The sequence below is a fragment of the Pleurodeles waltl genome, chromosome 3_1 (assembly GCF_031143425.1).
Source record: "Pleurodeles waltl isolate 20211129_DDA chromosome 3_1, aPleWal1.hap1.20221129, whole genome shotgun sequence".
Taxonomy (NCBI): Eukaryota; Metazoa; Chordata; class Amphibia; order Caudata; family Salamandridae; genus Pleurodeles; species Pleurodeles waltl.
Genome location: NC_090440.1, coordinates 966,958,621 through 967,030,709, shown reverse-complemented (window position 1 = coordinate 967,030,709; position 72,089 = coordinate 966,958,621). Strand labels below are relative to the sequence as shown.

General features: G+C 44.9%; 1 protein-coding gene across 1 annotated transcript; it reads right to left on the bottom strand.

The window, feature by feature from the left end:
- Nucleotides 1–14,700: 14,700 nt before the first annotated feature.
- On the bottom strand, nt 14,701–37,943 carry LOC138284831 (uromodulin-like). Its single transcript, XM_069224018.1, has 10 exons — nt 37,925–37,943; nt 34,841–34,917; nt 34,205–34,297; nt 30,615–30,826; nt 29,580–29,743; nt 28,779–29,027; nt 26,988–27,141; nt 18,379–18,457; nt 17,117–17,146; nt 14,701–15,051 (listed from the first exon to the last, which is right to left on the bottom strand). Exons 2-10 carry the CDS (start codon nt 34,887–34,889, stop codon nt 14,984–14,986), a joined length of 1,098 nt encoding a protein of 365 aa, XP_069080119.1. The 5' UTR covers nt 34,890–34,917; nt 37,925–37,943; the 3' UTR covers nt 14,701–14,983.
- Between the last annotated feature and the right edge of the window lie 34,146 nt (nt 37,944–72,089).

Here is a 72,089-nt window from a genome sequence, read left to right as displayed (position 1 = left end):
GTAGTCTAACAAAACCGCATTTCCTTCTTTCCATCTTTGGAATGAGGTTTTGGTACAAGTACCACAGAAGAAGCCCATGGACTTTCAGAGTGCTCAACCACTCCTAGTTCTAACATTTTCTGCACCTCTTGCTTTATGCAGTCTCTGACATGGTCAGGCTGCCTATAGATCTTACTTTTGACAGGCAAGCTGTCTCCAGTATCTATAGTGTGCTCACACCAAGAAGTGGTACCTGGCACAGTAGAGAAGAGTTCAGAAAACTGACCCAGGAGATTTATGCAGTGGTCTTTCTGCTCAGCAGTAAGACAATCTGCCAGTACAAAACCTTCCACTAGAGCATCTTGTTCTGTGGAAGAGAAGAGATCAGGGAGAAGATCACTGTCTTCTTCCTGTCCCTCATGAGTTGCCATGAGCAGGCTGAGATCAGCCCTGTCATAGTAGGGTTTCAGGCAATTGACATGGAGCACCCTAAGGGGACTCCTGGCAGTGCCTAAGTCAACTAAGTAGGTGACTTCACCCTTTTTCTCAACAATTGTGTGGGGTCCACTCCATTTGTCTTGGAGTGCTCTTGGGGCCACAGGCTCCAAGACCCACACTTTCTACCCTGGTTGGTACTGAACTAAAACAGCCTTCTGGTCATGCCATTGCTTTTGGAGCTCTTGGCTGGCCTGAAGGTTTTTACTGGCCTTTTTCATGTGCTCAGCCATCCTTGATCTGAGGCCAAGTACATAGTCCACTATGTCTTGCTTTGGAGCTTTTAAAGGTTGTTCCCAACCCTCCTTAACAAGTGTTAGGGGACCTCTCACAGGGTGACCAAAAAGAAGTTCAAAGGGGCTGAAGCCCACTCCTTTCTGGGGTACCTCCCTGTAAGCAAAAAGGAGGCATGGTAAAAGGATATCCCATCTCCTGCGGAGTTTTTCAGGGAGTCCCATAATCATGCCTTTGAGAGTTTTGTTAAATCTCTCCACCAGTCCATTTGTTTGTGGATGATAGGGTGTGGTGAACTTGTATGTCACACCACACTCCTTCCACATGGCCTTTAAGTAAGCAGACATGAAATTGCTTCCCCTGTCAGATGCCACCTCTTTTGGGAAGCCCACTGTGGAAAAGATTCCCAGGAGGGCCTTTGACACTGCAGGAGCTGTAGTGGTCCTTAGAGGATTGCTTCAGGATATCTGGTGGCATGGTCCACTACCACCAAGATAAACCTATTGCCTGAAGCAGTAGGAGGGTGAAAGGGGCCAACTATGTCAACCCCTACCCTTTCAAAGGGAACCCCAACCACAGGCAGTGGAATAAGGGGTGCCTTTGGAGTGCCACCTGTCTTGCCACTGACTTGACAGGTTTCACAGGACTTACAAAAATCTTTTGTGTCCTCTGACATTCTAGGCTAATGAAACAAGGGAACAAGCCTGTCCCAAGTTTTCATTTGCCCCAAATGTCCAGCTAGGGGAATGTCGTGAGCAAGAGTTAGGAGAAACTTTCTGTACTCCTGAGGAATCACCAATCTCCTGGCAGCTCCAGGTTTTGGATCCCTTGCTTCAGTGTACAAGAGGTTGTCCTCCCAGTAAACTCTGTTAGAGTCACTGACATCCCCATTTGCTTGTTTGACAGCTTGCTGCCTTAGACCCTCTAGTGTGGGACAGGTCTGCTGTGCCACACTCAGCTCCTCCCTGGCAGCCCCCCCCCCTTCACCCAAAAGCTCAGCAGTGTCTGCTTCCAGCTCCTCTGGTATAGGTTCTGCACAGGGTGGGAATTCTTCTTCCTCAGAAGTTGAATCCACTGTAGAGGGAGGGATAGTAGGCAGTGATTTACCTTTGCTACCCCTAGCTTTAGGGAGCACTTGGTCCATTCTTCCAGGATCCAAGTCACCCTGTCCTTTTTGCTTTTTGGCCTGAGCCCTGGTCAAAGCACAAATATGCCCTGGAATGCCCAGCATTGCTGCATGAGCCTCCAACTCCACTTCTGCCCAAGCTGATGTCTCTAAATCATTCCCTAATAGACAGTCTACAGGTAAATCTGAGGCAACCACAACTTTCTTTGGGCCAGTAACCCTCCCCCAGTTGAGATTCACAACAGCCATGGGGTGGCTAAGGGTGTTGTTATGAGCATCGGTTACTTGGTACTGGTGACCAAGTAGGTGTTGTTCAGGGTGGACCAGTTTCTCTATTACCATTGTAACACTGGCACCAGTGTCCCTGTAGGCCTGAACCTCAACACCATTTATTAGGGGTAGTTGCTTGTACTTATCCATGTCAAGGGGACAAGCAACCAAGGTGGCTAAATCAATAGCCCCCTCAGAGACTAACACAGCCTCTGTGGTCTCCCTAATCAGACCAACCCCAACTAAGTTACCAAAAATGAGCCCAGCTACTCCCTTAGATTGGCTATTAGTAGGTTTGCTCCCACCACCACTGCTATTAGTAGGGACACTAGGTGTAGCAGTAGGGGTTGTAGTGGTAGGAGGCTTGGTGCTTTTCTTTGGACAACTGGGATCTGTTGTCCAATGGCCTTTTATTTTACATAAATAGCACCATGGTTTCTTTTCTTTGTTTTGATTTGAAGAGGATTTGGGCCCACCACCCCCACCAGAGTGTTTTTATGGGCCTGATGAAGACTCATTTTTAGATTTGTCCCCACCCTTGTCAGAAGACTTATCATCCTTCTTCTTATTGCCATCTTTGTCACCCCCTGTATGAACTTTTCTGTTCACCCTTGTTCTGATGCATTTGTCTGCCTTCTTTCCCAATTCTTGAGGAGAGGTCAGATCAGAGTCCACCAAGTACTGGTGCAACAAATCAGACACACAATTAGTAAGAATATGCTCTCTCAGGATCAAGTTATACAGGCTTTCATAATCAGTAACTTTACTGCCATGTAACCACCCCTCCAAGGCCTTCACTAAATAGTCAACAAAATCAACCCAGTCTTGTGAAGACTCCTTTTTGGTCTCTCTGAACTTCATCCTGAACTGTTCAGTGGGCATTCTTAAGAACTGTAAAATTATTGGCATCACTTTCTTTCACAGTAAGGAGCCTATCCCTACCCTTTCCACTAAATGATAGCCATAGGATAGCAGCCCACTGCCTTTGAGGGACATCCTGTACAACACAGGCCCTCTCAAGTGCAGCAAACCACTTGTTAATGTCATCCCCCTCCCTATAAGGGGGAACTATCTTGTGCAGATTCCTGGAATCATGCTCTTTTGCAGGATGACTATGGGGAATACTGCTGCTGCCACCATGGGTTTCTAAACCCAATTTCTGTCTTTCTTTCTCCACTTCTGAAGACTGTCTATCCAAATCCAGCTGTTGCTTCTTGAGCTTCAGTCTGGTTTGTTCCACTCTCAATCTATTGAGCTCCCATTCTAACAATCTGTTATCAGGGTGGGTGGGAGGGACATGCCTTGAAACAGAAGTATGGTGAGAATGAACAGAAGGAGACCCATCCCTTACAGAAGGCATCCTAACAGCTTGGTTAACAGAAACATCATTTCTACTATGATGAGAAGGAATACTCTTGCTATGATGTGAGATAACACTATCAGTATGGTGTGAATCTACATCAGTACCAACTATGCTAGGCTGTCTAGTAATGGGCAGGCTAGGAAGTTTCTTTCCTGAATCTTTTTCTAGGGGGGTCCCTGGATCAGATTGGGAACCATTACCTACTTTTTCAACAGATGGGGCACCTCTGGCCTTATCCTGTTCTATAAGCATGTTAACCAACAGTTCTCTGGGGGGATTCTTCCCTACACTCAAACCTCTATCTATGCAGAGACACTTGCTCCTTTCCAGCTAAGGTGATCATATGCAAGTTTGGACAGATCAACAGTTTGGCCTGTGCCAGACATTTTAGATAGTGTTTAAGTGACAGAAAAAGAGAGAAAAAGTTTTTCAGAACTTTTGGAAAGACAGAAAAAAAAAACTTTAAAAACTTTTTAAGAACTTTTAGAAAGTTTAGAGGTACTTTTCAGCACTTAGAAAAGAGTGAAAAGAGGAAATGCAAAACTTTTTGGTTAGGTGTACATACACTGAACTTGTTTTGTATATTTTTCTCTTATGAAAAGTACAATGAGAAAAGTGGTAAGTAATTACAAAGCACTTATCCCACCGCTGCACAACCAATGTAGGAGGCTGGACTGGCTTGTAGTGAGTACCAAGGGGTACTTACACCTTGCACCAGGCCCAGGTATCCCTTATTAGTGTATAGGGTGTCTAGCAGCTTTGGCTGATAGATAATGGTAGCTTAGCAGAGCAGCTTAGGCTGAACTAGGAGACGAGTGAAGCTCCTACATTACCACTAGTGTCACTTGCACAATATCATAAGAAAACACAATACACAGATATACTAAAAATAAAGGTACTTTATTTTTATGACAATATGCCAAAGTATCTCAGAGTGCACCCTCAGTATGAGGATAGCAAATATACACAAGATATATGTACACAATACCAAAAATATGCAGTATAGTCTTAGAAAACAGTGCAAACAATGTACAGTTACAACAGGATGCAATGGGGACACATAGGGATAGGGGCAACACAAACCATATACTCCAAAAGTGGAATGCGAACCACGAATGGACCCCAAACCTATGTGACCTTGTAGAGGGTCGCTGGGACTGTAAGAAAACAGTGAGGGTTACAAAAATAGCCCACCCCAAGACCCTGAAAAGTGAGTGCAAAGTGCACTAAAGTTCCCCAAAGGACATAGAAGTCGTGATAGGGGAATTCTGCAGGAAAGACACAAACCAGCAATGCAACAATGATGGATTTCCAGTTGAGGGTACCTGTGGAACAAGGGGACCAAGTCCAAACATCACAAGCAAGTCGGAGATGGGCAGATGCCCAGGAAATGCCAGCTGTGGGTGCAAAGAAGCTGCTACTAGGCAGTAGAAGCTGAGGATTCTGCAGGAACGACAAGGGCTAGAAACTTTCCCTTTGGAGGATTGATGTCCCACGTCACGAAGAGTTGTGCAGAAGTGTTTTCCCGCCAAAAGACCACCAACAAGCCTTGCTAGCTGCAAATCATGCGGTTAGGGTTTGTGGATGCTGCTGTAGCCCAGGAGGGACCAGGATGTCGCCAATTGTGTCTGGGGACAGAGGGGGCATCGAGCAAGACAAGGAGTGCTCTCAAAAGCAGGCAGCACCCGCAGAAGTGCTAGAACAGGCACTACAAAGAGGAGTGAAATGGTGCTCACCCGAAGTTGCACAAAGGAGTCCCACCCCGGCGGAGGACAACTTAGAAAGTCGTGCAATGCAGGTTAGAGTGCCGTGGAACCAGGCTTGGCTGTGCAGAAAGGATTTCCGCTGGGAGTGCACAGAGGCCGGAGTAGCTGCAAAAGACGCGGTTCCCAGCAATGCAGTCTGGCGTGGGGAGGCAAGGACTTACCTCCACCAAACTTGGACTGAAGAGTCACTGGACTGTGGGAGTCACTTGGACAGAGTTGCTGGATTCAAGGGACCTCGCTCGTCATGCTGAGAGGAGACCCAGGGGACCGGTGATGCAGTTCTTTGGTGCCTGTGGTAGCAGGGGGAAGATTCCGTCGACCCACGGGAGATTTCTTCAGAGCTTCTAGTGCAGAGAGGAGGCAGACTACCCCCACAGCATGCACCACCAGGAAAACATTTGAGAAGGCGGCAGGATCAGCGTTACAGAGTTGCAGTAGTTGTCTTCGCTACTTTGTTGCAGTTTTGCAGGCTTCCAGCGCGGTCAGCAGTCGATTCCTTGGCAGAAGATGAAGAGAGAGATGCAGAGGAACTCTGATGAGCTCTTGCATTCGTTATCTAAGGAATTCCCCAATGCAGACACCCTAAATAGCCAGAAAAGAGTGTTTGGCTACTTAGGAGAGAGGATAGGCTAGCAACACTTGAAGAAGCCTATCAGAAGGAGTCGCTGACGTCACCTGCTGGCCCTGGCCACTCAGAGCAGTCCAGTGTGCCAGCAGCACCTCTGTTTCCAAGATGGCAGAGGTCTGGAGCACACTGGAGGAGCTCTGGGCACCTCCCAGGGGAGGTGCAGGTCAGGGGAGTGGTCACTCCCCTTTCCTTTGTCCAGTTTCGCGCCAGAGCAGGGCTGAGGGGTCCCTGAACCGGTGTAGACTGGCTTATGCAGAAATGGGCACCATCTGTGCCCATGAAAGCATTTCCAGAGGCTGGGGGAGGCTACTCCTCCCCTGCATTAACACCTTTTTCCAAAGGGAGAGGGTGTAACACCCTCTCTCTGAGCAAGTCCTTTGTTCTGCCATCCTGGGCCAAGCCTGGCTGGACCCCAGGAGGGCAGAAACCTGTCTGAGGGGTTGGCAGCAGCAGCCGCTGCAGTGAAACCCCTGAAAAGGCAGTTTGGCAGTACCAGTGTCTGTGCTACAGACCAGTGGGATCATGGGATTGTGCCAACTATGCCAGGATGGCATAGAGGGGGCAATTCTATGATCATAGACATGTTACATGGCCATATTCGGAGTTACCATTGTGAAGCTACACATAGGTAGTGACCTATGTGTAGTGCACGCGTGTAATGGTGTCCCCGCACTCACAAAGTCCGGGGAATTTGCCCTGAACAATGTGGGGGCACCTTGGCTAGTGCCAGGGTGCCCACACACTAAGTAACTTTGCACCTAACCTTTACTAGGTAACGGTTAGACATACAGGTGACTTATAAGTTACTTAAGTGCAGTGGTAAATGGCTGTGAAATAACGTGGACGTTATTTCACTCAGGCTGCAGTGGCAGGCCTGTGTAAGAATTGTCAGAGCTCCCTATGGGTGGCAAAATAAATGCTGCAGCCCATAGGGATCTCCTGGAACCCCAATACCCTGGGTACCTCAGTACCATATACTAGGGAATTATAAGGGTGTTCCAGTATGCCAATGTGAATTGGTGAAATTGGTCACTAGCCTGTTAGTGACAATTTGGAAAGAAATGAGAGAGCATAACCACTGAGGTTCTGGATAGCAGAGCCTCAGTGAGACAGTTAGTCATAACACAGGTAACACTTTCAGGCACACTTATGAGCACTGGGGGCCTGGCTGGCAGGGTCCCAGTGACACATACAAGTAAAACAACATATATAGAGTAAAAAATGGGGGTAACATGCCAGGCAAGATGGTACTTTCCTACAATCTCTTAACAAATTGTTATATATGAGGATACCCTAAACTAATCTAGCAATTTCATAACCTGCTACAAAATCACAAAATTAGTTCAGTATGTACTAAAAAGCCATTTAGCTTTTACTAATCCTATGGTTTAGCGAATTACAGGTGTTGCAACTTGCGGCTTTATTTGTCTGGTCTCAAGTTCTTATTTTTCACCTGAGCTGAAGGTTGTGGGGTTGGGGAGTTGCTCTTAAATAGATACAATAGGACAAATGGTTGGAAGGAGGTTAGGGCAGTTGTACAGTGCCTGCACAATTTATTATTTGCAGATAGCAGATATAGGACTGTCATTAGGTTGCCCACCATCATCCTCTCTGGGGACTTTAATGATGCATTTGTATTCCTGTGTTAGTGCTGACAAAAGTCTGACAGGAACTTTATAAACTAAGGGCCTCATTTACAAAAATGTGTTGCATCTGCTCCGAGAGGTCAGATTTCTTATGCTACCCTCTGACCCCCTAAGGATGCCATGGATGTGCTGTATTTACAATACAATACAAAGCACCATGGAGCACGTTTTCAGAGATGCATCAGAAATTCTGATGTATCTGTGGTGCTAACCTGACGCATTGCTGGACTAGCATAAAACAAATGACGCTACTCCAGGAATGTGAAGAAGACTCCCGTAGAGAAAGGCTCTGCATCAGTTTAATGCCTGCTCTGAGCAGGCATTAAATTCTGACGCAGTGAAGTCGCAGAATGATGCAATGAACTGCAAATTTCACTGCATCAGTTCTGCATGGCTTTTCCCAAGAGAATGCCTACCTAGCATACATTATATCTGGCGCAGGTATAATATGATGCAAGGCTTTGCTAACTGATGCATTGGTCCCAATGAGTCAGTTTGTAAATGTGGAGTAGTAAAAAGCACTGCTTGCATTACCGTTGCATTAAAGACAAATTATGCAGTGGTGGCGCAAATGCCTTGTAAATGAGGCATTAAATCTAATAACACCAAGACTAGCCGATTGTGAGAATCCCTGCACCAAGAGGGTAAGAAGTGGGAATGCTGTAGAAGACCAAGGGCCAGATGTAAGTACGTTGGATTTTGCGACTTGCAAATTGCGAGTCAGAGCAACTCACAATTTGCAAGTCGCTACACCTTATGCACAACAGTGTCCCCGACACTGTTTGCGACTCACAAGGGGGGTCGCAAATGCCCACCTCATGAATATTCATGAGGTGGGTTGCAATTTGCGACCCCCTTGAGAATCGTGGCACTCACAGGGATGGTGGCCTGCTGAAGACAGCAGACCACCATGTCTGTGACTGCTTTTAAATAAAGCAGTTTTTGTTTTGTAATGCAGCCCCAACAGGCCTTAAAGGAAAACGAGATGCATTACAAAAGTAAAAAATGAAACGGTTTTGTTTCATTTTTTCAGAGCAGGCAGTGGTCCATAGCCTGCTCTGGAAAAATGTTTTTAATGCTATTCACAAAGGGGAAGGGGTCCCATGGGACCCCTTCCCTTTTGCGAATGGGTTAGCACCCATTTGAAAAGGGTGCTAACTGCAATTGCTTTGCGACCGCGTTTGAGGTCACAAAGCAATCCTGCAATGCACTGCGACTCGCAATTAGGAAGGGGACACCCCTTCCTAATTGCAACTTGCACACCCGTTTTGCGATTCGGTAACCAGGTTACCGAATCGCAAAACGGGTTTTGTGCATTGCAAAGTTCATTTTGCATGTCGCAAACAGCGATTTTCGCAGTTTGCGACGTGCAAAATGCTTTCTACATCTGGTCCTAAATACCTAACAAGGCTTTAGAATGAAAGAATGATGGATTGCATTTTTTTCTTTCAGCATAAAGTTGCCACATGATTGAATACTGAGCTTTGCACTCCTTATAATCATTATTGATGATGATCTCTCAATTACAAGTTACAAGATACAAGGAACTTCCCCTGCAATGTGACAATATTGACCAGCAAGAAGCAGCCACACCCCGAGTATGAACGCACAAGATCAGGAACAAACAAGGAGGACCACAGAGTAATTTTAGTTAACTTTCTGTTCTTGTAACAGGGAAGCAGTTGACTGGTGTTGACGTAAATCTTAAGAAAGTAGCTTATGCTGTTTGGTGATCCCACCTCAATCAAGTTAACAACGGTGTCGAATTTCCAATCACAGTAGCACATTCACACGATGTTTATCTGCAAGTTTAGCTTTTGTTTAATTTTTCAAGAGGCAAAAGAATGGCACAGGCATAACATGCAAATTGTGTTCTACAAAATCAGATCTCATGCAGAACCTCCTTGTCAATGTTAAATAAGTAAATGTGCAACTGTCACAAAGGTCATAGTTTTAATGTGAATGTGGGAACACAAAATAATAAAGTTTCTGCGTTTACCTCTGATATCAATTATTTAAAAATCTGCCTTTCTAAGTATTTTGACCTCATTGTCGAAAATCATGACAAAATACTTGCTCTAAACGTCTGTCACATAAAAATCTTCAAAGATAATTCATGGACAAACGTCTCACTTTCCAAGATCAGTAAAACTGCCTAAGCACCATAAAATGTTTTTAGTATCTTATTTGCTTCTGTAGTAATATCCTTGAAACTTCTAATAGGTTGTAAGAGTCCGACAGAGAGGTAATTCCTCTCTGAAAACGTTCAATGGGTTTGGCATTGTGTTAGCTGCAAACCCAGCAGTATCTTCTGGCATCTGAAGGTTTCCACCACTTGGATGTCCTGCACAACTACATTTTTCACCAGCATTTCAAAGCTCGCAACTCAAGCCCTAGGAGTTTCAGGATTTGAAATAAGGTATTGATGTGTTGTTATTACAATCTCCTAAGTATGTTTTAGTTTTCCTTCCCCTGACATAATCTCGGCATATTAGAATAGCTACGTTATCAGTTAAAGCTTTCGGCAGTGGAACACACAGTTTACCAAAGAGTGTGTTTTTAAATTCAGGGTTTCATGTGAATTCAACAAGGTGGGCCACCAGCCAGAGAAAGGGATTTTTAGTGAGGTGATCATATCACATCATATCATATCAAATCACATCATATTGTAAAAAATGAGAACGTGGTCTGAAATTAAAACTGTTTAAGAAAATAGAGCGTCAAAATCTACAAATAAGTCAGCTGGTCTTAATGAGAACTATAGCAGTTGGTAGCATTTCAAAATGTCCTTAGGGAACTTCATCTGCAAGGACTTTGCATTTACAGCCTAGTTATAAATCCAGATTCATGGTAAAGCCCATTTACCTTTATTAGAAGTGCATCACAGCTTTAGTAGGGCCATTATTTGATTTGATAAAGATTTGTTTAGACCTTACAATATAACATTTTCTTTTCAGACCAGGTAAATCCTAGAAAATCAAAAACAAAAACCTGTTGAAATGATTTTATTGTTTCCATATTAACATAACCCAGGTTTGTTAGCCATGTCCAGATTACCCCGTCTAGTGGTTCAGTGGAAAAATGCATTAACCACAGGGATCTGAATATGACCCAATGGTAACAGGTTAACCTTCAGCAGTTTCACTCAGTCTTTCATCTGCCATACTTCGATAAAACAAGCAATGTTGAAGTAGGTAACAAACATCTGTCACCCAGTGAGCAAACCTGTACTTTACAAAATGTATTAGTGTGTACACAAGTGCAAGACGCAGGACTTAATCCTACATCAGCACCCCATCTTTAGAAATGAATGATAGACATACTCAAATTGTGTGGTATTACCAAGATGGGGTAATGTAATCACACAAAATGCAATTAGCGAATTAAATACCAATCAAATAGGAGTTACATTTAAACCCAAGGAAACAAGGAAGGCAACACCCATATTCTACAGCAAGTGACTCTTGAGATAAACTGACCCAAATACATTTAGCCACTATTCCTAAGTCCAGTGATAAGCAGTTTACAAATGTTTTGTAATTAGCAGATTCTTTCTATATATATCCTCTGCAGGGGCAGGCACCTGGTGTCAACAATTCTCATTCCCTACCAAGGCTTGTTGGGCAAATAATGTCATCAACATCCATTTAAACAAGCTTTCACCTCTGAGTAGAAAACACACAGAGTTTGATACATAGCATAGAACTCCAGGGCACTGCATAACCCACCATCCCTGGCAGAGTACCTGTGGCCTGACCAGCCTCCAGGTCAAGCCTGCATTCAATATCAAATCCAGGCAAACTAGGGTAGGGCTACAAGGTCCAGGACCACCAGCAAGTCAGTTCCCCTCCCGCCAGCGCCGTGTCCATCAAGATCATTACTGCATCAAGGGGTTAAATGTAGCCAATCAGTCCAATTTCTGAGGCAGCCCCTTCTTTTATGCTCAAAATGTCTACCATGGGGCGATAAGATCCCTGGCGAACTCGCCCTCCTCCGCCGCACCTGCACTTGCTTGGATATCTCTCTCATGACTGCCTCTCATGACTGCCTACATGGCCTCTACGGGATAGGTGTATCCCGCCACTGCAACAGCTCCCTGCTCATTACCGGAGCAAGTTATTCCTGAGGTACCCATTAAAGAGAGTATCTTTTGAGCTTAGTGATTTATGTCTTCACTGCTACGTTCATAGTCCTCACTGCTACGTTCATATTTCTAATGGGTGAGCCATTTGGCCAACTGATTGCAGAATGGCCTCTGACCCAAATATTTTCGGTCTGGGGTGCCTCCTTTTAGCAGAGACGCTATGCCAAGAAAGGCAATAGATCATACTTTGCAACATCTCCAGACTCACCTTGCATTGTTTGTGTATGATGTGGCTCCCCGCCACAGGTCTAGAGCCTCTGTAGATGTTGACTGCTGAATGGGCAAAGATGGAGTTCTCCGGCCCTCAGAGTTAATAAGGCTCTGCTGTCTTGGTGCTCCTAGATGATGTCACAACCTCCTGCAAGAAGCCGCCGAGAGACCCCATTGCAAGCTCTGCCAGTGGAGCATGTAATGGCGGTCTTCTGTTATGTGCAGGGTACACCAGCTCATGATTTTAGATGACCAATTGTACATTTTAATTGTATTTCTAATTTACCAAAGTTTACCTTAATTTTCATATGCTGATTAGTGGCGACCTTGATGTCAATCTGTGGCGTTTGCTAAGTTTTAAAGGAAGAATATTTGATAATAATGCAGCTCTTCACATGTCTTCTGTTGTTTATTTTGGACCCTGACGTCTGGCAGTTCTTTTTTCTTAGTGAAGCTGTTCATAGTGCTGGCGATTTTATGGTATGTAGAATGTAATCACCAGAAAACCGTTCCATTTGTTCACCCAATACTTGTGAACAAAAGACAAAATACTCTAATTAACCTGCATAATTTAATTCATACATAAATTGAATTGATGACAAGAAGCAGCCTAGTTGATAAACTGATAAATGTTGAATTCCCAGCATTGAACTTGATTTAATAGACTTTTATGCATATGTTTAAAAACATGCTTGATTGCACTCGTGTACTCACACCATAACTCACATTTCATTGAAGCTTTAAACGCAAAGTCCCACTTCAGCCTGTCAAAGGCCTTATCTCTGTCAGTTGTAACTATACATAATTCTGCATTTGTAGTTACATCTAGAACAGCATGTAATTATCCTGAACAATATCTCCCTGCTGAGTGAAGCAGTGTCCATAGATAAATTTATAAAATAAAACTGAGGTAGAAAAAACTGTCTGGTCCATGGTAATCTTGTAGAAAGGTCAATTCAATGTAGGAATCTTCTAAAATATAGAATGTTGTTCTAATTTTGTACAGGTAAAACTCCCTAGTGGACTCTGCTTTTAATTCACTTGTATTTTGTTCAGTGTTGTGAGCAATGACTTGTGGTCCCAGTGCACTAGTTACATTGAAAAAGGATCACTTAGCTGAATCTAACTTTTAAGATGCGTTATGTCGAGAATAATATTGTGTTTCTCATTCGTAACACACCCTGACATATGAACCTCATAGAATTTCATCATATCAGATCTGTGGGTGCTCAGGGTTTATGTATGGAGGCTGATCCATGGTCTTGGGTTTGACATTAGTACTCACTTGAATGTCCAGCTTAGGTCCAGATGAGTCAAATACATGCCACAGATTCAGGATAAATATACTAGCTATGTAAATGAACCTTATGTGGATTAGTTTATCGTGTGCAGATGTCCTAAAACTCTGGCAAGGATCCAGCCTGCTTGGTCTATGTTGGATACTTCTTTTATTGCATGTATACAGTTACTCATACAGTGATTAAGATTGTCTTGCATTTGCTTGAAATTAGTATAGGATCAAAGTGACATTCAGGCCCTTAAGACCACCACACTCGCGATGGAAGTCAGACCGCCTCTGACAGGGCGGTCCAACCGCCATATCATGACCGTAGCAGATGGGCCACAATTCGACTGCCAGCACCACCAGGTTGCCGCATGTCGACAGCCTAGCGGTCTTGGCAGCCGCAATCCGCCGGGGCAGCACTGAAAGTAGAGCTGCCCTCAGGATTACGAGTCCCCCTTCCTTCTGCCTTTGCATGGCACACTCAATGAACAACAACATTGCCGCCAGCTTGATTACGAGCTGGCATCGATGTTGTGGTGAGTTGTCCGCTGCGCCAGCGGGCGGAAACTCTGTTTTCGCCCACTGGCCCAGCGGAAAACTTCTTCTAGGGCAGCCAGCATAACGCCAGCATGCTGCTGCGGCTTCAGCGGTCTTTATAAAAGACCACTAATGCCTTAATGAGGGCCTCAGTCTGGTGGAAAATAATTGTGTTATCTGTCTGATCAACGGATCCCTGTTCTTTGTAACAGATTTTGATATCCTGGTATCTCAGATTGCCTTAAATTTCTGACATGTTGTCTTGAATAATCAAAAACCAAGTAATTATACAAATGGTTGCATGGCAATTCTAATCTAACTGGACCTTTCACTTTAGTTAAGCATAATTCCCACTTCAACCATATGCTGGTGCTCTAGTTGCCATTGATAGATTTACTGGATTTGGAATTTATCCACTTGAGTTCCAAGTGGATCTATGAGCAGCTCGGCATTACTCAGGCATTAGCTAAAAGGCACCTGTTTTCAGAATCTTTACTTCGTTTTACTGCATCTGACCTAGAGTTAATTGTATTGTGCAAACCACTCTTTATGTTGAGTATGTTTTCGTTAACAGTGTTTGAATTTTTTGTAAGTATTATGGTCTGTTGTCCTAAGTATATGAGTGATGGAAATTTATGCTAAGTATGACATCACATAAATTTCCAACGAGTACATTGGAAAATTGAAGCTGGATACATCTGCCATTACTCTAAGATTTATTTAGTGAAGCAAGCAAGAGAAAATTAATAGAGCAACAGTGTACATATCCTGTGCAGATCAAATAAAAGTAAAATAATATAGTTTAAAGTTATGCCAAGGAGGTATTGAAGTGCTCCTCTGTATACAGCCTGAAGGGTGATATATCACATACACACACACACACATACACACACATGCACACGCACACACACACACACACACACAATCTCTCTCTCTCTCTCTCTCTCTCTCTCTCCCTATCTCCATCTCTCTCTTACTTAATGTCATAAAAGGAGAAATGATCATGTGATTCCCAGATTAAGCGCAGATCCTTTAATGAATTTTGATTCCCCAAAGGGCTTGGTGAAGGTTCTAGAGTCTAGCCAGTGGGAGAAAAGTCAATGGCTAGTGACAGATAATTTTTAAGCAAGTTTGAAAAGAGGACTAGAGCTTAGTCCATGCAAAAGGTCAAAGGTTGATTGCAGGTTCCGGAGAGAGGTTAGTGAAATGGCTCCCTCCATCCAATATCTAAGGTTGTCCTTAGTCAGCTACAAGTTTCCAGAGACTGATCCTGTGGTCTTGCCTGCACTGTAAATCGCGGTCACTTATGGAGTCTCTGTACCAGCATTGAGAGCATCAGGAAGATCACCATCCAGATCCATGAATTGCCTGAAATCCAAACATCAATTGATTAATTGATTAATCAGTTTCTTCCATCTGTATGCCACTCACCATCTCTCTTAGAACAGCACCTAGGACAACAGTTACCCTTCTCACTTATGCAATATTTAGCACAGCGCTGGTTGACAACAAACATTTTGTAAGCAAGATTTTGCTGAGGCTACAAATTTTAAAATCTTTACAAAAATATGACTGCTTGCTAAAACAGTTTTTGTTCTGCAAAAGCTTTTTTTACAAGAAAATTCTCAGACTATATGACTATAACATCTTATCTACTTAACTCTCACATATTTGATACATTTTGAAAATCTTCATGAATTTGTGGAAGTAAAATTCTGCAATTTGGTATGCCCCAGGCTTATTGGCTAACAGTCAAACAGTGCACATCTAGAATCAACCCCTTCTTTACACAGGTGAAATTAAATGTTGGCATGCTGAATGCGAAGGCTGGGTAGTCTTCCTCTTTAATCCACTACCAGATTCTCTCTGCCCCTTTATCTCACTCTTGCATGCTCCTGCTTTCTCCCTTTGTGACGTTTTTTTGTCTTTCTCTTCCTCTTTCTTCCACTGCTTGAATTACCTGTCTTTCTCTGGCTAAATGTCTGATGCTAAAAATAATTGATAGTCCCCACAAATTAGTGCTGGTGGCCCCCACCGGCAACCACTTGCTCAAATTAAACATTGCTGCACCCAAATTCCCTGAGAAGGGGAACACTGGCCCAATGTTATGGGTGGAAAAATCTGTCCAGTAAAATCAAATGCAGATTAAGTAGGAATGATGGGCACCTGCCCAGCCCATCCCCTCCTAAGACATGTGGGGAGCAGAGAAGGCTTCCACTGCCAGTCAATAGACTGCTGTGCCCCCTGAAGCCTCCTACCACCCAGACCTCCCACCGTGCATAGTCCTCCTGTACCCACCTACCACCTCCTCCTAGCAGTTGGTAAAAGGGAGTGTAATTGGCCCGGGAATGGAGAATCTGCATGTAAAAGAGGACCTGCTATTGCTGGGTCTGCATGTTATTCCTCATTCTGGAGATACAATCTCATAATTGCAGGGCTGCAATAGCCCTCTGGAATCTGTGATTTTTCATTCTGCAAGTTCGGCACCCCTGCACCATACAACTTGTAATCAGCAACTTGATGTCAGGACGTGTCACTGGTGACACAAAAGAATAATTGTTGGCAGTTAACTGGTTGCAGCTTGTGGCTTTGCTACTTTACTGACAGTTCTATTTACGGTGGCAAGGTCACTACAATGATCAACAATGGATGACCGTTGTAGGCACTGACACCTCTCTAAGAATATGACTTTTCACTGACAACACCATTTTTGATCATGGGGGGGCATAAAACTGTATCCACAGCTTCAATGCTGGCAGTGTGAACCATGACACCTTACTGTTTTACCAATGAAGGTCAATGGGAAACATGAATAGCTAGAGCTACCAACACAAGAGCCTAGAGGCACAGGTTCAAATCCCAGGCTCGGTATTTGGCTCAACATTGTGGGATTTAGGGCAAATCACTTATCACCATCTGCCTAAAAGTCTGAAATGTAAGATCGTAAAATGTATTTGCGTAATTCCCACTTCATGTAGACCATCTTGTAGATCAACTCCCAAACCCTCCATGTGATGTACATTGCTTTGATGCTTCCTAGCTACGCTTGTGCTGTATAAGTACTGAATGCTTACTATATACATAATGATTGCTTACCCAGAGGATTATGAGTGGTGGTCTCATAACCTCAATGGTAATCCAATGTGGTGCAGGGGGGGAGTGGTTGTGATATTTCACTGACTGCCAAATTAATAGCCGGTTGCTGCCTAATAAAACACAGAGAACCCCAAAAATAGGCTGTAGCTCTCATGGCACCTGAACGACAGTCGAAATGTGTAAGCCATCTTTGTATTGTGACAGTCGGTGGGACTACAGGTGTGCTCTCAGCTGTGTTTCTTGTGTTCAGACTCCTGTGGAGTTTCATTGGTGGGTATGAAATACAAGTTAGTGGTTAACAGAATGTGAAAAGTATGAGATATAAAATCATACTTACGTTCGCAAGACCCAGCGGAGATAGGCGTTTCTAGAAAAGAAAAAACACGTTCTCATTACTGACATTTCATGTGTTTACATGTGTAATCTTTTTCATACAAAAAGGCACATGAGAATGTTTTATCTGTAAGTCTTTTCTCCCTTCCAGTGACTGCTTCGCTTGCTGACCCATCTTGCTATTATTACAGCATGGTTGCTTTACTTCATAGACAGGGAGACACCATGGCCCAGATTTAAGTGTGCCTACCGCCACCCTAACGGCACATTAGAGTCATTTTTTATACGCTAATGTGGCATTAGGTGGCCAAAAATGTTGTGCCATATTCACAAATATTTTAAATACGGCTCACACATTGTGGCGTTGGGGGGGGCACAAGAAAAGTGATGCTGTGCTATGTGCAGAGCCACTTTTCATAACCCTGCCCCCATATTTCAAGCATACGTGCCAACACTTCAGAAGAGGTAATTGGGCGATATTAAAAAAGAAACCGAGAGAATGTATTTCTCACATTGACTTATATTGAAGGAGAAGCAATTTCAGGTGGGAGACAGCCAAAATAAAGCAATTTCTGGCTTCAAAACGTGGGAGCTTCCTGTCTGAATCCGGCCTCTTGGCATGTACACCAAGATGCCAGTGCCAGTGAGATGTACTGTGCTGTAGCACTAGAGATCACAGGACGGGCGTGGACTCCCGTACCAAGATGGCACTGCCAGCGAGAATAACTACTGTAGCATCAGGGATCACAGGGCGGACGTAGACTCCTGTACCAAGAATGGCACTGCCAATGAGATGTAATGTAGCATCAGGGATAACATGGCAGACGTGGACTCCTTTATCAAGCTGGAGCTGCCAGAGCGAAGTGCTGTGCCATCACCGTCCTATCAGGAAACAGTACAGGCTGAGACTCTTCCAGGGATGGCGGAACTCCTCCACCACGGCTACTCTGCGACATCAGGAGTGTTAGTGTCGCCGAGCGCTCCTCTTGAAAGGTGGTACAATCCTTGGAGGAAGGTTGCAGTGATGTTTCTTTACAAACATGGCTTGTTGTACCGAGGCTTCTGCCTCAGTGACGGTTCGGGCTGCACTCTAGTTACACTGTAGGATGCACTAGGATTGCACAGTTAGTTAGTTTATGGGTGATACTGCGGAGACAGGTTCGGAGGGTGTGTTTACGTGGTTGGATAGTTTTCTGGGATTGTTTTCCTTTTAAGAGCTTCCATTCAATCTGTGCCACAAGGAAAAGCAGGAACATGATGACGCACCTGCATAGATGGGTCCCATTGTCACTGTTGGGGTGTCTGCAGCGATAGCTCCGCTTCTGGCGCCGTTACCAGTGCAGGCCTAGAAAACAAAGGGGAGATTAAAAGGTGGCAATGTCTACACCGAAGAAAAGCCAACATTTATTAACTGAACATCAGCAAAAGACAGCTCCACCCGTGCTTCTAGTAAACTATAGGAGGGGGCTTAAAAGCCAACAAAAAATTAGGCAAGCATCCACAGAAAGTTGGGGGTCGAGTAATCTATTCCCTCTTACGCATACTCTAAATGTGACTAAAGTAGGAATGGAAAAAAGTTTTACACATTGTTGTAGTAGTCACAAAAACCTTATTATGAGATCGAGACATGCAAGGCGCACAAGAGGTGCTTAAGGGGCAGTGTAAAGAGAGAGACGTGGATGGGTAGGTGTACTAAGCAAGAGAAAGCACATATATCATTCGGAAATTAACAGAGAACTGGCCTTCTATTAATTAGCACTCAGTATGAGACACTAAATGTCTACCAAACAGTTATAAATAAATTAAAAGCACACTTCTATCCATCAAAAATCAACAAGGGGCAGCACATGAATGGATAAGACGTGTCAATTAAATATGAGTAGAGGATGGAACATCGATCAACCAGCAATCAATAGCTCACAGAACATCTATCAAGAGCCAATTGATTACAACCAGCCGATCTTTCAATGAGGAATCAATAAAGGACATTATAGCTCTCAAATAAAAACTAGTAGCAGAAAGCAGATCTCAACAAACAATCAGTGGAGGAAAACACGTATAACTTAGCAACCAACAGAGTGCTATTAATAATCAATGGTGGGTGGATGGTGTGCTTGTCAATAATCAAGATAACACAGAATTATTCAAAAGTCAGCAGGTATTTAAGGATAGCACAATTATCAATCAACAATAAAACGAAAAAACGTCTATCACGGACGAATCACTGCTCATTTATCACACAGCAAATAAGTGGAGGGGAGCAAGGCTTTCTTTAAGTAATCAACAGAGGAACGGCAGATCTATATAATCCATTGATAGGGCACATGTTCATCAATCAGTCATCAGTGGAGGTACACGATGATCAAGCAGTCATCAATATATAATGCACTGGCCTGCCCATCAGACATCAAGGGTACAGGAAGCTTGTCAAGTACTCCTTAGCCCAAGGCAATCCACCAGTGTACTCATGCCCCTTGACCTCAGAACACTGTTGCTCTTCTTCACCTTTGCCCTTTGTGTTTCTTTCCTGCTTGGGTGTGTTTGGTGCCTGCAGTTTTGTCACGCTGCTGTATCCTGCAATCCCTTGCTCTCCCGCTTCCTACATAGATGCTGCTCTCCGCTCTTTATGCGCTTGCAATGGTATACTTGCTTTTACCATGAACAACTTCCTCAGCTGTCTCCCTTTTCAAGTTACAGTGCTTTTTTCTTTGAAGTTATCATTTCTAGGTTTATATTTGTCTCGATCCCTCCTAAAGCGCATTCACTATCGACCGCAATTAGACACTCAATGCTGAAAAACGTTACTAGAGAATATTCTAATAAATTGGAAAGTCTGATTTAATCAGTCTGAATCCATGGTAATTACTTTAGACAGCATCATTATGCAGCTTCTTGCACCATTACAAGAGGATACAAATAGCAACGTAAATGTAAAAAATGACTTCATGAAAAAACAATTTTATACTATTTTAAGCACATTTTATTCTATAAATTCACTAGCTGTATGTAGCCATTGATGAAGGGTGTGAATGATGATACCCACTGGTATCAAAGACATGACAGTGATGATGGAGTGTGTACAATAGTTTTACATACGATAATGGTAATGCAGACATGAGTGTCAAACTGTGATTAATACAGATACTGATACAGAATGGATCAATGATGTGTATTCCATAAAACTGTATGACTACATAAGCTGTCTCCCCATCACTACCATGAGGACTAGATATCCCCTAGTTAGAGTAAGCAGAAAGCGAGAGTGTGTGTGTACCCAATCAACCCACTTGTGCCATGTTGGTTTTTAGGGTTTGCACTCGTTTTACTTTGAATAATTTTACTTTAGTGTTTTTGAAAGCACATAAGTGGTGCAAGTATAAGCAAGATATCCTAATTTCAACCCATTTTATGAACCCAATGACTTTTCTTGATTGAGCCTGGAAGGGTATGAAACAATCTATTCTTTAGAACGTCTATGTATGAATCCGTACATGATTTGGAAAGAGATCTTTATTAGCCCACGGGGAAAGCCTTTGACCCATTTTGGCATGAATTCAAGCTGAAACAAATTAACACCTTTATGGGTGTATGATTCATAAAAACTAAGTAAACATAACTTAGTTGTTTTCTACCCTCACTTGTGGTACCCTTAATACGAAGCAATGTATTTGGGTCTACCATAAGGTCATTTTAGTATGGTGGATCACTTCCATATCCAAGAGCCTTTTTTAAAGAAATCCCTCACAAAAGAAACTGAGTCCATCCTGGTAGTACTATCTCAACAAAAGATGGTAAGGAATGACGAAGCATGCCACAAAAGAGTGGGTGAGGTTCCCTTGTCCAGAAATGTCTATTTCTTTTGGTAATTATTTAAGTGGTTAGTATAATTAATAGCCATACTCATTGTGGAATACTTTTTCAGAACAAGGTAACAATAATTCAATAAGATAGACAGCAAAGTAGTAAAGAGAGATAATGTAGGCATGATTAAATCAGCATTATTATTCACAATTTACCCATTTATGTCATTTAGCTGATGTAGATTTCAAAAGTGGTCCATTGTCATGACATGAGAAAGACCAGATTCAGGCAGGAAGTGTATAATAGGGTGGTATATGAAGACAAACAATGTGCAATTGGAAATTCATAGTTTTGATCGGGGCCATACAGTCCTTTTATTCCACCAGGCATTTCCCCAGGAGAACGGAGCTCCTGATGCCTTTTTCACTTTCCCCACATCCCAAGGGTTAATTACAGCAGGCACGAGGAGGCTTTAAAAGAGAAAGAGAAAATTAGGGAGGGAGGGTGGGTGATAGAAAGTGTTGATAGAGGGAGAAGAGAGAGCAGAGAAAAGGACAGACTGAGAATGGGTGGATGTAAAGAAAGATACTATGGAAGGAGATCAATTGTGCAGTGCTGGTTTGAGCATTTTTACCAGGAGTAGCACAATGAAAACACCACAAAAAGACTCCACAAAGGTTTAGAACAATAGAGACTATATTTCTGACTTGAACACGACCAACATGACAGAATCCAACCAGTAGCAGTTGAGATATTAATTTTTAAAGATTACATTGGAAAACAGTGCTTAGAAGTCAATAGCACTAAAAGATGTATTCAAAGTCGTGAGGAACTGAAGTAAATAAAACGTTCAGGCTGACATTGATGGAGGGCAGGCTGGCTACAGGACTCAGAGAAGTCTTGCTAACAAAGTACCAGGAATAGAGCAACTTGTCGGGGTCGAAGACTTGAGGTGTGGCATCGGGGTGGTGCTGCATTGTCATCTAACTGAGGATGGAGGAGAGTATCAGTGCTGATCCAAGCTGTCAAGGAAGCTTCGGTGTTGAACCTCTTGGTGAGGCAGGCACTGCATCAATGTTGAGCTGCGCTGTCCATCGGTGTCAAGCTGCACAACTCAATGAGGTGATATTATCGAGTAGCCGCTGTTTCTGCATCACGAGGCGAATCGTCAGGATGGAATAAAGCTGCAGAATACCCACTTCTGAGGCCCAGGAGTGGAGGGAGCAATTCCGGCAACGGTAGGATTCACAAAAGGCAGAGTCCAGGACAGTTGCAGGTAGGCTTTGATGTCCCTGATGCTGCAGAAGAACAACGGACAAGCCAGCAAGCCCTTGGAGTCATTCTGGGTTCAAGTGGGATAGGTACAGCCCTGAGCAGGATAGAGATGAGCAATCAGCAGGTCAGCTCAGCAAAGCAGAGAAGCAGTTCTTTTAAACAGCCAGTCTAGGCAGAGTGGCAATCCTTTCAGCACACCAGTCTTTACTCAAGCAGAGTTCTTCCCAAACTAGTAGAGATCTGATTTGAGGAGGTCTGGGACCCAGTAATTATATCCTAAAATGGCTTTGATGTGTGTGATAACTTCAAAGGAACTCTCTGAAGTGCACAAAGATCCCTTTCAACCTGGCCCTATCTACCAGGCTAAATGGGGGGGGGGTAATCAGTCCTTTGATTGGGATCAGGGCCATACTCTTTGAAGTGTAAGTGTGGGCCCCTCCCATCCTCCCTACTCAGGAAGACCAATCAGTATGTGGATGACTGCAGGTGCAGTTGAGTGTTCTGTGTTTTGGCTGTCTGGAGGAAATGCACAAATGTAACTGTCACCCAGCCCAGTCCTGACGTGTATTGGAGACAGGCTGTCAGGCACATAGAGTAGTTAGAGCAGAGAAATGCCCACTTTCTAAACATGGCATTTCTTAAATAGTCATGTTAAATGTGACTTTATCAGCAAAGAGGATTTATCTTTACCATTCCAAGGATATGAAACATGATATGTCTACTTATTTTTTATCAGGAATTACAGCTTAAGAGGATAGTAAGGAATTCCCAATGCTAGTCTACGAGAGGAGCAGGTCTCACAGTAATGAAAACAGAATAGGATGAAAACAGAATAGGCTGTTTGTCACTATCAGGACATATAAAACATAAAGGTACATGTCCTGCCTTTTACATAACTAGCACCCTGCCCTTAGGCTTACATAGGGCCTACCTTAGAGGTGTCTTATATGTGATAAAAAAGGAGTTTACGCTTGGCAAGAGGTTTTAAATGCGAAGTCGAAGTGTCAGCGAAACTGCACGCACAGGCCTGCAATGGCAGGCCTGAGAAATGTTTAAGGGCTACTGAAATGGGGGCACAATCATGCTGCAGGCCCCCTAGCAGCATTTAATTTAGAGGCCCTGGGTATATGGTATACCACTTTACAAGGGACTTACAAGTAAATTAAATATGACATTTGCATATCCACTAATGTTACCATGATTAGGGGAGAAGCATAAGCTCTTCAGCACTTGTCAGTAGTGCTAAAGTGCTGAGAGTCCTAAGGCCAACAAAAAGATGCAGCAAAAACAGGAGGTAAAAGGCAAAAAGTCTGGTGTAAGACCACACTAAGGGTGTTAGTTCTAACACTGCACCTTTGTTTGTAATTTCTTTCTCTCTTGGGTCTTCTTCCCCTTATCAGTGCTTACCTTAATGGTGGTTCTGTGGCAGTGTTAAGTTAAAAACAACATCATTCCTGCCAAAGCTACTCTCTCTCTCTCTACTACCATTGGGCCTGATTGTTTCTGAGCTGAAACAAGGTATCTGGATATTTACTGCGTTCTTTAATAGCATTACCAATTGGAGCATCAGGTGAACTGCAGGGGATAATGGACCTGCATTGGAACTACAATCAAGGAGTATCTCTATGTATCTTCACTTTGTGTTTGCTTGCTTGCCTAGACATCTCCACTGTACTGCATGAGTATTACCCCAGCTCCTACCTCTTTCTTGAGACGAACATGAGGCAGCCACATCCCAGACAAAAAAACTAGCATCTACAGTGTGCTTCCTATTCCTCCTCCCAAACTCTGTTTCACCTCTCGTGGTCTAGGTTAATTCATCTCTCAGCCTGTAGCCCGCTTATGGTAGAAATTGATAGATTTACTTTAGCACTCAAATTCCTTCACAGGTCGTGACATCCATTATAAGACAGACGTTTTAAGTCCCATATTAAATTAGATCATTCTTACACGTTATGTTTTTCTTTGAAAATATATACTGCAACCTATATATATCTAAATTAAACAATTGCTACATAGGTTCAAACTCAACAGTCCCAGCTAATAAGGTCTCAGGTTCTGTTTTTTGCTGTTCAAAGGTAGCTGAATGTATTTATTAACTTATATTTTGTAAGACATACCTGTAGCTTCCAAAAGAGATGAAACTTGGCAGAATTATTCTAAAACAGGTTGTTTCGAAAGTGTTCACATAATGATCACATACTCATTGTGTTTATTTTTATACATAATTCATAAGATAAGTTAAATGTAGTATATTTATATTGATTTCTCTATTCCCTGTACTGAATAACAAATGAAGTATATCTCCTTTATTTTGTTTGGTGGTTTCAAACTAGGTCACAATTTAAGGTTAGAATATGGGAAAAAACTTTTAATTTGTCTACACCTACATTCTGGATAATGAAAAACATGTCAGTGATAAGGTGGCTTGCAGTTTAAATGTGAATATGTGCAACTGAATGTTATTTTTATTCATAACAAATTGTTTTTCTGCTTATCCTAAATGGGTTTGTGGACATTGTAACCCTGAACAAACTGCATGATATAAGAGTATCTAGTTGTGTGCACAAAATGGGCAGTTTAGATACCTTCTGTCATCTCCTAAAATTCAATACAGATCTAAATTACCGTTAGAATGCATTCTAATATTCAATCAGTATAACAAGAGATTCATTCAGCATCATATTTACGGTACTAGTTGTGTTTTACTAAAGACATGCATTTCTTCATTTTTATTAGAAACAAGTTGGGGTATTTCTAGCTTGTAAATCAAGGAACTACTTCTTGCCTGTAACTTTTGTTTTCCAGCCTCTCCTCTCCAATCAATCTGTTTTTTGAAAATGCTAGTCAATTTGATTTTTCAAAGTTTTTGCTTGCAGTTTGTTTACATAAATGTTCAGATATGTGGTATTTTGGAGCATTGTTCCTAAAGTCCAACAAATGTTATTTCCAATAGTTCTTTACTGGTCAGGTCATTGAACCAACATATACTTTGGAACATGCAAATATTATTTTAAAGAAAACACAAAAAGTGTTACAATTCATTGATTCATTTAATATTCAAATTCTGAAGTTCCAATTTAGTTAGTTTTGCTTGTCTTGCAATTTCATTTGTGTATCTGAAGATATTTCTCAGACAAATCACCTTTAATGTAGTACCCTCTTTAAAAGTCTTTTCCAGGTTAGCTGAAATTCATTGACTGATATTTTTACCTAACATCAGTAACTGAGGATCCTTGTACAATAAGCTACACATTTGTGCACTTTTGCTGTTATGTTTAGTATTAAATTTGATTTTATTGTAATCAAAGACCACATTTTTCCCATCTGTCTAGTATAATATGGAAACTGCTTTTGTTAAATGGAGTATGCTTCTGATGCTGCCATATCATTATGATACCTCCTTTGAATAATTATTTGACAAATGGTTACATCTTTCTTTCCATTGTCACAATTTCAGCCATAATGTAGTTTTGTCCTCACAAATTCTCCACAAAGGATATTAGTTATGTTATACATGAGCAGATGTTGCATATAATATACTAGTCACTGTTGTCATTCCTCTTTACTGTCGTCTCTGTATTGTATATTAAGATGCAGCCTTTGAAGTGGTGGCTGATTTAAAAATATCCCTCTTTGCACTGCACCCTTGCATGGGGTTGTAGCTGTCAATTGTGCAGCAGGTGCAGTGACTCCGGAGCCCAGATGCGTGTAGGGCGCCTAATCTCTCATTATTTCTGTATTTTCACACTAAACAAGCTGGCAGAGGTTCCTATCCCTTGCATGCACTGTGAGCCCTGGCAGCCCTGCTGAGCCACTGCGCTAACATGTTATGGCAGCGCAAAAAAAGGAGGCAGGGTTATCTGCAACACTACCTCAATGCAATGTTGCAGTGCCCTCGACCTCCTGTCATATAGATGGACCATTCAAGCTGTGTCTGTGGACATATGATCAGCGAATCCACTCAAGGTCATTCACAGAAAACACCATTACCTTCACCGCTCTGCTTTCAAAGCTCCCTCACTGTCCTTTCCCTTCAGTTCGGAGTTGCACCGCGCACTCAATCATTCTGAGAGATCTGGCTGGGGCCTTCAAGCTGGACACGCTCTGTTAGCTCTTGGCAAATATTCTGAAAGCACTGATAATTTACGCCTATTCTGACCCGTGTCAAGGAGATCCTGCTTCAGTGAGGAGGCACCAGCAGATCTCAGATATTTACTGACCCACGTCAAGGAGATCCTACTTCAACGAGGAGGTCCCTGAAGATCTCTAATGATGCATGTCCATCGCTTGCGTAACAAAGCGATACTGACATTGTGAAAGCTCTGACAGTGCAGGTTTACCCTAACCTGCACCATGTGCTCCTCTCACGAAAGACGACCTGACAGCTCTGATGGTGCATCTCTATACTGTCCAGCAACATGTCCTTCTCTACCATAACTTGAGACATCCTGACAGCTCTGATGGGGCACCTCTCTTTTGCCTCGTACCATATCCTTCTGTACCTGTACGGAGTCAACCTGACAGTGCACCTCTAGCCTGACCAGTACCATGTCCTTCTACACCAGTATTGAGGCAGTGACAGTGCAGCTCTCTCCTGATGACCTGCTATCAGACCTCTGGTGGCACACCTGTAGCCATACTTGACTAATGTACTGATATGACAAAAGAAAGACATCCTCAGAGCTCAGACAAACCACCTTCATCATGGTTTCCATCATGCGCTATTCTACAGGTATTAGAACGTTCACTAAGCCCGTCCCTGCGAGCCGGCTTAGCATTAGAGGCAGGCTTCTTACCAGTACGCATGTTCCTTCGCAGATCTCCACATTAGCATGGAAGAAGAGAGAGTCTGAGCCCGTGATCTGGAAGGCAGAAACCGTAAATCGAGCCTCATTGGTTTTACCGTTCTTGTTAATGGTCACTAAGTCACCATTTTGTGAATCACGGCACCTGCATCAGTAGGTAGAAAAGACAATGTTAGGTTTCATCCTGGCACCCACAACCCTCTCCTAGGCAGTGCATTCATTTTTGTTGTCTAAACCAGTGGTTCCCAATCTTTAGACTTCTGTGCCCCCCCCCCCTTCCACTTTATCATTACTGGAATCAGGGGACCCCGAAGTGAGTCGTTACTGGAAGCCGGGGACCCAGGCCTAGACATGGTCGATGATTAGAACTATAAAACAATACACACAAAAATACAGAAACAAGCATTCATCAAACACATTCACAAATGATAACACATTTTATTCAATTTGTAAACAAATAAAATAAAAATAAAATACATTTAAAAGGAAGGGTGGAGCTTTTCCAAATTTAATTGAAGCCACATATCGTCCATACTATATTAAGTATGATGCACCTGCACTGCTCCCACGAATCAATCTAAGGATACTAATTTAATTTTTAACCTCCAATTTCAAATTTGTTGGCATTTACTGTACGTTTCAAAAATTTAAATTGTATATTTAGCCACTTTATGTGTATACATTGTATTAATTTGCTAATATTAGTTAATTTTCTAAGCAGTCACAGACACCTCTTAGGAGGCATTGTGGACCCCAAGGGGCCCCCGGACCACGGGTCGGGAACCACTGGGTTAAACTGCATACAAGTATCCGCCTCAGGGCACTGCACTTTTTCTAGCATCTACCATTTCAGTATCCTTTCTAAGGCACTGCCTGTGGTGTCCCAACTTCAGACTTACAGTGTCAGAGCACTGCCCCTGATGTCCAGCCTTCTGACCCTCAGTGCCACCACCAAGCACTGCAGTGTCCTTTGTGTCCACCCTCCAGATATCTGGTAGCAGCCAGCCCGAGGGCATCACACTGGCACTTGTGCCCTGATGCCAGATACCCAGAGCCCACCTTAAGGACTGCCCAGCAACAAACACTGCAGACTCATGCGGCGTGAGGGGGGGCAGCTGCCTCGAGTGGCACCGGGATTCAGAACTGTTATCCAAGGTTCTGAACTTTTACTAAACGCAAGGATTTCAACTTGTAAAATACTGTGACAACATCGTACTAAATCAGGAGCCAAATCAGGGCCCCAAGGCTAATACTCTTAAACAGGAGCGCTGAGAACTCAGGCACACAATAACGTCGTCCAAGGCCCGATCCCAGTGCATTGTGCTTCCTATCTTAGTAGAAAACAATGCAGCAGCAGTCGTCATTTTAGGTTGGAGGGTCGGATTCTCCTGTGCAGGTTAACTATTGTTATTATTGGTATTGTTATCCTTATAATTGTTAATATTTATTTGTTTTTAAATAACAAACAGAATAAAATAGTGTTGCATTGTTTGAAACGGATTCCTTGGACAACTCTTCAGCAATCTCAAGTCTACCTTCAAGGAGCCTCCCATCTTGTCTATAAATGTCACCCTTCACTGTCACAATTACGCACAATGTGCCTCAAAGTGTCTGTGGTTTCGGCTACAATATTTGAATGGCTGCAGTAGCCCTCATTGCCTGAAGTGGGCGTGTGTGTACTGGGATGAGTCGCTGTATTCTGGGACTCCCCCTACATACGTGAAGGTCTCACCCTTGGGAGGCCTGCGTTTCACAGGCTTCTGGGGCCTGCGTGGTACTCACCCGTCAGTGATAAGGTCGTATTGCGGAATACTAGCGGCATTGTCGTACTGAGAGGCGAACAAGCGATTCACCCGCACAGAGAATGCATCCCCATTAAGATCGAGGGCGGTCACGAGGAGGTAGATGGGGTCCTGGACTTGCAGCGGCGTTGTAGACTCGGTGTAAGGGATGGAGAAGCTGGCGTCTACATACGCGGACATGAGAACAGGAATACTGCCGGTCCCGTCGGGCATGGCGACTCCAACGATGCTGAAAACGAAAAGGAAAGAAGTCCTGTTACTATCATTGAAATTACCAGATATCACTGAAACCATGTTTATCACTGAGAACAACTGCTATTACTGACGGCTGTCACTCAGACCCCGGCTGCCATTGAGACTAACAATGTCACTGAGGTCAACAGTGATAGAGCAAGAGGAGTCACTGATTAGGGCTAAATCATAGGCCAAAATGAGCACTAAGACCAGGGCCTTTACTGGTGTCACAACTACGACTGAAGGCAAGGTACTCACTGAACACATTATCTTCGTATGTACCCTGAGGTCACAGGTTGTCACAGAGATGAGTTCAGTAAGCACGCAGTACGTGACAGAAATCACTGACACAAGGGGCTTTTCTGAGGACAACAACGACCACTGAGAGCAACAGGACAAGGAAATCACTGGAACCAAGACTTTCAGAGCTCGTGCCTAGCACTAGCCAAGCCAGAGGCAAAGACTGGGACTGGTGTATGTTCCAGCACTTAGCAAGAGCACACATCTTATCACTCTGCCTCCCTGACTGTGTAAAAAAAACACTCACCCCAATATAGGTTTAATGGCCGTTGCCAGGGAGACTGGTATATTCTTGAGAGGATATGAGCAGGAAAAGTTATAAACGTAGCTCTGTCTTGAAAGAATTCCAGCCGGAGACACCTTTCCGGGGATGGTCAGATTATTGGAGTAAATCACACTGGAGCTGTCTGCCTGCAAAGGGGAAAATAAGCAATAACAATAAGCAGGAATTCTCCGACAGGTTGTGCGCAATTTGACTGACTTTGCATTCTTTCTGGACCTGTCAGGAGGAGATTAGAGTGCACGTGCGGGAGGCAGGGAGAAAGAAAAGGGAAGAGGAGTGTAGGCTGGTTGGAGGACATGCCCTGGCCCCTTTGCGCAGCACTAATCCTGAAGTGTGGAGGGGCTAGACACGTTCTGGTCAGGTGATGCAGAATATCTCGAGCCTGATGGGTTCGGGACGGTCCGGAGTAAGAACCATTAGGGGCTGGAATTAGAGGGCGCTCAGGCTCATTCGTGAACCGCTGAACATGGGCTGCGGACAGGGTGGCAGAAGTTTGCATCAAGTGGGTTTATAGAAATTGACTAACAAATCCTAACACTTGAGATGGGAGGCAGGTGGTGGCCAGTGGGGTCGCTAAGGGACATTGGACAAATGCACCAGCTCTCTTTTACCAATCTAATAACAGTACTTTAAATATAAATACTTTTTCACAAACCCAAAAGATTAAGTTTCTCTTCCACCCTCTGGTAAGCCATGAATGAGTGTGTGTTCGGATGGTGGCAGGAGTGTAGCTCTCAATAGAACGGCAAGTACAGTGTCATCAGGACCCCGAGTTCTGAGGGGCCCACGGCTAGCCAGTTATGGCCACAATTTTCCTCCTATCTGTGGGGCGGAGGGAAAGAAGGCGCCCATTCTCCCTGCTTGCATTAGGGCCCATGGCAGCCTTGCTTTGACACTGGGGGATGAGGATGACGTGCACCCAGGTTGCTAATATCATCCTGCGCCTTTCTCTGTCTCCCAGTATTTAATATGCGCGGAAGCCGACGTGCATGTTCTCACCGAAAACGACATAATATTTCCACAGACTTGCGAGGAGGTGTTGCTGGAGACAACCATCTGGGCGGTGTCACCATCCATTCGTACAGCCACGCAGGAGGGGTTGAGCAGGTGGATATTAGCCGTATCAAACTTGCTGCTCTCAAGCTGGCATTTGCCCATGCTCAACTTCATCTCGCCTGAAAGGCACTGCAGACTGGGTTCTGGTGGTGTCACTGTGAAGTAAGAAATGGGATGGAAACATCAGTAAGAGCTCATTTGAACTGAGAGATGCTTAACACAACAGATAATTAACAGAACTCCCCAGCTCAACACAAGAAGGAACTTTGCTTCTCAGAGTAGCTTCTCACTTCTGTGGCAGCACCGAGAACGCAACGCTCCCGTTGTCACTGCCAACTAGTCACAGCGCCTCATTCTTTTCCTGCTACCTGCGGTTCAGTAGGGAAGTTTATGGTCAACTCAAGGCCCCACCGAAATGAGTTTATACCGCCTGCTGCAATACAAAGTGACGAGGGGGTGAAGTCCTATCACATTATGCCAACTACAACCTCGCGTGTGGTATGGGCTTGGCAGAGCGTGGCTGGAATGGGGGTTAGCACGTGTATGAAATAGCGGGTGCTTATGGTGGAATGTTGGCGCTGAGTGGAATGTCAGTGATAGATTATGGAATGTGTTTGGAATCAGTGTCAGAGGAGGATGGATTATGGTTGAGGTGCTGACTCATTATGATGTGAAAGACTGCAAGTACCAGAATACACTGGGTTCTCACTTCAGACCAACTAAATACCAAAGAAGTCCAGACTGCTTTTTTTCTGGAGCATATCATATCTTCTGTTCAAACTGGTGAATATTTTAAAGTCCCCCCCACCCGGGACTCAAATACTTGCATCCTAATATACGGTATTGGTCGGAATCCGGCTGTAATCCAAACATTTGGTAGTAATGTTACCCACCGTTATCAACATACAAGTCATACAACTATAAGCAACGACAATAGCAAATAATTCTACTACCATATTTTTTTTCTGCGTTACAACATATGGTACAACATATCAGAGAAATTCAGCAGCACCAAGGTAAAGCTGGCAAAACTGTATAATCATGATATTGTGGCAAAATGGGCACGCATTTATACTGGCACATTGTATCAATCCCAATGAGGCTCATGATGTTAATTATATTTCTATAAATATGGTAGTCAAAGTGTGAGTGATATGGGACAAAGTCAGAGCAGTGATTGGCTGTTGATCTTAGGGATCTAGGGCTTGATTTTCAAATATGTCCTCCCCGTTGGAAGTAAGTAAAGTATCTAGGACTCATATCGGCAGCAATAGAGAGATTTGAGTTTCATATAAAGAGAAAAGCTCACATTTACACTGACTGCCTTGTGACACCATCAGAAAAGATTGTCACTGTTTATACCTAGAGGATGTGAAATTCACACCAGCCTCCTGGTATCATTGTCACAGTCATCTGCACCAAAGCTTCCCAGAGCACTTCCTACCCACACAAGGCTGCAGTTTCCGGATTTACAAAGATGTGGACCACCCTTTACATACAGCTTCTCAGCTTCGCACCAGCTGCCTTATTAACACACATTTGCTGTAGGTAGCTAGAGCATCTCAGATTCACACTGTCCATCCTGTTTCATATTCAAAATGATCGGCACCATAGATTTTTAGATCATCTCATATTCGAAGTATGTACAAATAATTTTAAAATATTTGCACCACAGACACATAGAACATCTAAGAATCACACCAGCTGCCTTGTTAACAAAGATTTGCGATAGACACCTCGAACATCTCAGGTTCACACCAGCTACTTTTTTCTATATTTACAATGATCTTTAACATAGTTTCCCTGAACATCTCACATTCACCCCAGCTGTTTATTCCATATAAACAAAGACTTGCACCACAGATACCTAGAGCACCTCTGGTTCACTCCAGCTGTAATAGGAGCGAAGGTCTGCAAGAAATACCCATGGCATCTCAGATTGGAACCAGCGACCTTCCACCATATTCATATCATCTGTATTATAAATTCCCGGAGCATCTCACATTCATACCAGCCACTGTTTCCATAGTCACAAAGATTTGCTCCAAAGATACACACAGCATCTGTTTTACACCAGCTGCCATGCTAGCACAGATCGCCGTATACATCTGGACCATCTCAGAGTCACATAATCCACCTTGTACCATATTCACAATGATCTGCACCATAAATTCCCAGAGCATCTCATATTCACACTATTTACAAAGAATTCACAGCGATTTACACTGCAGATACTCAGAGTATCTCAGCGTCACAACAGCTGCCTTGCACTATATCCATAATGGTCTGCATCATAGATTCCTAAAGCATCTCACATTCACACTATTTACAAAGAATTAACAAAGATTGCCACCACAGACACCAGGACATCTCAACGTCACACCAGATACCCTGCACTATAATCACAATAGTCTGCATCATTGATTTCTGCAGCATCTCAGATTCACACAATTTACAAAGAATTCACAAAAATGTGCACCACAGACGCCAAAACAACTCAGCGTCGCACCAGCTACATTGCACCATATGTACAAAGATTTGCACTATAAATTCTTAGAGTAACTCAGATTCACACCAGTTACTGTATTCTGGGTAACAACAGGTAGTTTGCTAACAACGATGTGTACTGCATGCCTCGAGCACTTCAGAGTAACACGTTCCAATATTCACTTTTTTTTTCCACAGGAAATACTTAGAGCATCACAGATTCACAAAAGAAGCATTTTCCACATTCACCCAGTTTTCCACTGCCTATAACTCTATACTTAGATGATGTTAGCCCGCGACAGTTGTCATATTGATAAGGATTTGCACCAGTTGTACCTAAAGCATCTCGGATTCACAATGGTTGTTCTATTAAGATCTGAACTTCATATAACTGGATCATTTCAGATTCACACGTTGCCATTTTTCCAAAGAGGTAGCCTGCATATTCTTAGAGCATATCATATTAAGACCAGCTGCCTTTTCTGTCCTTTCAAAGATTTGCACCACAGTTACATAAAGTACCTCAGATTCACACCGGAGGCCGATTCCTTGTTCTCAAAACTTAACACTGAATGTACTAGGAGTATGTCAAACTAACACCAGCAAACTTACCTCTAGCATGTCAAACTCATACCTGTACCTTACTTCATATTCACAAGGATTGGTATACAATACGAGCATGTCAAACTCATACTTGTACCTTATGTCATATTCACAAAGATTTGCAAGTTTTATTTCTAAAGTTTCTCAAATCATACCAGCTCCCTTCTCTGTATGCACCATGATCTACCTCACAAATACATATAACACCTCAGATCTGCACTGGCCTTTTCAATCTGCATTTAGGAAGATTTTGCATTCAGAACCCTGTAGCAACTTCGGGATGCAGCCGACCATGTAGTTGTAAATCCTTTTGCATGCAAGTGAAGATGTCTGGGGCACAACTGAGCTGCTGTGTCATCTCCTGATTAGATCCACCGAGGTCCCTCCTGCTTCTGGTGCCAGTATCAGGTGTCATGGGAGGTGGTCATCTATTCTTTGCTTACCTTCAGTTGGGTACAGGGTCAAGTCGCAGTAACAGGTATTCGATATGACATTTAATAACTCGTCTACACCACACGGAGGGGCTTGGCCAGAAGCTGCAAATTGAGAGAGGGGAGAGAGACAGAGCACAGGTAAGTCAATTAGTCTGTGCACATCAGCAACCACTGTTCACGTTTTTAGTTCAGTCAGTGAGACAGCTCGGCACCAGGATGCAAGAGGGTTCCCATAAACACAACAACATCCAAGTGCACAATTGTTTTGTTCACTTTGTGACCAGAGACAAAAACCAACTTTATGCAAATCAGCCTTGGTCCAGTTACATTAGTAACAAGCCAGCCTGGACTACTGGGCTACTTCCCCTCAGAACATCAACAAAAGATACCTTAGATAGTTACAAAGTTGGTTTCTGTCTAAAGTAACACGGTGGGCAAAAAACGATTGACTGGAATATTCACCGAAAATGTACTAGTGGTTGAGATTACGTCAAGCACTCAACCCATATGTTTTTACGTTTGTCCCATTCAGTAACATTCCTTTCTGATGGTTGGAACAGTTCACTCACTCTACTTCCAATGATCTTCATGCTGAAGGAAGAAGTGTTGCACCAAACAGGGTATTTGAGAATGCCACATCCTCACCTGTGTATGAAACGCAGAGAACAAGTGCGAGCCCCAACCAGGCCTTCATCTTCCAATCTTCAGAAGTGTTTGACCTTCTGGAAAGCAAAAGATGAGAGTTAAAGCCCAGCCGCTCTGCCCCAAGGAGATAAAAACATGTCAACAGTTGGGGCACACCTTAAGAATTCATGGTAGGATCATATTTCCCCTAGACATGATGATTAAAGAACATTTGGCTCATGGAATCGATGCTCGTAGGATGTTTGACTTCGAAGATATTCTGATAAAAGCTAACCTGGCTAAGCATCCTGAATTTCGCAAGGCGCAGACAATAGTTGAGAAGCAATGAAGGAGAAGGGAAGGTGGTTGCGACCAGGCTCCTGGGGTTTGAAGCCAGGGTTATTTTTCCATGATACCTGGTCCCCTTTGTGTTGTTCCCACCAAGATAGTGGATTCCTAAAATTATTTCATCAGTCTACGTACATGCCCCAATTAGTAACTTTCAATAAAGCCCTCATTTTGAGTTGGCCAAATTAAGCTGTGGAGAAGTGGGGATTTGGACTCTCCTAATAGATCCAGTATCGCCACACCTAAATTCTTCCATTAAAGGTTATAATTATCCGAATGGGGACTAAGTAAGCAGAGCCGGGAGCACTGAATGAAAATGTGCATGTTTTCCCTGACTCGAGAACAATTCTGGTAACATTATACCTGCTCTTAGCACATGGTTAATGTTAGCGAGGAAAAGGAGTGGGTGTGGGGTTCACGACGTGAGGGGGGCGTTTGCAGGGAGGCCATCTGTGGCATTACCAGGCCGAGTTCTGGCTGGGTGTAGGTTGTCAGTTTTTGGTGCTGGAGGAAGAGTTGGGAGCCAGGATGTACCTGTGCCTGCAGCCCCTGGCCTTCTTCAGCCACTGTTTTACTCACTACAGAATCGCACTAACTAAAACCAGGCCCCAGGACATGAAATCGCTCATAGTTCCCAGCAGTATCTCACCAGGGGTACCATACCACTCAACTCGTAACGAGGACCTACAAACTCTCTCTTGTGTCACAAAATGAATACACACTGTGCGATAAATCCCTGATGCTCGTCAGAGATAAATATAACATGGTTAATAGAGTGCTGCACAACATGGGATAAATCCTTGTGAGGGCTGCACATAACACGGTTAATGGAGTGCTGCACAAAATGTGAGAAATGCCTGATCCCAATTAGAGGTGCATATAACACAGATAGAAACGAACTACAAAGCATGTGATTCATCTGTGAATCTGTGAAATGTGTATAAAATGGTTAGTGGAGTGCTGTATGACACTTGATACACCCCTTTGAGGAGTATGGGTGTGTGTGACGGCGGGGCATTGGCTGTTGTGTAGTTGCACACATGTTGTGTAAGAAGAGGTGTGCATATAATATAGTGTATCACTGCACATATTCTGATACCTACCTTATACCCGAGAGGTGCAGATGCACTGTGGCTAGTCGAGTGCTTCACAATATGTGATAAATCTCCTTGAGAGGTGAATATAAAATGGGTTGTGGAGTGCTGTACAGCATGTGATAAATCCCTGTTTTCCAAAAGGGTTTAATATAACATTGTTATTGGAGTGCTGCCCACTATATAATACATCCTTATCAATGTTGACTATATCATGGTTAGTGAAGCACTACACAATATGTGATAACTTCCTGGTCCTGTGAGGTCTGACTATAAAATGTTTAGAGCAGTGTGGCACACCATGTTATAAATCCATATTAGGAGCAAAGGTGTGTTTGGAGGGAACATGTGGGTGCATTGCTGCAAATCATGTAATAGATCCTTGTGAGGTGTGGGTGTAACATAGTTAGTGTATTGGTGCATTGATAGATACATCCCGGGTCTCTGCGATGTGCACATGTATCAGGGTTAGTAGAGTTCTGCACAACATCCAATAAATTCCTTGACGATAACATGGGTAGTAGAGTGCAGTGCATCATGTGACGAACCCCCCTTAGGGGGTCTTGTGTGCTTATGTGTGTGTGTGTGTATGTGTTGGTGTCATATATGACGTTAAGGCGTAAAATAATTAGCATATTTTTGCACTGCTTGTGTTTCATCCTTGAGAGGCATGTGTGTAATATGGCTGTTGTAGTATTTTTTTGCCTTTTTTCATCATATGCTTGGTATGGTCTCACACACACACACACTTCGTTCGGCCCCTGCCATGAATACACTTGCGCACCAGACAAAATACCTTAAACCCACATAAGCACTCGCAGTTAGGCAATGGTAAGTGGGGTCCGTGGGTCCCATTTTTATTTGTACCATAAGCCAGTCTTGCTGCTAGGCTTTGCATGACCTGTACTGAAGTGAGGCAGCTACTTACCTCAGTACACTGGTGTGCTTAGCATAGTACCAGATTCCACCCAATAGAATCTCTGGGGATAAAATAGCACACAGTAAATAAGCCCTAGGTGAAACGTGGGCGTGACCCCTGGTCCACAAGCCCAGGGATAGCTACGATTCCCCAGTGGTTAGCATTCGGTCACCTTTTGATGCTCTCCTCTCGGTTTAACGGAGTGCTAGAAAGAGGGTCTAGAGATAAATTCAATAACTTTCTGCGAGAAGGATTAAGCTAGAACGTATTCGCAATTTGGTTGTAAAATAGCCTTTAATGCCCTATGCCTGATGACATCACTGCTTTCGCGAGGGCACTGCTGGTAATGTGGGCAGACACATGACTATTTCTTGTGTTTAACCTCAGATTTTGAGGTTCTGCATGACACGATATTGGGGTAAACAATACCAGCATACACTTATACTGCATTCTGTCCATTGCCTACCACTGCCTAGCCGTGCAGGTTACTGAAATTCAAACAAACCATGTTTCGAGCTCATACAGGTCAAAAGCTACTAAAAAGGGCTAATTGAGGAGCCGCTTGGTGAGAGACAATTTGCAAAGGTTAACTGACCACTATTTAGTTGCTGATTCCTCTAATATGTCGTTGAGCTGATACTACTGAGCTGAAACTTTTGGTCAGACAGAATTAATGTGTGAAAAATGACGAAATAGAAAAACAATACTACTTTAGAATGCGTTGCAGTCTGGCACATAACTTACCTTTGTTTGCATACCTGTCCTTATTTTGCATAATTTTGTCAGCGCTCCTGCTTCATTTAGTCTTTTAGTACCGAATAATTCCAGTGGCCCTGACTGTATGTGCTGTGGAGCCAGGATTGTACTATTAGACAATGCAAGGTCATTTTGAAGAATGAATAAGAGCCACTTTAAGTAAAGATGTCTGCATATATAGAACAAGCAATAGCCCTACTACTGTACATGGCAAGCTTTCGATTGCTCAAACAAATGTCAACACAAAGTCTGACCTGGAAAGCACACTAAAGTCCATGGATCACTCAAGAGGTGCGCCTAGTTAGCATTCATACCAAATGGAACGCACAAAGAGCTACAGAAAACGCCTCTTACAATCCCCCGCAGAGAATATTGAACAGAACTTGAAAGAATGATTGCCCTGCCCTTTAAGAAGTTATTTGGGCTCAGATGTTCTTAAAGGCTGTATACACTTCTAGGTGTGTTAAATGGTATTTCTTCTGCTAACAGGCATTTGAACGTGTGTCCTTCATGTCACAGAAAGCCGTTAAACAAGTACAGGTGTTTTCTTTCCAGATCTGACTCTCATGGAGTTCCACTTGGTGCATGGATGGCGCTCAAATGTATCCTACAAAGTTCCCTCATCACTGATCTTCAGCACTCTTAGGGCCTCATTTACAAGCTCTTGGCGCAGGGCAGTGCCACAAGCCTTCCTGCTGCACTGCACTGTGTCAAAAGGAAGGGCAGAAATGCAAGATACAACACATTCCTGTCTTTGTTCCCCGTGCTGGTGCACAAATTGCTGCCTGTTGCCAACGCATGCAACCTTGTACCATAGTGCAAGGATACCTGCTTTGCAGGGATGATTGTTTTTGTGCATTAAGGGACACCTTCCTGAATGAAAACAATTAGGAGAGACGTTTTCCTTCTTCTATGTGTGCTGCAGAACTCAGCACACAGAGAAAGAGGAGAAAACAGGGATAAATCATGTTATTTCTTCCCATTGTGCCACCATTATGCCACCCCTAAGGTGGCATAGAAACCTGATGCATTCCCAGTCTTGTAAATCTGGAAATGTGTCAGACTCCTTTGGATTCCATGGGTGTTGCTGTATCACGGTGCCCTGTCCCCTTTGGGTGGTAGGTCTTGGACGGCCCTCTCTCTTTTCTTTTGGACAAAGATTTATTGTGACAAAACACAGTTATAGCCACGAACAGGACAAGTCTCAACCTCTGCATGCGTTTCCCTCCATTTTGCTTCTAGCAGAAACTCTGTATCACATCTTTGAGTAAAAAATGAATACTAAGGGGCAGCAGAAGACTGAACACAGTGTCTGTTCTTTGACAACTAGTTTATCTATAATGCCGAACCACTGACCCTGCTCTGGGAGCTATACTAGGAAATATGCATCAGCCAGCTTTTCAACAGTGATTCTTCCATTGAGCATTTTAATTAAAAATCATATAGGTATTGAAAATGTTCACCCAGTTGGTAAATGCCTTTACTAAGACGATCATGTCCCAAGCTTCTAACCACATTATGGGAATACATCATGCCTCTGAAAATGCAGTTTCTTTCGCCAATAATTAATTGAGCAAACGGTCTTCATCCTCAGTAAGTGGCAAATGAAATTGAACTGAGCATGGACTCTGACCTGCCGGAAACTCAGTGCATGGGATCATATAAGACGAGGACGAGGCAGCAAGTTAGGTCAAAGAGTTAAGAAAGTGCAAAAGAAAGTTAATTTCATCTCATTGCATCACATCACAATCAGGATATGCACCATATAAAAATACAATGAATTATGAATTAATCAAATCGCTGATGCGCATGATTAGATAGTCAATTAGGCAAGACAGTGCACATATGACGTACTACACACAATAAGATAAATCATCAGATAATCATCAAGTGTATCAGGTAACACCCTGCTTAAATGCATTCTAAAACCAATGACCTAACCATCGTCAACCATGCTTTACCATGAAAAGATATGAATAACCCAGGTTGGGCAATTACTATGCCAGGAGAAAGACCTGAAGAAATAGTACACCAATTCACGGAATGGATCAAATAAAACATCAGATGAAATAATAACACACATTAGGAAAGACGAGATTACCGCCCTGACTAGATAATATACAGATGTTCAACACTAAAACACCATTCTGTGAATGGGTAGTAAAGAGATGTGTTACTCACAAGCAAAGGTATTTGAGAAACCTCTGGATCTTCCTTGAGGTTTCTGGAAAAATGTTGCTGAGAAGTGTGCTCTGAGCACTCTAACTTGCTATTTTATAAGGTGTGGTGATGAGGTGTCGGGGCCCCTGATTAGTCAACAGGTGAGGGGAGGGTCTAGTGACGTTCATGAAAAAAAGCTGTTAGTGGTCAGTTTTATGGAACAATACATTTGCTTTGATTTGGCACCCAGCCACGAGGTAGATAGAGTTGCACATCACCTGTGATCTCAGTAGGGTGGGGCTTCTGGTGAATCAGGGAGTGGTGAGGCATGGCCACATTCCACAGAAGGCAGGAGAGACTTATGGGCCCCCAGGCGACGTCTATGGAAGGTTTCCTTCAGTGTTTCCCTTAATTTGCTTTTCTTGCATGGTAGGAGGTACATCCCTATTGTTGATACAGCTTCTTTTGCATATCAGACCACAGAAGGCCTGTCCATGCACTTCATTCTGAACCTACTGCCCCCTGTTTTTTAATAATGGTGGCTCTATGAATTCTTCTTTTAAAGTGCCCCAAAACTGACCCACATAATTCCTTTGTTGATCAACAGGGAGTCACATACTTCTCTGGCAAGTCCTGATATATTGACCGCAGTGATTCCAGAGATGCTACAACACACACACACACACACACACACACAGAGCTTACTTTGCCAAAGCAATTCAATTCTGAATTGCAGTCCTCACCCCTTCTGTGTCTGCAGTCTTGACGCCCAAAAACAGCTGTGACATTGAGTCTCATTTATGTCTTATTGCACTTCTGCTTCTCTTGTACAAATATCAACCCCCATGTCAAAGACCACAGCAATGTACCTTAATCATGACCTTCAGTCCTGTGGTCCTGTGCACAAGTCTGACAATGCATTCGTGTAATGACCTGCAGCGCCCACTGTCACAGCAGTGCTGGCCCAGGTACAGATTATTCTCAATGAATGTTCAGCACGTTCTCTCAAACATTCATGGCACTCCTTTGTCGAGTGTGACACAAAGATTAAATTCAATACTGGATTAGAAAATGTCCCTAAAGCCTGGCCTGAAGCACTACCATATTCAGTGCAAGAACTGTCAGTCACTTAATGACTTTGCTACAAAGCCACATGTAAGCATGGATACTAAATATATCCTATCCTAAAATATGTCTCACACTTCTGCAGTCTCCCCAGATACATGCTTGCACTGTGCGGTTAAGGGGGACGGGGCTGATGCAATCGATGTAAAATTGTCAATTTTGTGCATGTTTTCACCATGAACTCAGGAGAGACATTGCATTTACCTCAGGCACTTGCATATTCACAGTCCGTGAATTAATTTCCTGGTGTCTAGTTTCAAGATATGAATCAGTTTCTCACATTCACGGGGGGGGGGGGGGGGAGAGGGGGGGTGGTATCCACCTGCAGGTATGCACGGGCTAAAGGGGTGTCTATGGTCGCCTTTGACTGTGTCTGGCACTGGGTCTGAATAGTGAGGTCGCCTGAAGTATCACTGCAAGCTCCTGTGACCCAAGTTAATTCACCTGAGAGAAAGTCTTTAAAATCGAAGCTCCCAAAAGAGTCCACAAGGAGCTAAACTGACTTTAGAGTCAACAATTTGTTCAAGGGCAAGCTTAAGACAAGCAGGAGACTGTGGAAGCAAGTAAAGGGAGGAGGAGAAATCCAGGGCTGGGTGAAGATACAGGGCAAAGGAGCTTCTGTAAAATAGTGTGTAGTGCCACCTAAAAAGCAAACTGTTGAAAAGCAATCAGCAGCACTGTCCAAGACCTTTAAAGATCTTGCTAACCTGAGGTGCATGCCGACTGCACCCTGACTCCACATACTGCTTCTGCTCAGCAGACTGAAAGTCATAGATGTTGTCTTTCAGGAAACAAGCTGAGGGTATAAGGTAGTGACGATGTTCTAATGTTTACTTGTGCTAAATAAACAGAGCTAGTTAAATGGGAAATGGTCAAAATCTGGCTACTGGTCAACCATGATAATTCTTCAACTTTGAATGCCTATACAGTAGCCACTATGGGGCTTTAGTGGTGATTTTGTACTTGGTAGTTACCCTGAATATTAACTTTTTGTTTACAAAAGGCGCAGTTGGTTAAAGACAACAGTGCCCTCCACTCAGCCAGGAAGCTGCTGTTTCGTGTCAAATCTGCCTGTCATTCATACTTCATGGAGGACGTGATCTGGGCGCATCTGCAAAAGCTTGTAGAAGACCACATGTGCCTACATAGCTATCAACTGGGGGTGTATCCATGGACGTCATTTAGTGGTTGCCAGGGTTCGCAGCTGCAACCCCTGCCTTGCCACTTGCTACCTCTGGCACTTCCTTTGCAACCCCTGGCCTCAGAGGTGGCAAAATCAGTACCAGGAGCACAGAGGAGCTCATCTTTGCAGACATCGGTTGGAGCTCCATTTCTCTTGCTTTCTGTTAGTATTTTATTACACTACTAGGTGTCATAAAGATTGGAGTACAACTAGCTGGAATATGACCCTCACTGGCATCTGAGGTAAGTAAACATACTTCTGATTGATACATCTACCTGTGGATTCCTCACCTTTTGAATACTCCCAATGAACCAGAATTCAATGGATTTTTTTTCTTTCTAGCTCTCCATGTCAACAAGGACGTCACAATAGAATGGCTCTGCACGCAACTCCGACTGACATCATCAGAGCCATGTGAAGTCCTCACCAGTTCCCTTTTTTCTGCACCTTCAACGCTAATGGGTTTTCAACCTTTCAGTGTAGTTACGTTGTTTCGAGGGAATTTAATTGTCGAAGTTTTGTTTGTGCGACAATGTCCCTGCCAAAGAAGTCAGGCTTCAAATCCTGTCAGGAGTGTAGAAGTCACATGTCTTCACGGACCCGCACGAAAACTGCCTCTGGTGTCTTTGTTCGTATCACAATGTCGGGGTATGCTCATTGTATCAGAGCATGAACCCTAAGGCACTAAAAGAAAGGGAGGTGAAGTTGTTTCTGATAAAGGCTAGAGAGGAGAAGCAGGGCTGTTGTAGACCCAGGCCTCAAGAGGAGTTGTCATCCCACAGGTCATCAAAGTGGCAAAAGAAGCCGAGACACCATAGTTTACTGCGTCTTTCTTCCTGGGATACCAGTCCTTGATCCTTGTCTTCGGCTTCGAAGTCCAGATGCTGCTCAAATTGGGAAGTGAGTCCCACTTTGTTTCCTCTACAACAGAAGTTGCCTGAGGCGTCACCGGCAATGTCTTTGGTGGAGATCTCCTTGTGTCACCCACAAGTCCTGTCAGGAGATTGAAGAGCAGGCAACAGGTCAGGTTGAGCCTCCGCAGCAGGAGTAAGAATACCCGACCTTTCTAGGCACAGGGACGGATCCTATCAGATTTTTATATGTTATGTTTAGCATTTTTATTAGAGCAATGACCCTTTATGGTGCACCTGCGGGCCGCACAGGTTCATTGGCCTTCTCTCTGGGAGGTTTCCGGGTACCATATAGGCAGGTTCTTTTCCTGTCTTTCATGTCTACGGCTCCATATCCATGGCCTGTAATGGCATGGAGAAAAACACCATCATCAGTGGATTTCACAGGAGTTGTTGGTGCCGTCGGTGCCAATTCTGATAGCGGTTCGATCCCGTCCGGCGTCGAGTCCTCCTAAGTCTGCCCGGAGTGAGGTCCCAGTACCGACCCCAGCTTTGCAGGTGCCGCAACTTGCTTCTTCGATGCCAGCGCATTTTCCTTTGATGCCGCAGTTGGAATCTAGGCTGAGATCCAGGAGGGAAGCCTTGAGGCTCTTAGAGGAGCAACAATATTTAGAGGATCAGAAGTATCAGGACCTCGACGAATGGGAGTGTGACAGGGTCAGAAATAATGGAGGCTTGTAGAGGTTGTAGTAGATTATGGTTTTATTTCTTTTTCATAAAAATTTATGTCACAGTCTTTCTATCCGAGTGTCTCTTTGTTTTCTTTTCTTTCTCTCACTCTCTCTCTCACTCTTTGCTGGTAAGTCTTCAGTGTCCTGCCTCTAATCCGCCTTTCTTTTCTCTTTCTTTTAAGGTGGAATCTCCAGTACCGTCCAGGGTGGCCATAAGAGGAAAGAAGAACTTAGAAGACCTTTAGGAGGCAGGTATTGTTGCTTCTCTCTCGCTCTGTCTTCTCTGACCTTTGTTTTCTCTTTCCTATCTTTGTTTGCTTCCTGGGTGTCATTTTTCTCTTTCTTTTCTGCCTTTCTTTTTCTAGCTGTAGGTTTTCAATACTTTTCTACTCTTGGCTTTCTCTTTCCTTTCCTTAGGACTTTTCATTTTTCCTTCCTTTTCCCAGGGCTCTTCTATAACCCCCCCTGTCCGTGATATCTGGTCTGTCTGTGCTTCTCCTCAGTCTTCCTCTCTGTTTCTATAGCGTACCCACATGTAAATGAGCCTTAGAATCATAACATTTTTCTGTGCCCCATGTCAACGTGCAATTTCAAAAACCCTGTGTTTGTGCACCCCCTCGCCGTTTCCCCATGATGAATTCCTTTTGGTACCCACTCCCCCTTCTGTTTAATGATAAAAACAAATTCCCACCTCCCCGACATTTTTGCCAATGGCCTGTACCTGACTAGGCCACGTTCTTCATAGAACGTGGCCGGTCTGTTCGTTCCTGCTCTCATCCCGGACGTCCTCCGCTGTCTCCACTTCGGTGTTGAAAAGCGCTTATCCTCCTCCTCCTCTTCTTCGATCTTTCTATTCTGCAGGTCCATCCATACCGCCGTCCGCCTTCGACACCTCTTCTCCTCCTGGGAAAACAATTTCCTCCTTCCTTCGTCTTGCTCGGGTTTAAAACCCCGCTAGATTCTGCATCCTTCTCACGGATATGCTGCTTCACCATGCCCTCCTCTTCCGGGTCAGAGTGGATTCCATCGACAGTGCCCCCGGGTCACTTCTTCCGCGGATCAGGGTTCCGCGGCTCCTCACATCCACTCCCCCTAGGCAGTGGCTGTTTTGAGCCACTGTAGTCTAAGACAATGAGGCGATACCCTCTAACCCTTTTGACTAGGGTAATGAATGGAAGTAAATATATTGCCAAAGCAAGGGGGAAGTACTCCTAGAGTAGTGTAATAGTATGTTTCTCTCTGTTGGTTTTTGATATAGTGTGACGAAGAGTTTTTCTCTAGCTACTCCTATTTTGAAACCTAGAAAGGGAATGCTCTCTCTGTTGGACTCAATGGTAAACTGGATATCTTTAGATTTGTTATTCAGCCAAGTGTGAAATTCCTGGAGTTGGATAATCGATCCATGCCAAATGAGCAATACATCATCAATATACCTCGACCCTTTCCATATATGGCGTAGGAAAGGATGATGACCCACTATTGATTTATGTCTACATATGGGGTCGAAACGTCGACATGATTTTGAATGTGGATTAATATTGTAAAGAAATTATATGTGACTACAGGGCTTCCTGGATTGACGGAGCTGCTAGAAGTCCATATTATTCTTAAACCACTTTCTGTATATATTGTACATATCACCTTCACTTCCTTTCACAATATTCACTTTCACTGTGTGTTTTGAATTAGGAACACCTACCAATATAAGTACAATCTTCTCTTATGCTAAAAACGTAAAAAGAAACAAAAAGCAATAAAACACTACCTATGCTACATAGATTGTATATTTGCAATTGATTAATCAATAGATTACAGTGGAAGTCTAGGAGTACTTCCCCCTTGCTTTGACCATATATTTACTTCCATTCTGTTTGAGACACTGGTCAGATGGGTAGCGAGAGAGATATTCAGCATTGGACAGGAGGGAACCCGGGGAGTGCTGTATCTGGAAGGCAAAAGATTGTAGGGATGAGAACCATCTTAGGACCTGTGCATTCGTGTCTTTGTGTTGCGATAACCAGGTCAAGGGAGCATGATCCATGAGCAAAGTAAAGGGGCGGCCCGACAAGTAATACCTAAGGGATTCAATAGCCCATTTTATAGCAAGACATTCCTTTTCTATTGATGGATAATGTCTTTCACGGGGTAACAGTTTTCTGCTAAGGTATACAATAGGATGATATAGTCCATCCTCATCTTGTTGAAATAAAATGGCTCCTATTCCTTGATTGGAAGCATAGGTTTGAACCAGGAAGGATTTGTTGAAAACAGGGCAAAGTAACACAGGTTCTGTTGCTAGTAGGTGTTTCAAGCGCAGAAAATTTTCTTTCTCCAATTCGGATAAGTGGGTCATCTGATTGGGTTTGTTCTTTTCGAGTACGGCAGTCAGAGGAGCTGCGATATCTGAAAAATGAGCAAAAAAACATCTACAATACCCTACCATACCTAGGAAAGCTCTGACATCCATTTTGCATTGTGGAAAAGGAATTTGTGTGATAGCGTATACCTCTTCCATTTAGGGTTTCAGATTTCCATGCCCGATCACATATCCCAAATAGTCAATGGTATCCTGCCCTAGTTTGCAGTTTTCTGGATTTGCTGTGAGTCCTGCCTGTCTGAGAGCTGTTAAAATGGCAGATAGATGTGAAGTATGGGCTTCCTATGTTTTACTATAAATGTTAATGTTGTCTAAATATGCAGCCGCATATTCTTGAAAAGGCCGCAACACCATATCAATCAATCAATCTTTGAAAGGCAGCTGGTGCTCCATGTAGGCCAAAAGGAAGGACCGTGAACTGATATAACCCTGACGGGGTTGCAAAAGCTGTTTTTTCTTTATCACCCTCCTCATGAGGGATCTGCCAATAACCTTTTGTTAGGTCTAACGTAGTCATATATTTAGCTTTTCCTAACCCTTCAAGAAGATCATCTATTCTTGGCATGGAATACATATCTAAGTAGGAGAGGGCAATTACTTGTCCGAAATCAATGCAAAATCGGATAGATACACCTTGTTGCGGAACCAAAACTATTGGGTGAACACCAAGGACTAGATGAAGGCTCAATAACCCCTGTTTTTAGCATCTCCATCACTTACTTCTCAACCATCTGTTTCCTGGCTTCTGGTATCTGATAGGGTCTTTGTCAGGACACGCGATTACCTAAGGTACGAATGTGGTGTTTTAGATGGGTCCTCCCCGGGATTTTAGAAAATACGTCAGTGTAAGTTTGTACTATAGTTACTAACTGAGAATTTTGATTTGGTGTGAGATTGGTACCCAACTGCGGCATAATTATGTCATTGTCTTGTTCCGTACTAGAGGGATATAGTGGTATTTCAGTTTCGGAACAGGTGGAAATGTATAGATTACTGGTCTGCCCTTCTGGTTCATGTCATAATTTCAAAAGATTGATATGATATATGTGACCTTGGCCTGACTCAGCTGGTATTTCTACTTTATACGTTACAGGAGTAACCTTTTCTAGTATAGTATAGGGCCCCTGCCAGTGAGCGAGTATATTGTTGTCTGTAGTCGGTAAACGAACCAGTACTTGTTTTCCTTCTGTTAAATCACGGGGTTTTCTTCGAGTATCGTAATAGGTTTTCTGTCTCTCTTGAGCTTCCTTCAAATTTTTATGTACCTCCTCCCAAATGTTATGTAAGTTTTCCTTAAGCTCACTGGTATATGTCAATACATCTTTAATTTCCTCTTCTGTTTCTTCCCCTTGTTCGGCTAACATTTCCAACAGGGTACGTGGTTGTCTCCCAAAGAGGAGTTCAAAGGGACTATGCCCTGTGGATGATTGTATGTGGGTTCTTAGGGCATATAGAATCAGAGGTAACTGTTTTCCCAGTTCTTCCAAGAGTCATTAATGATCTCACGTAAAAGGTTTTTGATGGTTTTGTTATATTGTTCCACCAGACCATCGGTTTGGGGATGATAGACCGATTTCCATATTTCTTGAACCCCCAGAGCCTGAAATACCTCGGACATCAATCGGGACATAAAAGGAGTCCCCTGGTCCGTAAGGAGTTCTTTTGGGAAACTAACTCTGGAGAAAAACTCTATCATGGCCTGAGCTATGGTTTTAGTAGTCATACTTGCCAATGGGATTGCCTCTGGATACCTGATTGCATAGTCCACAAGTACTAAAAGGTATTGATGTCCTCTAGTGGATGGGATCAAAGGTCCCACTATGTCCATGCCCACCCGAGTGAAAGGGACCTCTATAATAGGTAATGGACGGAGGGGAACTCTAGGGTCTGTGGAAGGATTGATTAGTTGACATTGGGGACAAGAATGACAATATTTCCTGATATCACCGTATACACCCGGCTCTTGGTTATGGACTCTGTTTTTTCTCTACTGAAATGCCCTTCCCCACTATCTCCATGTGCCAAATTAAGTACTTGTTCTCTATATTCTTGGGGATCTACTAGCTGAGGACCTCGGTTAGTGGAAGAAGGACACACACAATATAAAAGTTCACTAGTGATTTGAAACGTGGGACCTACCGAAATGTTGTCAGGAGGCAAGGCTAGATGCCAGGCATTTCTTAACGTGGGATCCACTCTCTGTGATTACCAAAACTGTCCGGCAATAGACATGATTTCTTTCAGGAATGTCGGTTGAGGTTTAGGTGTTCACGTGATGTCTCTATGAAACGGTTGTTTTTGTTCTTGCTTTTGGGATCTAGAGAGTTTAATCTTGGTTGTGTGTTTCTCTATCTCCGAAGACACAAACAGAGCATCACTCCACCAGGAGTCTGTTCTGTTAGTGTGGTTTAGTGACTCTCAGAGTTCTGGAAATGCATCATAATCAATTCCCAAAATTAGGTCTTCGCATAGTTCGGGGATTACTCCTACTGAGAGAGACTCTTCTTGTCCTCTCCAATTTATTTGTATCTTAGCTACGGCATAGATTTTACTATCCCCATGCACACAAGTGATCAACACTTGTGCAGTCACTACCTTTTGGTCTGGTTGGACGTATACTTGTTTAATTACACTCTGACTATGGGCTTTAAGCTGGACCCTCTAAAATCGGGTGCTCGATGATATGCACATGCCAGTTCGATAGCAGTAGTATTGTTGAGACCCGGATGTTGGCGAATCCAGTTCCTTGTAGATGAAGGTAGGGTGTCTAGGTACTGTTCCAGTACTATTGTTTCAAACATTTGTTCTTTCGAGGAATTGGTGGGATTCAACCATTTATTGGCTTCATGATGGGCCCTATAGTAGAGAGTCCTGGGATTTTCTTGACTGACCCATTTCGTATGTCGGAAACGCAGGCGGTAGTTCTCTTGGTCTAATCCCACTCGTTCTAAAATCGCTTTCTTTATTTCTGAGTAAGGAGTTACACCACATGATAGGCTGCCTGCAAGGTTCCTGTGAGAAGGGTGCAATATATTGGCTCCATCTATCCATAGGCCAATTGGCGGAGCTAGCTACCCGCTCAAAGTTCGTAAAAAAGGCTTTAGGATCCTCATTCTCTTGATATTTTTGTATCACGCTACTAGGAACATTAGGGAGTACCCTGGGCATGGCTGTCGTCTCAGTCAATTTTCCGATGGCCGTTTCATGCACTAACTGATTATTAGCGATGATAGTCGCCTGACTTTTCAGAGCGGTTTGTAGTGCTTCATGTTCTTCCTTTGCCTCTTTTAACTGTTCCTCCCAGTCTGTGTGCAGATGTCTCTGCCCTTCCTCTAACTGGGTGATGATGTCTGCCAGGGTTGGATTCTCCTGCAATGCCTGAGCCTGTCCATGAGATTGTAGTTAAATCCCACTTCTGACACCCCTGTGACAGGTCATAAATAATGGAGACTTGTAGACGTTGTAGTAGATTATGGTTATATTTCTTTTTCATTAAATTTTATGTCACAGTCTTTCTTTCCGAGTGTCTCTTTGTTTTCTTTTCTCTCTCTCTCTCGCTCTCTCTCTCCTTGCTGGTAAGTCTTCAGTGTCTTGCCTCCGATCCATCTTTCTTTTCTCTTTCTTTTCAGGTGGAATCTCCGGTACCATCTAGGAGGCCATAGGAGGAAAGAAGAACATAGAAGACCTTTGGGAGGCAGGTATTGTTTACTTCTCTCTCTCTCTCTCTCTCTCTCTGTCGTCTCTGACCTTTGTTTTCTCTTTCCTATCTTTCTTTTCTTTCTGGGTGTTCTTTTTCTCTTTCTTTTCTGCCTTTCTTTTTCTAGCTGTTTGTTTTCAATACTTTTCTACTCTTAGCTTTCTCTTTCCTTTCCTTTCCTTTCCTTTGGACTTTTCTTTTTTCCTTCCTTTTCCCAGGGCTCTTCTATAACCCCCTGTATGTGATATCTGGTCTGTCTGTGCTTCTCCTCAGTCTTCCTCTCTGTTTCTATAGCGTACCCTCAGGTAAATGAGCCTTAGAATCATTAAATTTTTCTGTGTCCTGTATCAACATGCAATTTCCAAAACCTTGTTTTTGTGCGCCCGCCCCATTTCCCTGTGATGAATTCCTTTACCCACTCCGCCTTCTGTTTAATTATAAAAACAAATTCCCACCTCCTCAACTCCCGTATTCGTCAATGGCCCCTACCTGACTAGGCCACGTTCTTCCTAGAACATGGCCGGTCTGTTCGCTCCTGCTCTCATCCCGGACGTCCTCCGCTGTCTCCACTTCGGCATTGATGAGCACCTCTCCTCCTCGTCCTCTTCATCCGTCTTTCCACTCTGCAGCCAGTCCGTCCGTCCCCCCTTCCACCTTCGACACCTCTTCTCCTGGGGAAACCATTTCCTCCTTCCTTTGTCTTGCTCGGCGTTTAAAACCCCGCTAGGTTCTGCGTCCTTCTCGTGGATACGCTGCTTCACCACTCCCTCCTCTTTCAGGTCAGCACGGATACCATCGACAGTGCCCCCAGGGCACGTCCTCCCCAGATCGGGGTTCCGTGGCTCCTCACAAGGAGATTCCACTGCCTTCTCAGAAGTTTGAGGCATTGAGGTGTCGAGTGGGCTGGACACATCCCTTGAATGGAAGTTATTATTCCCTTGGGGCATACCCACTCCAGAGGTTACCTCATGTCATGCGGTAATAAGGAAGGCAGCATAACGTCTATACTTACCACTGCCCATTACAGAATAAAAACAAAACATTTTTACTGTGGTTCTTCATTCTTCCTCTGTGGCATCAGAGCCCCTGCTGCCATTCAATAAGGCTTTGTTGGAGCCAGTATTAGATCTGTGGCAGAAGCCTGATTCCTCTCCTACAGTTTTGAAATCTATAGGTATAGGGCAGCACCAGGAGATCCTCAGGGCCAGATTTAAAAGGCCCTAGTGCCTCCTTGCTGCACATTAGCATCATTATTTTTACGATAATGTGGCTCAAAGAGGCAATTTTTGCTGTGCCATATTTACAAAGTGGGACAATGCATGCATTGCACCACTCTGCAACCCCTTGCGCCAAATTATGCCTGCATCAGGCATAATATATGCAATGTAGTTTTCTGGCATTAGAAGGCCTGCAAAAAGTGCACAGTGACATATACAAGATTTTACTGCTCCATTTTTGACACCGACCTCGTTCTTACTACTAATGATTTTACCACGAATGCCTTAACAACGATATTTCGTTGTAAAGGCATTCCTGATAAAATCATTACTAATAGGCACCATTCGCCCTACATTCCTCACCCCACCCCCCCAACCGCACCCCAAAACCCACTGCCCCCCACCCCCTCCCCAAAACCAAAAACGTCCCACCCCCCAACCCCACCCCAAAACCTAAAACCCCCTAACCCCCCACCCCCTCCCCAAAACCAAAAACGCCCCCCCAACCCCATCCCAAAACCTAAAACCCCCTGACTCCCCACCCCCTCGCCAAAACCAAAAACGCCCCACCACCCAAACCCGCTCCAAAACCTAAAACCCCCTGACCCCCCACCCACTCCCCAAAACCAAAAACGCCCCACCCCCCCAACCCCACCCCAAAACCTAAAACCCCCTAAACCCCCACCCCCTCTTTTAAAACCAAAAACGCCCCACCCCCCAAACTCCACCCCAAAACCTAAAACCCCCTAACCCCCACCCCCTCCCCAAAACCTAAAACGCCCCACCCCCCCAACCCCACCCCAAAACCTAAAACCCCCTGACCCCCCACCCCCTCCCCAAAACCTAAACCCACCACTTACCTTAGTCTACCCCTTGTCACCTGCGTCGTCCTCCTTCGCCAACTCCCTTCTTTGTACCTTAACCACGCATGTTCGTTGTTCAGAACATACGTAGTTAAGGCACAAAATAACGGAGTTGTGGTTAAAAAAAGCGTTGTTGCGCTTTCGTTAACCACAACCCTCGTAAAAAAAAAAGTCGTAATAAAAAATGTTTCCCCTAAGACTCTGGTCCTCGGCCCTGAACCATAAGATTTGCATTGTAGCAAACCACTTGGCCAAACCATTTGGCCAAAGTTCTCAATGTACGTGCAGACAGTCTCAGCCGGCACTTCTCAGTCGACCATGAGAGGCAAATTCATCCAGAGGTGGTACTTCATATCTTCCGGTTGTGGAGAATGCCTTAGATAGACCTGTTTGCCACTCGCAAGAATGCCCACTGCCCCTTGTTCTGCAGCCTTCAGTATCCGATGCAGGGAACAATGGGACATGTGTTTCATTTGAGCTGGAGCAACCCGCTGCTTTACACATTTACCCCATACCCTTGATTCCTCGAGTTTTGAGGAAGATTCACAAAGATCAGGCCCAAGTCATATTAATAGCTCCAGACTGGCTGAGAAGGGTGTGGTACACATACCTCCTTCAGCTCTCACTGTGTCCTCCACTCTGTCTCCCTCACAGAGCAACCTCCTCTAGCTGTTGCAGGGGCAGGTTCTACACCCCTACCTCCAGAGCCTGCACCTACAAGCCTGGAGATTGAATGGGGCAACGTGAATTCCTTTCGTCTTCCCCCTGAAGTGGTGGATGTGATTTAATCAGCCAGGTGACACTCCACCTAAACTGTTGATGTTGGTAAATGGGCCAAGTTTGCCAAATACTGTGAGGACAGACATGTTGACCCTTTAAAGGCCCACTTATCCAATGTTTTGAAATTTGCTCTTTCCTTGGCACGACAAGGTTGTGCAGTTGCGATAGTGAAGGGCTATCTGTCTACACTGTCAGCATTTATTTGTTTACCTGATCAACCCTCTTTAAGTCCCTTATAGTTTTAAGGTTTCTTAAAGGTTTGACTTAAATGTTCCCTCCCACTCCGTTTATAATGCCTCAGTGGGATTAAATTTGGTTTTATTCTACCTGATGGGTACACCCTTTGAGCCAATACATAGCTGCCCGTTGAGGCTCCCTACGATACCAGTTTTTCTCATAGCGATCATGTTGTTTAAACATGTTAGTGAGCTGCGAACTCGGAGTGTAAAACCCTCGTTTACCACTTTCTATGCCATCAAGGATGGTTTTGAGAATCAGGGCGTCTTTCCTGCCAAAGGTAGTGACTCCTTTTCATTTGGGGCAGTCCGGCATCCTTCTGTCCTTTTACCCTCCTCTTCATCCCTCTAAGGAGTAGGAAAGGCTGCATCGTCTGGATCCAAAGAGAGCGTTGACCTTCTACATTGAAAGGACGAGAGATTTTAGAATGGACGATCAGCTGTTCATCGTCTATGTAGGTGTAACGTGTTGTGTTTGCGATGTTGGTGTTCACCAGTTCGCCTCAAAGGCATGAAAAAAAGTGGGTGAAACTGACATCAGCACGCCGGCAGGACTTCTTATGGCGCCAATGAGGTTAGACAGCGTAGCATGGGCAGCCTTTCGATTGTGACATCCTCGTCGACATGGAGAGCTTGAAAGAAAAAAATTCCCATTGAATGCTGGTGCATTGGGAGTATTCAAAAGGTGAGTAATCAGCAGGTAGATACTGGATTCACCAGAAAAAGCTTTAAGTAACTTGCTCTTTTAAATGTATGGTGTGTGTGTGCTTGAAGGTGAGAGTCTGTTTATATGAGAGCCTGTGTGAAAGTGTAAAAGTGTGTGTGTGTGTGTGTGTTTGTAAGCATGTGTGTAAGTAAAACTAAAAGTCAAATGACACGTGATGTTACTTCTGCTACCCCTGACGTTTTGGCAAATTGACGTTCATGGTTCTATCCCAGACAGCAAACTAATTATTCTTTGGCTGATGTTTGGATGAAGGTGTCTCTGGACTGTGGATAAGTGGCGGCTACTAGGCCTCACATGGTTTAATTTTAGAGAGAGGTTGGCATTTTGTATTATTGGGACATTGGATTCTGTAGGTGGGGGGTGTGTGGGCAGTCTAGCAAACAACAGCTTCAATCCTTTTTAGCAGGAGGAAAACAGCTAGTCCACCTTGGTTTGAATTTTTTATCCCCTAGATAACATAAAATGCACGGTGCCCAAAAGTAAGCCCTCTCCCTACTTTCCTTGGCAGGGATACTCAGGAATCACAATGTGAACTTTCAGCTATGCATAATTGAAACCCAACCAGCGGTGCAATCTGGGAGGTAGAGAGAGAACTTTATTTCAGAATGACTGCTGTTGTTTCAGAGATGGTTGTTCAATTCCTTCCTATCCCTCGCTGGGTTCAAAGCAGAGATAATATTGTTGTGGGCTTTGGCACCGATCGTGCTTCCATTATAATAACATTCACAGCTTGCCCCTGCCTATGCAGTTACTATTACAGCGAATAGTGTGTTATTTTGGCTAAACTAAGATCTGCCATTGAGCTGATACATTGCTAAAGTGGCTATCAGCTTTTGCTATTGAACCAGGGCAGCAAATTCCTCCTTTTGAAATGATATATCCAGCCCTAACAAATCCTTCTCAATAAGTAAGGCATTGAATGTGTTTCTGAGCAAGACGGTCCCAATGTTGAGGCAGATTATGCAGTCTCTGATGAAAAATATCTTCCAGGTACTTATGAAATGATTGCCAACTCTGAGCGTTTTGGGTCCTCTCAGTGTCAAGAAGAGCTTACCACTTCCAGACAGCCTCTTTCTATTTATTCATCTACTTCTGTGAAAGTCTGGAAAAAGATGATTGTTGGGACAGAAATATCTTCTGCCTAGCATACAGATATGTTCCTCTACCCTGTCAGCCCATTTGCATGTATATCTGGTATCCTGACTTTTTATTGTGGTCCTATCGTCACTCGGGTTGAGGCCTACTGGCACACATGTGCAAAGGTCTACTCCTATGTGTGAACTCAGACCTTGTACTGACATCTTGTGCTCATGTCTGTCTGTGTTGTAACTGTATAACATTTATTTTGTGCCAGGAGTCGGAATGATGGTAGTCAATGAGATTAATTTTAAATTCCCCTTATCTGGCCTAGCCCAAGATGGCAAGTGAGGACTATGATCTCCGTCACTGGAAGATTTTACGCACATTCTGTTAACTGGAGCTAGGAAAAGCCTGCCCGCCGAAGTCCAGACGGGCTGGTTGCTGACAGCAAGGCCGCCTCCCTGTGGGCCCTGTTACAAGTTTCCCACTGGGTCAGTGTGTGGAAACAGAGTTTCTGCCCTCTGGCCCAGTGGGAAAGAGCCTACAGCATTGACTCAGCCTCATAATCGAGCTGGCGGCAATGCTGTAATTCGTAGGGTGCACCAGCTTCCATCATGATGTTCACTATCTGCAAAGCATACAGTGAACATCACGATGGGGCTGGCCAGGAGGGCACCTGCACTGCCCATGCCAAGTGCATAGGCAGTGCAGGCCCCCCCCCTGGGGCCCCCTGCACTCCATCTCTGCCAGCCGTTTAATGTTGATGCTACAGCCGTGAAACTGGTAGCGGAAAGGGGAGTTGTAATCCCCAGGGCAGCGCTGCACTGGTGGATTAGGACCGCCAGCACCGCCAGTCCGTCTTGTGGTGTTAAAGTGGTGCTGCTGGTGGTCTGACTGTGGTACTACCACTGAGGGCACCGGTTACTGAAGTGAGAGAAGAGAGACAGGGCTGCCTTTAGAAGTACTCTAAGCCTTCTGTTTAACAAGGAGCTGCTGATCAGTCTTACTGAGTGCTGCCTTTTTTCTAGGGGTGATGTGTGCAACAGCAAACTATGATGTGTAAAGTGAGGAAGACTGTAGGTGAGGCCTGCCTTTTTGTCTTTCTCTGACTACTCCTTCAGTTTCTCTAAAGACAACCAGGTGCAGAAACATCATACATGTTTGTGCCGCTTTTGTGGGTACTCAAGGATGGAGACAGCACCAGTGCTAACTTCTGTCAGACACTCATTCTACACAAAAACTGTGTTTTGAAACCAACTTGGAGATAATATATTAAAGGAGCATCATCCCAAACCATTCGTGCCATTTGAGACAGTGAAAGTTCATCTACTGCCTAGAATTTGTGTATTAAAGTGAGGCATAAGCCACTTCACTTTATTTGCAGTTCCAAATTCATTATTAATAAGGAAAGGAGTGTTCTCCAGTGTACACAAGGGCTGCTGTACAGCTAGGGCTGGTGTCTCTCTGACAGCCCATCTTCCAGTGGTGAGGGGGCATTACCTGAAGTCTGGACTTTATGCTTCAGCCTTGCCCTAAAGCACCATGATCCTGCCTGCCTGTGGAAAGATAGAGTCTGCCTGGCCCTGCAGTCAAAGAGAGTGTTCAGGAGGATCAAGGCCCAGTGCATTTCTTGTGGCTACATGATGTTCAGAAGACTGACTAGCAGCAGAGGTTTGTACCAATGTGATCAAGGTTCTGCTGGAATGGCTAGAAAAATGCAACCTGTGCCCAGCTCCAGTGCACATAACGGAACTTGCCAACACCCCATGAAACCCACCATAATGCATGGCCCAGTGCAGCGCCACTTTCCTTGCTCTCCTTAGTGCCACTCAACCACCACCATGTGCGCGCTGTATTTAAAATACGGTGGATCATGTTGCAGGGTAGGGGGCAATAGCATCAGAATTCCAGATGCTATTAATGTACTCTGCAGGCATAGCATCAAAATCTTGATGCTACAACTGCAGAGTACATAGGAGCCCATTGTATTCAATGGTATCCCCCATTTGAACGCCTGCTCTGAGTAGGCGTTAAAAGTGCTGAAAAAAATGACGCAAGGAAATCTCTCAGATTTCCTTGCGCCATTTTTTCAGCCCCCCTTGCATACATTATGCCTGGCGCAGGCATAATGTCGTCCAAGTGTTTACAAAGTGGTGCAATGCATGCATTGCACCACGTTTTAATTATGGTGTGTGTAAAAAGCCACTTTAGCACCACCTTAGTGTAAAAAAAGATAATGCTATGGACGCGCTAATGTGAAGATAGGGCCTCTCAAATCAGGCCTGTAGCGTTTTTAATGCTTTGCTGGCTTGCAGAAAACGCAATTCAGTTCTTCTTCAAATTCAAGTGAGGCATTAAATTGAAGTTATTGAATTTATACTGGTGTACTCCTCACTGCCTATAACACACCACCTTCTAGTCTGAATGGTCCCAGACAGTAGTCTTAGCTCACATTAGTTTCAGCACACCTCTCAGATCAAAGAATATATAGTGCTCATTATTCAACAACCTGGGCTGACCAGGAATTGCGTTAAAGATTTAGGAGAGCAAAAAGGCTACACTTTCAAATTGTCACAGCATTGGCAGTCACTTTGGCCCTCATTCCAGCCCATTGTTTGTACCCATTTTCCAGACAGAGGTTTAGGGGTCTTATGTCCAAAATCGTTAAATCACAGCGTTTGTGACTGAAAAACTTTCTATTTGTTTTGCACTGAATCTATTTTGTGATCCTGTAATAGGTTACTGAATAGCAAAATGGGTTTAGAAATCCAAACTGATTTGCTATTTAGAAGGGGTGTGTTTAGGGTGTCTCTTTCAAATAGTGATTCGTCAAGGGATTTTGGAAATGGTCGTGTCTGCATGGTCATCAACAGACATTTTGCCTTCCTCCTCCACTTTTTCTGACCTTGTTTTTGTTGGTTTTAGGACTTTGTTAAAATGTGGTAATATAGGCTTATCCACAATTGGCTATTTAATTTACTTGCAAGACCCTAGTAAAGTGCACTATGTGTGCCCACGGCCTGTAAATTAAATAAAACCAGTGGGCCTGCAGCACTGATTGTGAATTCCACTATAATCACCTTTCAAACATGTCTCAGGCCTGCCACTGCAGAGCCTGTGTGTGCAGTTTTAAATTGTCATTTCGACCTGTCAAGTGTACCGACTTGCCAGGCCCATCCTTCCTTTTTTTTACATGTATGTCACACTTAGAGTAGGTCTAGCAGGATGGCCTTGTTTGTAGTGGGTACCTAAGGTATGTACACCTTATACCAGATTCAGTTGTCCTTTATTAGTGAAATGTAGGCAGTATCTAGCAGCTTAGGCTGTCTAGGGATAGCTGTAGCAGAGAATCCAAGGTTGAACTAGGAGACATGCAAATCCCTTGCAATACCACTATAGTCATATAGTACCTATACACAATTAAAAGACAAAACTCAGTGTTATCAAAAATCAAGGTACTTTATTTTAGTGATACAAGGCCAAAAATATCTTAGAGGCAAAACTCCTTCTGGAGGTAAGTATTATACACAATATACACACTAGTAACCAAAATCAGGTAAGTAAACAGTCATTGAATAGTTCAAACAGTAGAAAATACTATAGAATGCAATAGGCCTAGGGGCAACACAAACCATATACTAAGAAAGTGGAATGCGAATCACAAATTCCCCCCTAGGCAAGTGTAGTGTGCAGAGGGGCCCTGGGAGTGTATGAAAACACCAAAGGTAAGTAAAGTACCCCAGCCCAGAGCCCAGGAAAGGAGGAGTAAAGTACAGCAAGTTTCCTCAGAGCACACTACAAGTCATGATGAAGAATTAATCGAGAAGCAAGCAAGACTGCAAGCAACCCATGATGGATTCCTGGACGTGAAGACCTGTGGAGAGAGGGAACCAAGTTCAGAAATCGAAGAAGAGTCCAGGAAGAACAGGAGCCTCTGCCCAACTGGAAGAAGGTGCAAAAGTGGATTCTCTGGTTCGAAGAAAAATACAGAAATGCACCACAGAAGATAGCTGCAGGTTCCTGCTTGGTGCAAGGGGTGTCCCACGTTGAGTCATTAGATGCAGGCTGTTTGCGTCATTGGATTCTGCCAACAACCCTTAGTTCATGCAAGAATGTGTTTTGCATCAAAGAGGAGCTGCCTGGACCCAGGAGGGACCTTTGGGTTTCAACTTGGACTGAGGAAACAGAGGGGGCTCTCAGCACTTCAGAGAGCCCTCAGGAGACCTTTCAGTACCCACAGGAGTCCCAGGACAAAGGGACAAAGGAATTGCAAAGTGCAGTCATCTTAGCACTACACAGAAGGATCCTATGTCACCGGAAAACTGCTCAGGGAGCTGCGCATCGCAGGATAGAGTGCTGGGGACGTGGGCTATGCTATGCATGAAGAACTTTTGGAAGAAGTTCACAGAAGCCCAAGGAGCTGCAGAGGACGCAATGCCCAGGGGTACTGTCGGGCACAGGGAGGCAAGCACCTTACCTCCACCAAATTTGGACAGCAGGACCTTTGGACAGTCAGGGTCACCTCAGTCCACCACCTGTGTTCCAGGGATCACGCTCGTTGACAGGAGAGGAGTCCCAGAGAACCGGTCATCATCGCAGAGAGGTGCCTGCTGAAGCAGGGAAGTGACTCCGTCACTCCACGGGAGAGTCCTTCGGTTCTTCTGGTGCAAGGTGAAGACAGGCAGTCCTCAGAGCATGCACACGTTGGAAACTGTTGCAGTTGCTGGCTGGAGCAGAAGTTGCAGGTCCCAGTAGCCTACCTGGATACGTTGTTGCAGTTACAGCAGTTCCTGGAGCAGTCTGCAGTTGATCTGACTCTCAGAAGGTGAAACAGAGGATGCAGAGGAGTCCTGGAGGAGTCTTGCAAACCGAATCTGGGGAAACACCCAGAGGAGAGATCCTAAATAGCCCGGAGAGGGGGATTGGCTATCTACAGTCAAGCACTTATCAGGAGGGGCCTCTGACGTCCCATGCTGGCACTGGCCACTCAGATGCTCCCAGAGTGTCCCCATACCTTGGAATACAAGATGGCTAACACCAGGGAGCTCTGGCCACCACCCCTGTGGTGGTTATGAAGAGGGGAGTTGTCACTCCCCTTTCCTTTTTCTATTTTAGCACCAGAACAGGGACTGGGGGTCCCTGAACCAGTGTAAACTGGATTAAGCAAGGAGGGCACAGTTTGTGCCCTTCAAAGCATTTCCAGAGGTTCTGGGAGGATGTCCCTCCCATGCCTGTAACACCTATTTCCAATGGGAGGGTGTAACAACCTCTCCTAAAGGAAATGCATTGTTCTGCTTTCCTGGGATTGAGCTGCTCAATCGCAGGGAGGGCAGAAACATGTCTCTGAGGTGGCAGTAGCCGGGGCTGCAGTGGAAACCTCAGAGAGCTGGTTTGGCAGTACTGGGGGTCCATGGTGGAGCCCACAGGCTGCATGGAATTGCCCCCCCAATACCAGATTTGGATTGGGGGTTCAATTTCATAATCTTAGACACCACACATGGCCATATTTGGAGTCACCATTGTGAAGCTACATATATTTAGTGACATATATGTAGTGCACACCTATAATGGTGTCCCTGCACTCACGAAGTCTGGGAAATTGGTCCTGGACAACATGGGGGCACCTTTGCTAGTGCAAGGGTGCCCTCAGACACCGTAACTTTGCACAGAACCTTCATTAACTGAAGGTTAGACATAGAGGTGACTTACAAGTTACCTGGTGCAGTAAAAATGGCTGTGAAAAAGTGTGTGCACTATTTCACTCAGGTTGCAGTGGCAGCCCCGAGGGAGTGTTTGTATGAGCTCATTATGGGTGGCAAAAGAAATGCTGCAGCCCATAAGGATCTCTTGGAACCCAAATGCCCGGGGTACCTAGGTACCATATACTAGGGACTTATAAGGGGGGGTCCACTGTGCCAATCAGAATTGAAATATGGAGTCACTAAACTATAGTGACAAATTTAGTAAACAGAGAGAGCATAGGGCACTGGAGTTCTGGTTAGCAGAACTCCAGTGGCACAGTCAAGCACACTGACAACACATATAGGCCACAAACTATGAGCACTGGGGTCCTGAGTATCAGGATCCCAGTGAGACAGTAAAAACACACTGACAAACAGGTATCAAACTATGAGCACTGGGGTCCTGGCTAGCAGGACCCCAGTGAGGCAGTAAAAACACACTGACAAACAGGCCAAAAATGAGAGAGACCATGCTAGAAAGAGGCTACTTTCTCACAGCAGGACCTAGTTAGCCCCAAGGGCAGTCTTCTCTGTATTTTAAAAGTTGGACATGTACTTTTACGTTTAACATGTCCTATTGCAAGGCCTATCTTTCCCAGAGGTTAACATTGAGGTTTAGAGTGAAGCAGCTTACAAGTGTAACTTCCAATGAAAATAATTAGAAATTTGGAGTTTGGTGTCTCTGGACTCACAATTTAAAATCACAACTTATGGTGAAGTCATATTGAAAACTGTAAGTCTGAAATTGCCACTTTTAGAGAGTAGGCATTTTCTTACTTTAACCATTCTGTGCCTCTGCCTGTCTCTGAATACATGTCTGGGATGGTGACAGCTGGGCTTTGTGCATTCCCTCTAGACAGTCAAATACAACGGGAGCTTAGGTATGACTAAACTGGTCTTAATGGGACATTAACAGGCTTGATTGGGTTGGAGCTTAGACACTGCTTCACACCTTAATAGGGCTGTGCCTCTCCTCACATAAAGGGCTGCATAACCTGCTGTAGAGTGTTTGGAGCCAGGGAAGGAAGAGCAAGGACCTTGTGATCTTCAAATGCCCCTTTAAAGTCTCCACACTTGAAAGGAACATTTGGTTATGAGTACTGGACCCCAAACCCCTAGAAATGAGAACTCTATTGGAGCCAAAGATGCTCTGCCAGGAAGATGGACTGCTGTGTTGCCAGGAGGCACTGACACTCTGCAACTGCATTGCTGTGCTTGCCTACAGCTTGCTGTGTTCTGTACTGCAGGAGGAACTGCCACATTGCTACTTGTTTTGCTGTGTTGGCCTGCTGCTTCTTGCCTGGAGTGAGAAGAACTGGATCTGTTCTCTGCAGCCTTGAACCCAAGATTCTCAAGGGCTTGTTGGATTGCCTCCTGTTCTCCAGTCTCAGGACATCAAATACTGCCTGCAACTCTCCTGGTGCTGCTGGACACTGCCACCTGTGAGTCCAACACTTGTCTGAGGTGCCTTCTTCAGTCCTGGGCCTCAGACGTGCATTCTGCAGCTGGTTTCTGCAAAAAACAACATATTGTGCCCTTGACGTCTATGCTTTGTTCCATCAAATGTACTGTTTCAGCAGACCCTGCAGGGTTTCTGTAACTGGCCTACCCTACATCGCGGTTAGCCTGAACTTTAGATGTGCACTAGTCCCTCGCGACCTCAAGTAACCTTTTGACCGCTAGTGACTGCTAAGCACTGTTTTTGCATTTAATCTTTAATAAAACACATCTTGAGTTCTATCAATTGGATGTTTGTTGTTTTGGTCTGTTTTACTAAATGTTCTCATTTTTCTAAACATGGAGTCTTTTTTGGTGTCTTTCACTGTGTTACTATAATTGTTGCGCAAATACTTTACACATTGCCTCTTACGTTAAGCCTGACTGCTCTGTGCCAACATACCAGAGGGTGAGCAGGGTGTGTATCTGACTTACCCTGACTAGGACTGTGGTCTCTACTTGGACAGGGAGCATACCTCTGCCACCTAGAGACCCCCCCCATTTCTAACAGGGATATATCAGTATTTTGTGACTGTAATCCAGTCCCAAAACACTGAAAAGGCACTGATCCTGATTTGGGTAAGACATTCGTGAAAGGGAAGGGGTCCACTGCCAAATCTCAAACTTTAAAAAATAATAGACTTTTCTTTTAAATGCAGTTGTGTGCGGCCGTCATTGTTTCACCTGTGGGATTATGACCCCGCCTACCGCCACCGTTTTCGTGGCATTCTTAACGCCATGAAAACCATGGTGGTAGGCCATATCAGTGACAGGGAATTCCTCAGCCCCCACCCCGACCTCTACAGACCCCCTGCCCCACCTACATTCAGGCCCCCCTTCACACACACACGCATACACAAACCACTTCCAACATGCATCCACGCCTGCATACATCCTTTTACACACACATCCACACACACTTTCACACATACACGCAGACACGCATTTACATTACACAACATACACCCACTCACACCTCCATACATGCGCACACGCATTCAACGCACAACACACACCCGCACATACATTCACCCCCCCCACACACACACACAACATCCCCCTCCCGTGTCGGAGACCCGACTTACTTGTAGTCAGTGGGTCCTCTGGCAGGAGACAGAACAGGCGCTGCTACCGCCAGCACCGCCCGCCAGCAGAATACCGTCAGGCCGTATTATTTGACATAGTACAGCTGGCGGTGGACTACTGGCGTGGCGCTGCTGGTGGCAGCGCAACCTTACCGCCATCTGCCAGCATGGCCACAGCCAGATTTCTGCCCTTCTTGTGGCAGACATCCGCCTGTGGTCATAATTCGGCAGATGGCTGGTAGCCACGGCAACAGTCTTTTGGCGGCCGTCAGTGCGGCAGTAGGCGGTTTTTACCGCCGATGTCCAAATGCGGGCCAATGTCTTTTTTAAAATGATTTTAGGGATCGTGGTCTACTGATGCCAGCAGGCCTGTCATCTCTATGATGGCATCCAATCATAATGAGTAACAATTCACAGCTTACTGCAGGAATATTAATGAGATAGGTTGGTTTGCAATCCATCATGATTCAGAATTTTGTGAACTGACTTATTAGTACTAATAGTTTGGATTGCAGAATCCCTTTCCATTTGCATAAATTCGGTGGGAATGGACATTTTATAGAAAGGCCCTCCGTACTTTATTTAGAGTTTGGCAGACATGTTACTCTTCCAAAAATGAGGAGGAATATCCTGTCAGCAAAACATCTGGTTCTCTTATTATATTCAATTTAGGGACATGTGAAATTTTAATTACGACAGCAAAATATATGTAATTTTGCAATACACTTGTTATGAGAAATTTCTGAAATTACACTATTATGGTAGTTGTGTAATTACACCATTGTTAGCACTAAAAACATAACATGTGATCACTAGAGCAATGCAAACAACCTGAAGGCGAGCAGCTGTTGTGCGCAGCAATAGCGATTGCACTTCTATTGTGGAGAAAAATGCATCCTTTCTTTAAAAATTGAAGTGAGGACATGTTTCATGCGAAACTATGAAAAGAACAAATGATGGACAGAATTCTGAACAATGCAAACATTCACCCCCAGTCACAAAGATCTCAGTTTAATCCATTGTTTTGTTGCCCACCACGCCACCCCAGTTTGGACCTAGCCATATGCAAATCAGTCTTGACCCTGCTCCCCATGGGAACTGTCCAACCCGAAATGCCAGGCCTGGTCCTCCCTGGACCAGAAATAAGCATCCTGGGAACAGTTTTTGGTATCACTTGTCATTAGCCAGTCTAGCTTGACTCCAGTGGCACAGTGAGCTAGGAACCAACGTCTGGGCAGACCCTTCTCACTTAGGGGCATATTTATACTCCGTTTGCGCCGAATTTGCGTCGTTTTTTTTCGACGCAAATTCGACGCAAAACTAACTCCATATTTATACTTTGGCGTTAGACGCGTCTAGCGCCAAAGTTCATGGAGTTAGCGTCATTTTTTGGCGTGAACACCTCCCTTGCGTTAATGAGATGCAAGGGAGGCGTTCCCGTCTTAAAAAATGACTCCGATGCATGTGCGTGGTATTTATACTCCCGGGCAAAAATGACGCCCGGGAGTGGGCGGGGCAAAAAACCCCGCATTTGCGCCTCTTTTTAACGCCTGGGTCAGGGCAGGCGTTAAGGGACCTGTGGGCTCAGAATGAGCCCAGAGGTGCCCTCCCCTGGCCCCAGGGACACCCCCTGCCACCCTTGCCCACCCCAGGAGGACACCCAAGGATGGATAGACCCACCCCAGGAAAGAAAAGGTAAGTTGGGGTAAGTATTTTTTTTAATTTTTTGGCATAGGGGGGCCTGATTTGTGCCCCCCTACATGCCACTATGCCCAGTGACCATGCCCAGGGGACATAAGTCCCCTGGGCATGGCCATTGGGCAAGGGGGCATGACTCCTGTCTTTGCTAAGACAGGAGTCATGTTGATGGGGGATGGGGGTCGAAATAAAATGGCGCAAATCGGGTTAAGACGATTTTTTTGCCTCGACCTGACTTGCCCCATTTTTAGACGCCCATACGCCATTTTCCCCCTACGCCGGCGCTGCCTGGTGTACGTGGTTTTTTTTCACGCACACCAGGCAGCGCCGGTCAGCTAACGCCGGCTAACGCCATTCTATAAATACGTCGCCCGCATGGCGCTTCAGAATGGCGTTAGCCGGCGCTAATTTTTTTTACGCTAAACTGCGTTAGCGCAGATTAGCGTCAAAAAGTATAAATACGGGCCTTAGAGCGACAAAAGACATCCTGCTCAAGACATCCTGCTCAACTGCACCGACCCGTTTCAAGAGGCTGTATTCGCTGGGTGAAGCCATTGTCTCCTCTTGGGGCATGGAGCCCACGCAGGCAGACTGTGTGTAGTCACTTCATCCAGCAACTTCACACTCTGTCAGAATTTGTGAATTATACTGATATGATTTTGTCTTGGGCGACGACTTTTCACAGCTACGGTGATCCTGACGCAAGCATGAGAATGGCAAGGATGCTGATTATTTCCACCTCCAGTTGCCAAAGATACCTCCAACAAAAACGTATTTTAAGTACTTCGAATGGGTTTTGTCTTGATGATCTACGGATTTCAAAGGGCAGCCCCTGTTTTTGGGGCAATTGCCCCAGACTGCAATTAATACTGAGTTATTGAAGGATCATTGGGCAGTTTGCTACCTCGATGTAGGAAAGTACAATCTTGCCTGGCATGTTACCCCCATATTTCACTGTACATATGTTGTTTTAGTGTATGTGTCACTGCCAGGGCCCCAGTGCTCATAAGTATGCCCTGTATGTGTTCCCTGTGTGATGACTAACTGTCTCACTGAGGCTCTGCTAATCAGAACCTCAGTGGTTATGCTCTCTCTGCTTTCTAAATTGTCACTAACAGGCTAGTGACCAATTTCACCAATTCACATTGGCATACTGGAACACCATTATAATTCCCTAGTATATGGTACTGAGGTACCCAGGTTATTGGGGTTCCAGGAGATCCCTATGAGCTGCAGCATTTCTTTTGCCACCCATAGGGAGCTCTGACAATTCTTACACAGGCATGCCACTGCAGCCTGAGTGAAATAACGTCCACGTTATTTCACAGCCATTTACCACTGCACTTAAGTAACTTATAAGTCACCTATATGTCTAACCTTCACCTGGTGAAGGTTGGGTGCTAAGTTACTTAGTGTGTGGGCACCCTGGCACTAGCCAAGGTGCCCCCACATTGTTCAGGGCAAATTCCCCGGACTTTGTGAGTGCGGGGACACGATTTCACGCGTGCACTATACATAGGTCACTACGTATGTATAGCGTCACATTGATAACTCCTAACATGGTCATGTAACATGTCTAAGATCATGGAATTGTCACCCCAATGCCATTCGACAATTCCATGATCCCCGAGTCTCTAGCACAGACCTGGGTACTGCCAAACTGCCTTTCCCGGGGTTTCACTGCAGCTGCTGCTGCTGTCAACCCCTCAGACAGGTTTCTGCCCTCCTGGGGTCCAGCCAGGCTTGGCCCAGGAAGGCAGAACAAAGGACTTCCTCAGAGAGAGGGTGTTATACCCTCTCCCTTTGGAAAAAGGTGTCAGTGCTGGGGAGGAGTAGCCTCCCCCAGCCTCTGGAAATGCTTTGATGGGCACAGATGGTGCCCATCTCTGCATAAGCCAGTCTACACCGGTTATGGGATCCCCCAGCCCTGCTCTGGCACGAAACTGGACAAAGGAAAGGGGAGTGACCACTCCCCTGACCTGCACCTCCCAGGGGAGGTGCCCAGAGCTCCTTCAGTGTGCTCCAGACCTCTGCCATCTTAGAAACAGAGGTGTTGCTGGCACACTGGACTGCTCTGAGTGGCCAGTGCCAGCAGGTGACATCAGAGACTCCTTCTGATAGGCTCTTACCTCTCTTAGTAGCCAATCCTCCTTCCTAAGTAGCCAAATCTCCTTTTCTGGATATTTATGGTCTCTGCTTTGGGGAATTCTTGAGATTACGAATGCAAGTGCTCATTAGAGTTCCTCGGCATCTCTCTCTTCACCTTCTGCCAAAGGATCGACCGCTGACTGCTCAGGACGCCTGCAACACCGCAACAAAGTAGCAAAGACGACTACTGCAACCTTGTATCGCTTCATCCTGCTGGCTTTCTCGCCTGTTTCCTGGTGGTGCATGCTCTGGGGGTAGCCTGCCTCCTTCTTGCACCAGGAGCTCTGAAGAAATCTTCCCCCGCAGGCAACAAAAGACTGCATCACTGGTCCTCTGGGTCCCCTCTCAGCACGACGAGCGTGGTCCCTGGAACTCAGCAACTCTGTCCAAGTGACTCCCACAGTCCAGTGACTCTTCAGTCCAAGTTTGGTGGAGGTAAGTCCTTGCCTCCCCATGCTAGACTGCATTGCTGGGTACGGCGTGATTTGCAGCTGCTCCGGCTCCTGTACACTCTTCCAGGATTTCCTTCATGCACCACCAAGCCTGGGTCCCCGACACTCTAACCTGCAGTGCACAACCTTTTGAGTTGTCCTCCGGCGTCGTGGGACTCCCTTTTGTGTCTTCGGGTGGACTCCGGTTCACTCCTCTTCCAAGTGCCTGTTCCAGTACTTCTGCGGGTGCTGCCTGTTTCTGTGAGGGCTCCCTGACTTGCTTAGCACCCCCTCTGTCTCCTCATCCAAGTGGCAACATTCTGGTCCCTCCTGGGTCACAGCAGCATCCAAAAACCCTAATCGCGACCCTTGCAGCTAGCAAGGCTTGTTTGTGGTCTTTCTGCATAGGAACACCTCTGCAAGCTTCTTAACGACGTGGGACATCCATCCTCCAAATGGTAAGTTCCTAGTCCTCTTCGTTCTTGCAGAAACCAAAGCTTCTTCCATCCGTTGGCAGCTTCTTTGCACCCTCAGCTGGCATTTCCCAGGCATCTGCCCACTCTCGACATTGTTGCGACTCTTGGACTTGGTCCCCTTGTTTCACAGGAACTCAGGTCCGGAAATCCACTGTTGTTGCTTTGCTGGTGTTGGTCTTCCTTGCAGAATCCCCCTATCACGACTTCTGTGTTCTCTGGGGGTTATAGGAGCACTTTACACCTACTTTTCAGGGTCTTGGGGTGGGCTATTTTTCTAACCCTCACTGTTTTCTTACAGTCCCAGTGACCCTCTACAAGCTCACATAGGTTTGGGGTCCACTTGTGGTTCGCATTCCACTTTTGGAGTATATGGTTTGTGTTGCCCCTATACCTATGTGCTCCTATTGCAATCTATTGTAACTTTACACTGCTTGCATTACTTCCTTTTGCTATTACTGCATAATTTTTGTATTGTGTACATATATCTTGTGTATATTTGGCATCCTCATACTGAGGGTACTCACTGAGATACTTTTGGCATATTGTCATAAAAATAAAGTACCTTTATTTTGAGTATATCTGTGTATTGTGTTTTCTTACGATATTGTGCATATGACACCAGTGGTATAGTAGGAGCTTTGCATGTCTCCTAGTTCAGCCTAAGCTGCTCTGCTACAGCTACCTTCTATCAGCCTAAGCTGCTAGAAACACCTCTTCTACACTAATAAGGGATAACTGGACCTGGTACAGAGTGTAAGTACCCCCTAGTACCCACTACAAGCCAGGCCAGCCTCCTACACTCGGGCCCTGGACTTTGGTCTGATGAGGAAAAGAGATGACAAAAACACTTTTTACAGCTAAAGGCAAAATCATTCCTCCTTATTCAGTTTCTTTTATTTTAGGGCCTAGCCCCAAGAAGTAGCGGTAAAAATGAATAACTGGAACAACCATGTGGAGGAAATGGAAAAGAACTAGTAGTAACATGTACAGTGGGGTTTTTACATTTTGGATATTTGCACATTTTATTTTACAAAAGATACATTTGACATTGTTTAAAATTGAATTTAAGCATGCGGGGTGAAGTGACTTGTGCAATCACAGATCATTTAGTTTAAATACTATAGCTTAGCTTACGTCCGGTGTCCAAGTTTAGAAACGTGAACGGAAGACCCGAGGCGTGCAAAGAACATGTCTGCAGAGAGGTCTTACGCCATGTACATTACAAATGCCTCCCAGGGAACCCCTGGTAAAATATTTGGGACCGTCGAAAGACTGCACCTCTCTCTCACTCTCTATATTTATTTATATCTCTTGTCTGTCTCTTCTCTTTCCCACCCTCTCGCCTCCTTATCTAGTTCTACAACTGTCTGTTTCTCTCTACCTATCCCTACCCCCCCAAACTCCACCTTTCAACCTCTCTTTCTCTACCTTACCTATCTTTCACCTCATCTCTTTCACAGCTGTGCTCACCTCTCTTCTTCTCTACCACCCTTTTACTTATTCTTACATCCATTGTTCCGCCCTGCCTCTCTTTCTTCTTCTTACCCTCCTTCTACTTCACCTGTCTCTATTTCATCTCTTTTGCTCTACTTCTTTTATCTGATTTCTACCACACTAGTCACCAAACCTTCTAATTCACTACTCTATCTACCACTTTCTCTATTTCTGTCACCTCCCTCCATCACTGCTCTTATACACTCTACATCTCTGTTCCTACATCACTCTCTGTGTCAACTCGCTCCTTAACTCTCTTCTTTTACCTAACAACCTTTCGTTACCATTCTCTCTGTGCCCATCTCTCCCTCTGTACCTATTTCCTATTCTCTATGTCTCCTGTCTCTACCCCAGCTCTGACTATTTCACTTTCTTTCACCACAGCGCTCTCCACCCCACCTCTGTCTTCCTGCCTTCCAAGCCATAAAGTCGCTCTCTACTACTTGCTATGGCTACTTCTATATCTTCACCTCTCAACCTTGCCTCTCTACCTCAACTGTCTCTCTACATTCCACTGCTCTTTTTTTTTGGTGGTGGACGGAAGCTCCAGCCCATCCCCTGCAGCCTCGGATGGCTGCCCACTGGTGGTGGCAGTGCTGCAAGTGGAGGTGGGGGGAGTCTCCTGCCCATCCCCTGCAGCCTTGGATGGCTGCCCACTGGTGGTGGTGCTGCTGCTGCTGGTGGTGGGGGGAAGCTCCAGCCCATCCCCTGCAGCCTCGGATGGCTGCCCACTGGTGGTGGTGCTGCTGCTGCAGGGGGGAGGCTCCAACCCAACCCCTGCAGCCTCGGACGGCTGCACAACCATGGATGGTGGTGGGGGCTCCGTCTGAGTCCCTGCACCAGGCCCCTTGTCCTTCCTGCCTGCCGGTGCTGGCTCCTTGTCCTTCCTGGCAGCAGCTGGGGCTGACTCCTTGCCCTTCCTGGCAACAGCTGGGGCTGGCTCCTTGCCCTTCCTGGCAGCAGCTGGGACAGGCTCCTTGGTTTTCCTGGCAGAAGCTGGGGCAAGCTCCTTGCCCTTGCAGACAGCATCTGGGGCAGGCACCCTTTCCTTGAGGCTGCCTGGTACAGGCTTCTTCAATCTCTGGACATGTGCCCTGGATCCTTTCCCACCACAAGTGGGTGTAGAGACTGCTGGGCCTGTGGACTGGGTGGCTGAGGTGATTGCCTGGGGTTTGTCACCATGGACAGACGTGAAGGACATGGGGGTGGAGGTGTAGGGAAGAGGTCATTCGTGGAGAGGAAAAACTTCTTAGGGACTTTGGGGCAGGAAGAGGGAGAATGTTTGGGAGTGGAGGAAGAGGGAGTGGTTGTGGGAGGTGTCTGTCTGCTGTGTTTGGGTGCAGGTGCATGGGCTGGATGCTGTTGTGAGGTAGATTGCTGTTGGGTGTCTGAGTGTACTTTGGGAGAGGGTGAGAGACACAGTGGGAGAGGTTACAGGGGACATGTGCATGGCTGTTGTGGAGGTGTCTGCCAGTGAGGTGTGTGTTCTGCTAGGTGTGGTGGTGATGCTGGTAGTGGATGAGTATATAGTGCTTGCGGTGTGAGTGGAGACACAACTGGGAGGGAGGTGGAGGAGGAGGAGGAGGGGGAGTCAGTCTAATTTGTGGATATTGGTATGTTTGCATCTGGATGGTGTTTTTGTGAGTGCCTGTGGGATGATGTGTGGTGCTTGTGTTTGCCTGTGCCACTCCTGTGTGTTGTCTTTCTTATCTGCCTGTGTGCTTCGGATAGGTTGGGGTTGAGGGGAATGGGATGGGGAAGAGGAAGTTGGAAGGGGGAGGGTGGAAACAGGGAAAATGACTGTCATCAGAGAGGAGGCCAGAGCCTGGATTGATCTCTGTTGGGCCGCCATGCCAGTGTGAATGCCCTCCAGGAATGCATTAGTCTGTTGCATCTGGCATGCCAGCCCCTGGATGGCATTCACAATGGTTGACTGGCCTACAGAGATGGAGCTCAGGAGGTCAATAGCCTCCTCACTCAAGGCAGCAGGGCTAACTGGGGCAGGGCCTGAGGTGCCTGGAGCAAAGGAGATGCCCAACCTCCTGTGTGAGCAGGCACGGGAAACTCAATGAGGGGCTTCTGGGAGGGCGGTGCTGGTACGGGGGTGGCAGCTGTAACTGTGGCTGGGGTGGGCACTGAGGTGTCTGCCACCACCAGGGAGCTTCCATCGGAGGAGGTATCTGTGTCTGAACTGTCCCCTCCAGTCTCCGCCGTGGTGCTCCCCTCGCCCTCCGTCCCACTGGTGCCGTCACTGTCGGTGGACTCTGCCTCCTGTGGTCTGCAGCTCCCTCTGTCGTAGGTGCCTCTGCTCCTCTGCCAGATGATGCTAATGCACATAAGGACCGGGTGACAAAACAAAAAGGGGGGAGGCAAAGGATACACAGGGTCAATGGCTGCACCAACACCACCGTTGGCGTACACAGCACACTCACACACAGGGAACAGCCCTACACACTATGCATTGCACTACTAGTTATAATGCTAGCCACCAAGGAATGGGGAGGGGCACATACCACCAAATGCAGCACACCTGGGACCCACACAGCCCTGCCCAGT

Excerpts from the sequence above, each read along its gene's own strand:
- LOC138284831 (XM_069224018.1), bottom strand. The coding sequence starts at position 34,889 with ATGAAGGCCTGGTTGGGGCTCGCACTTGTTCTCTGCGTTTCATACACA. Across the intron at positions 30,827-34,204 it reads GACCCTGTACCCAACTGAAG|TGACACCACCAGAACCCAGT; the intron begins GTAAGCAAAGAA and ends CTTACTTCACAG. Across the intron at positions 29,028-29,579 it reads GCCATTAAACCTATATTGGG|CATCGTTGGAGTCGCCATGC; the intron begins GTGAGTGTTTTT and ends TTTCGTTTTCAG.